The 58,289-nt window shown below is 48.8% G+C and overlaps 3 protein-coding genes and 1 long non-coding RNA gene across 5 annotated transcripts; all 4 read left to right on the top strand.

Moving 5' to 3' along the window:
• The first annotated feature begins 1,920 nt into the window (after nt 1-1,920).
• On the top strand, nt 1,921-11,446 carry LOC131926160 (uncharacterized). Its single transcript, XM_059281442.1, is given in 9 exon segments — nt 1,921-2,067; nt 2,309-2,406; nt 2,509-2,629; nt 4,872-4,941; nt 6,455-6,579; nt 9,269-9,326; nt 10,628-10,821; nt 10,824-10,874; nt 11,136-11,446. Coding segments are annotated over 9 exon segments (1,086 nt in total). The 5' UTR covers nt 1,921-2,009.
• A 7,574-nt stretch (nt 11,447-19,020) lies between these two features.
• On the top strand, nt 19,021-21,209 carry LOC131926195 (uncharacterized). Its single transcript, XR_009383450.1, has 3 exons — nt 19,021-19,120; nt 19,776-19,914; nt 20,876-21,209. It is a non-coding gene; the product is annotated as an uncharacterized LOC131926195 (long non-coding RNA).
• Nucleotides 21,210-31,619: 10,410 nt separating this feature from the next.
• Trem2 (triggering receptor expressed on myeloid cells 2) lies at nt 31,620-37,924 on the top strand. The gene is made up of 5 exons (XM_059282081.1): nt 31,620-31,727; nt 33,726-34,082; nt 35,033-35,123; nt 35,808-35,998; nt 36,074-37,924. The coding sequence occupies exons 1-5, from the start codon at nt 31,688-31,690 to the stop codon at nt 36,088-36,090; spliced, it is 696 nt and encodes a 231-aa protein (XP_059138064.1). The 5' UTR covers nt 31,620-31,687; the 3' UTR covers nt 36,091-37,924.
• A 9,219-nt stretch (nt 37,925-47,143) lies between these two features.
• Nucleotides 47,144-53,951, top strand: Treml1 (triggering receptor expressed on myeloid cells like 1). 2 transcript variants are annotated; one of them, XM_059243969.1, is made up of 6 exons: nt 47,144-47,192; nt 47,348-47,680; nt 51,795-51,930; nt 52,541-52,626; nt 53,037-53,089; nt 53,646-53,951. In XM_059243969.1, exons 1-6 carry the CDS (start codon nt 47,144-47,146, stop codon nt 53,949-53,951), a joined length of 963 nt encoding a protein of 320 aa, XP_059099952.1. The 2 variants fall into 2 exon arrangements, with proteins under 2 accessions (XP_059099952.1, XP_059099953.1); XM_059243970.1 differs by having other exon boundaries at nt 51,828-51,930.
• Nucleotides 53,952-58,289: the final 4,338 nt, after the last annotated feature.

Below are 58,289 nucleotides of genomic sequence, written 5' to 3' on the forward strand. Positions count from 1 at the left end.
TCCCAGTATTTGGGAGTCAGAGTCCTTTAATCCCAGCACTAGGAAGGTTGAGACAGGAAGTGATATGGCTGGGCAGAGGAAGGCATATAAGCCAGGAAGAGAGAGGAGCTTAACTCTTTTGGCTAAGGACTCAGGAGCGTTCAGTTTGAGGATTTGTAGAGACAGTATCTTCCCCTTTCAGCTGAAGAGCTGGCGAGGTGGGAAGTGGCTATGACTTGTTCCTTTGTCTCTCTGATCTTTCAGCATTTACCCCAATATCTGGCTCCGGGTTTTTATTATAAGACCAATTAGGATTTGTGCAACAACAGTTTCCTGAGCTAAGGGCTGTAGAGACTGGACACTCCTGCACAAAGCTCATTGTCTTGGCCAGAAGGAGCAGGTGAAGTAGCCCTGTGGCCACAGTTGTGCACTCACCCAGAACTGTTTAAAACGTGGCTGCAGATGTATGCCTTGCTCTGTTTATGGTGATGGATGCTGCTAGGTCCACCTTCAGCATCCTTGGACTTCTTGCTCTGTGCTGGGACCAGTGAGGTGGCAGAAGTCACCTCAGCTAGCCATTCAGCTGCTGAAAGTCACCTTCCCACAGGCAAGTCCCTCCTAGACACTCTGCCTTGCTGCTGGCTGACACCGCTGTCTAAAGGCTTGGCACCTCTTTGCCAACTTGGTCAAAGGCTTACTCTGCCTCTCAGACCTCCTCACAGGGTGGCCTGGCCTTCCTCGGGGCCTGTAGTACTGCCCACTCCTCTGTCCCTCTCTTCCCCAGAGCCTTTCACGAGTCCTGTGCAGTCTGGGTCAGCCCTTGTCCCCTGGCATCCTAGCTGCCACACGACATTGTCATTACTCGGGGCTTCCCCATTCCTATAGTTTTTAAAATCTCTTTATTTATTTGTTTATTTTGAGACAGGGTCTCAGGTGGCCCTGGCTGAACCTGCTAGGTAGCCAAGGATATACTTGACCTCACATCCTCCTGCCTCCACCTCCTGATGCTAGGATCACAGTCACGCACCATCATGCCTGGTTTCTCCTTGCTTATCAGTTTACTATGAACAGCCTGTAGCTATTGATTTTCGTAGCTCACGTAATGACAACTTCATTTAGTTACTTTAAACTTTCACATATGTGGAAGTCAGAGACGACTTTTGGGGAACTGGTTCTCTCCTTCCACCGTGTGGTCACGAAGCTCAGGTTACCAGTCCTGGTAGCGAGTGTCCTTGCCTGCTGAGCCATCTTGCTGCCCTGTGACAGTTATTTCTGAAAAGTATTTGGTGAGTACAGTCTTTCAAGTGATGCTTAGCAGTGAGTGTGGCATGTTGGAAAGCTGGGTATCTGGGGGTGACATGGGGCCTGGGGCTCCCCATTCTCTTCCCTCCATCTAAACTCTCTTCCTTCATACCCAACTTTGTTGTCTCCCAAACTTATCAGAACCCCCTTGCTCTTCCATTTCTGAGAATGAATGTCCATCCCCTTCTTCTGATTCCCTTTAGTCCAATGGAACTTTCCGGTTCCCAGGTGGGCCAGTCAGCAAGGTTCTGACCCCTGAGGGCAAGCTGGCCTTAGAGTTCTAGCCAGGTCTCCAAAGGGCCTCTGGTTCTGACCCCTGCCTTCAGTGCGAGCCAGACTTGGGTGGAGAACAGAAACTTGAGGCTAAAAAGGAAGTGGAGAATTGTGGGTGTTGCTGGGGAGAAACAAACACACTCTTACTTCACTATGGTTTCCTCCTGGGCTTTCTCAGCTTTCCTCACCCCATCTTATGAGACAGAAGACAACAGAGTCTTGTGAGCCTTTAGACCAGTTCAGGAGCCTAGCTACAAAGCCTGTGGCTGGAGGATCCACAGGGCCACACGGGCATTGCTCAGCTTCCCTCTTGTCCACAGAAGTCTCTGCTTCCTCGGCAATTCATCCCACACTGGCTGTGGTGGCTGCCTGGATCCTGCCCTGCCCTGGTCTCTTCTCCTCAGAGCATCTCTAGTCCTTCCCTTCCTGCCCCATCCCAGCTGAGAAGAGGACCTATGGCCTGGGAGGCCACATGCCTGCTATCCCCCATCCTGCTGGTGCTCCTGGCCTCAGGTGAGGACAGGGGACAAGGACAGAGGGAAGGAACCAGGGAGAGGAAAGGGCAGGAGTTGGGAGGTGTGCACAGATGGGCTCTGTGGTTGGGAACGCAGAATACATAGAGTGTTGTGGCCAGCGACTGGCTCTAAGCTCTGTCCTGAGTAAAGACACAAAGAGGGCCACTCCCTGAGAAATGAACCCATCTCCTAGCCCTGCTGTGGAGGCTGGGGGCTCTGACTGAAGGGTGTTTTCTCAGGCTCCTGGGCACAGGACACAGTGTTTCTTCAAAGAGCAGAGGGCAAGACCATTGTGGTGAGATGCCAGTATGGTCCCAGTCAGCGCTTCAAGGAGAAGGTGTGGTGTCGGGAAACATCAGCAGAAACTTGTGAAATCTTAGTGTTCAGTCGCAGCACTCAGCGGTCAAAATTCTCCATCAGGGACTATCCTGATTCTCAGTTCTTCAATGTCACCATGACTGCACTCACGGTGAGAGACTCGGGTCTCTATTTCTGTGGGATCGCTGAAAATCTCAAAAGAATTTCTATTCTCAGAAACATCCACCTGGAGGTGTCAAAAGGTGAGCTCCTCCCTTTCTATGTGGCTCTCAGCCTTCCTGAGTCACAAAGCTCCAGAGCTGGAGAGGACTCTAGAAACTGCTTCCCCAATCGCCTGGAAACTGGGGCACAGGGAAGAAAGGCCCCTCCCCCAAGACCATCTGCTGGTTTAGGGCAGAGCCAACCCTAGAACCCAGGCTTGCTGGCTTCTGGGCAGTTCTCACCAGTTACTCTTAACACCTTTTCTTCTTCTTCTTCTTCTTCTTCTTCTTCTTCTTCTTCTTCTTCTTCTTCTTCTTCTTCTTCTTCTTCTTCTTCTCCTCCTCCTCCTCCTCCTCCTCCTCCTCCTCCTCCTCCTCCTTCTTCTGCTGCTGCTGCTTCTGCTGCTAACAGAAATCTCTTTACTGAAGGATCTTATCGCTCCCCCCAGCTGTCACAGCTGTCCTTTCCTGAACATCCCATGACTGTAATCCCATCAGAAACCTTCTCTCTAGGGGTGGTGGGCTCCATCACATGAGAGAGACCTCAGAGCAAATGGAGGGAGCACCGAGAGATGTGGACTGAGAGGAGACAGCTAGACAGAGAGGCCCACAGGAGGCTTAGAACGGAAGGCACGGAGATGTAGGTTCTTGTTCAGGACCTGCCCTTGACGGCTGAGACTCTCTGAGCTCTGGGAAGGCAGCCTAGTGGCTGCTGCTGGTTTGAGTCTCCCGTGTGTCTCATGCTGAAGACTGCAGTGGTGGAGGGCTTCTGAGTTAGTCTTTCATGTTCATAAGTTCACAGGTTGAACAGCCCCTCCTAGCTCTCCCTGCTCCAGAACGTGTCCAACCCTTCGGTTCCATGGGTGCCTGGAGGTTGTAAAGCTTTGGCACAGGCACACTCCATGTTGGGGAGGCATTAGGTGTGACCTTTATATGTTCAAACATAGTGGACCCAGGATGGGGAGACACTTAGCCAGTAAAGTGCTTGCCAAGTGTGATGGTTTTAGTTGTCAATGTGGCAGAACCTAGAATCACCAGGGAGACAAGCCTCTGGCCACACCTGTGAAGGATTATCTTAGCTTGAGGTGGGAAGACCCATTCTAAAAGTGGGCGGCTCCATTCCCTAAGCTTGGGGTATAAAAGTATAAAAGGGAAAGTGGCCTGAGAACATTCATTGCTTTCTACTCCCTGACTGGATGCACTGCAACCAGCTGCTTCCAGTTCCTGTTATCTTGAGTTCCTGCTATGATGGACTGTACTGTGAACTGTTCCTGTTGTCCTGACTTCTTGCTGTGATGGACTGTACTGTGAACTGTTCCTGTTGTCCTGACTTCTTGCTGTGATGGACTGTACTCTGAACTGTTCCTGTTGTCCTAAGTTCCTGCTGTGATGGACTGTACTCTGAACTGTTCCTGTTGTCCTAAGTTCTTGCTGTGATAGACCGTACTCTGAACTGTATGCTACAACAGACTCTTTCTCTCATATGTTGCTTTGGACAGAGTGTTTTATCACAATTAGGAAAAACACTGTGCAAGTTCCATTCCTAAATGCACATTAAAGAAAAAGCTGGACATGGAGAAACATGCTTAAAGTTTCAGCGCTGGGGAGGTAGAGACAGGAGGTCCTTGGGGCTCATTAGCAAAGTCCAGTGAGAAACCCAGTCTCAAAAATTCAATAAAATAAAAATGAAATGGATTACACACAAGTGAAGACATCTGAAATTGTATTTTAGCCTCCACATGCACACATATACATACATATGCACACATGTGCACCTGCATATACACAAACATGCACATACGTGCACATGAACACACACATTAAAATAAACACTGGAGACTGGACAGATGGCTCAGTGGTTAAGAGTGTTTGCTGCTCTCTCAGAGGACCTGAGTTTGGTTCCCAGCCCCCTCTTCACATGGCTCTCAACAGCCTGTGACTCCAGCTCCAGAGGACCTAATACCTCTGGTCTCCATGGGTACTGCACTCACATGCACATATCACCCCACCATAGACACACAATTAAAAATAATAAAAACTTAAAATGAAAGAACACAGGAAGCAGGAGAGGCCCTGGAACATGTGAGGCCTCATTTACAGTCACATGCACTGTGGCTTTTCTTGGGAGGTGACTCCAGCTCCATTCACAGCAGGGCAGATGGCACTCCTCAGGGTCTTCACTTGCTGGCTCCAGTGCCATGTGTGGGTTTCTCCTCTTCCATGGCTGGAGACTAGGGGTTTGGGGGTTTTGAAAAGACAGATTTCTCATTATGCTCTCTTACAGCTCCAACCCCATCCACGGCCTCCTGGAGGACAACAGCCCTGGCCTCTGCCACCAGCCCCGTCACTGGCAGGTACTGCGGACTCCCTGGCCTGTCCTATTAGTCATGTGTTTCCTCCCACTCTCCTGACTATAGTTCCCTAGCCACCATGCTGATAGGTGCCCAGCTCTCACAGGATGGATGGATTCAGGTGGTCACTTCTGATAATTTTATATAGGCCTCGGTCTTCTCATCTGCAAAATGAGATCACAATAATATTCCTGTATTTGTCTGTCTGTCTATCTATCTATCTATCTATCTATCTATCTATCTATCTATCTATCTATCTTTTATGAAGACCGACCTGAGACCTCACATTTATCAGCAGGAGTTCTACAACTGTGCTGTACTCTCAGCCTTATACTTTCTATTTGAGATTGTGGTTTCACTTAATAACTCAAGCTGGTCTTTAATTCACTTTATTACACAAGGTGATCTTGAACTTTTGGTCCTCTTGCCTCAGCCTGTTGAGTGATGGGCCTGTGCCAGCAGCTGGCTAGTTCTTTGTCACAGGAGGCTCTTCTGTGCCTTTTAAGATATTTAGCAGTGTCCTTGACCATCCCATGACCAGTACTGCAAATGTCTTTCTGAATACAAGTGGCCGCTAAAAATGTCACCAGACATTACTAGATGGGACGTGCCTATCTTCCTTCGGTACCACCATCTCCTAGAGTGCAGTGAGGATGGACTGCAGTGTGGGTTAGAGGGGATCCCCACTTGCCTACTGCCTCACCCTTGTGCAGGCAGCCTTGTGACTACATTGCGTCTTTACCTCTGCCCTTCTTCCAGCCTTCTTGCTCGTCCTTCAGTGTGAGCAGGGTTGTTGTAAGGGAACCATGTTAAGTCAGGAGAAATGCACGGCCTGAAGTTCTGTTCTCATGGTCTGGAATCTTTCCATGCCTGCTGATGGGCTTCCAGGCTCCAGGCCCTTGGCCTCTGCCACCTACTTCTCTCTGAACCCACATCCCTGAAGACAGTGGATCCCAGCGTCTTGTAGATCACTCTTGTTTAGACATTGAACCAGAAACCAGCTGAGCTGAGATGTCCTTGATGACTTTCTCTACGACCTTGCTACTCAGCCCCTTCCCTAGAGGCTGCTACAAGCGTGTTCGTGACTGCCTTCAGGTCTTTGGACTTGAAGTGACTTGAAGCAGGGCATACTGGGATGCACTCGGCTGGCAGAGCTGTTTGTCAGGTTCCCTGATTCTCCCGGGAACTGGCTGCATCCCACAGAAAGGGGCTGAGGTAAAGCTGCAGGATGGACAAAGATCCCTGGAGGGAGGAGCCTGGGACTGGTGAAAGGAAGTTGGGGGCAGGAGACAGAAAAGGAAAAGGAACAATGGCTTGTGACATTGTCAGCATTACCCTGTCGTGGAGACTGCAGGACCTAGAAGGCAGGCCCACTGCGTATTAAAGGGGTCCCCTGCCCAGCTGAGCAGGGGACCCCAGAAGAGGCTGGGAATCGCAGGCCTGGGGAAGGAAGGTTTTCTGGCAGGCAGTTTTCTGGGCTCCGACTCTCCTCACCCCGAGAATCTTTGTTCCAAAGCCCTCCAGATAACTGGATATGGAAGGTCATCATTGCTGTTGTGGTAGTGGCCATCCTGCTACTGCTCGGACTTGTGGTCCTTGTCATCCTGTACCTCAGGAATGCTCGACGAAGAGCCCAGAAAGGTGAGTCCATGACCTGAAAGGCAAGGTGTCCAAGTGGGCTCCCTGTTCCTTCACAAGGTGCAGGCCTGGTGGCCCGGTTCAAAGGGGGTGAGGGGTGGAGGGTAAGGGGTGGGGGCAGGACCAGTTCCACTCAGCTTTCAGTCTGGCTTACCTACAGGCACCCCAACTCCCCACTTATTGCTAGGATTTTGCATCATTTACTCTTTTCATCTTATTTTTTTTATCATTTTATTTCATGTATATGGGTGCTCTGCTTGCACGTATTTCTAGACACAGTGTGTGTGCCTGGTGCCTATCAGACCACGTGGAACTAGAGTTACTGAGAGTTGTGATCCATTGTGTGGGTGCTGGGAATCAAACCTGGGTTATCTTGAAGAGCAGCCAGTGCTCTTAAGTACTGAGACACCTCTCCAGTCCCTACTTTTTTCAACTTTATGATTAGGGACTTGTTAAGTCTCTATAAAGGACTTTCTGGCTGATGATACTGAAATGCATGTTGCTACCATTTTAAAATTTTGTTTATCTCAGTATGAGGGAGGAAGTGCAGAAAGATATGTAGGCAAAAAAAAATACAAAGTAGCAACAACGTAGAATGAACGAGTCAAAGGGTTTAATGTACAACATGAAGACTATGGGTAAGAACAGTACATCATGCCCTATATTTTCGCCAAGTGAGCGGCTTGTAACTGCTCTTGCTACAGGAGGGATATGTGTGCACTGGTAGGTTTTTAACTGTCAACTTGACAAATCTAAAATCACCTGGGAAGAGAATCTTAATGAAGAATTCTCTAGATCAGGTTAGTCTATGAGCCCGTCTGCAACGGGAGGGTAATTATCATGATGTTAATCAATGTGGTAAACCTAGCCCATGTAGGCAGAACCATTCCCTAGTCAGGGGGTTGTGAACAGAATAAGAGGAAAAAGTTAGCTGAGAGCAAGCAAGCAGGATGTGTTTATTCTCTTTGCTCTGGGCTGTGGGTGTGGGGTGTCTGGCTGCTTGAGTTCTCCCCGAAATGATGGACTATAACTTGTAATCGTCAGCAAATGTCCCTTCCCTTCCTGTGTTGCTTTTTTGTTGGGATATCTGCCACGGCAACAGGAATAAAACCAGACCAATCCATTGTTCTACATCATTAACCATTTTGTGATATATGTTCAACACCATATCATATGTAATGTACATTATAGATACACATTTCAAAGGATACACAGTAATTTCTCTCCCTTTGTGGTACTAAGGACGGAACTGAGGCCCAAAGCATGTTAAACACACACTCTACCACTGAACTATGCCTTTAGCTCCTGCAGTAAAAACTGAGGGATGGGGATACGGCTCAACAGGTAAGGTGCTTGCTGTATAAACACGAGGACCGGAATCCACTACCCAGCAGCTGTATAGACACGGGAGCACACTTGTAATCCTAGCATTGGGGAGGCAGAGACAGGTTCATCTGCTTCACCGAATCAGCAAGTCCCAGGTCCCAGTGAGAGACTCTGTCTCAAAAAAACAATATGGACAGCTCCTGAGGAACACCACTCAAGGCTGTCCTCTGGCTTCTATACACGTATGCACACACATACACACATGCCCATGAATATGCACCCCCTCACACTTACATACTTACACACACATACCCAAAGTGAATGTGCTACAAAGGGAAAATTATTTTCCTTCAGGTCTTTATTATTATTATTATTATTATTATTATTATTATTATTATTGTTAAGGTTTTTTGAGACAGGGTTTCTCTGTGTAGCCCTAGCTGTCCTGGAACTCACTGTGTAGAGCAGGCTGGCCTTGAACTCAGAGATCTACCCACCTCTGCCTCCCGACTGCTGGGATTAAAGGTGTGTACCACCACCACCCAGCTTCCTTCAGGTTCTTGAAGGACGTTTTAATCTTCAAAGTTTTGAGTTTTTAGCATTAATCCCGTAAGAGCACTGTGGCCTTCAGCTGACTTCTGCATCCTTTCTTGCTGTTTTGTCCTCTGTGCCCTGTGTATTTATTCTCCACATGCCTTCCAGATATTTCTGGGGACAACAAGGTTAAAATGCATGAGTGGGTCAGAGGGTTCCACGTGTGAATATAATTTTTTCAAGCTCTGAAAAAAATCCTTATGGAAGAGAGAATTTCCAAATTCTATCTGCTTATTTTCCAAATGTTATGCAATCAATTTAGTGGGTCACTGTGACATTTGTAGAAAACAGCATAGGAATGGTAAAATGCCCAGACTCTGGACACATATTCTGAGTTTTTATTTCGGAGTATGTGTGAGTGTGCACACAGGGGTGAGTGTGGGAGGGTGTGTTCATAGGAAATACTTCACACTAAGGGCTTTTGACACGAGGAACTAGAAAGCCAACATCTTACGACACATAGCCCCACCAGTGAACAGATTGTACTTAATCTGATGTTTAAACATGGATCTTACAGTGAGTGACCTGAAACTGACCGTGAAGTTGACCGTGAAGTTGAATGGGTTTATGCAGACCAGACACAGGCAGCCAGGCTGTCAGGCTTTCTGACTCCTTGGACATTACTCAGTGCTGGCTGCTTGGGAGCTCCCTAGGCAGAAACTACCTTTGGCCAAGCCCTGGCCTCTCCTCCATCAGGGCCCCAGCCTGTTGTTGCCACGGGAAGTGGTGGTACATGGGAAGTCTCTCCACTAACTTTCTGGTTTCCTCACAGTTGAGAACGAATGTCACCATATTTATGAAGACTTTCCAGGCCAGCAGGAGGAAACCACTATAAGTAGGAAGGATTCTCCTCTGGGACCTAAGGTACCCTAGCTGTCTGGTGTACATCTGTCGTTGTGAACTCTGGTCTGCGTTCAGTTTCTACTTATTCTAAGTGGTGGCACACACTCGTGACTGCTTACATCCTCATGACCTAATTCCATGTTCTCTTTTTGTGTATTTCTTCTCCTTGTGTTCCCGAACTCAAACTAGAGAGACAGACAGGCAGGCAGGCAGGCAGGCAGACAGACAGAAACAAAGAGAGAGACAGGGAAAAGATGGGGTGGGGGGCAGGTAGAACCAGCTCTTGGCCATCACCTCTACGGGAGATAGCTCTTCCTGTGTCTTAGGTCCCTAGCCAGCCTACAGACTACTTACCATTGGTCCAGTCAGTATGGAACTGAGGACTAAGTGGTTTTAGGTAGTTTTGTCTCACCTGCAGACCCAAGACTCCTGGTACTAAAGACCCACAGAATTAGAAGGCTCCAGCCCTCGGTATAATTCTAGAATTGGTTCCATGAAATGCGTCTCTAATGAGTCCCCTTTAACTCCACCCTATTCCAGCTTGAATGTGCATAAGGTTCACTTGGAGAACTTAAAAGTTTCTTGAAGGGTATGGTGGCACAGGCTGGTAATCCCAGCACTTAGGAGGCTGAGGCAGGATGGTCTCCAATTTCAAGCCAGCCTGGGCAACATAATGAGACCCAGTCTCCAAAACACAAGGCCTGGGGACTGTAGCTCAGTGATAGGCTTTGCCATGCCTATGCAAAACCCTGTGTTCCATCCCCAACATTGAAAAATATGCATATTAATGGTTTCTTAGTCCCCACCCCCAGTGTCTTTGCTTCCACGGATTTGGAGTGAAGCCTGATTCCAGTTTGAAACAGGAACCTGAGGAGACCAGTGCTTCTCAGCACAGTGGCAGGAAAGACAACTTTCCAGCCACCCCTTCCCAGAGGCCCTGCAGACCCAGTGTTACATCCCATATCTTTGTAAAGAAAAGGCTTATTTATTTTTATTTTATGTTTATGAGTGTTTTGCCTACATGTATGTATGTGACGTGTATGCAGTGCCTGAGATGGTCAGAAAAGGGAGTCATATCCCCTGAGACTGGAGTTAATAGACAGTTGTGAGCTGCCATGTGGGTGCTGGGAATTGAACCCGGGTCTTCTGGAAGAGCTGCCCGTGCTCTCAACCATCCACCATCTCTCTAGCCCGTGTTCTGCATCTTAAACTCCGAGCCTGTCCCTCTGCCCTGGTCTGGTTTCTCACAGGCCGCCTGCCGCCTCACTGCTGTTCTTTTCGATTCTCAGGCCTTCAGTCAGCAGACCCTCTGCAGTGAGGACACTGAGATCATCTGCTATGCTTCCCTCATCCACCTCAACCACGTGAGCCCTCAGGACTCCGTCTCCAGCAACACCCAGCCCTACCCGAAGCCCTCGCCTGACCCCCTTCTGTCTGTGGAATATGCTAGCATCTCTAGAAACAGACTCCAGGCTTCCAAGGCTCCCCAAGAGGTGGAGACCAGGAACTGAGGCTGAGCGCACAGGGCAGGGCATGTAGGCATAAAGGCACGTTCCAGCAGAGGAGGAACTTCCTACAGTATAGATGGTCTCAGAATTTTGGGGCCACACTTTCTTCAAGGAAGATGACCCAAAGCACAGTGGAGAGGGCCTGTGGACCCCTGGTCTCTCCCCTCTGGAGGCCAGTGCCGCTAGGACGGTCTCCATGGACGGAGACCTGGGCCAGTGCCTCTCAATGACTTGCCTCCCTTCCTGTGGTGACCACCGCTTCCTTCCCCACTGACTCTTGAAACCCAGGCAGATTGTGCAAGTTCCCCAGGAACTCCAAGTCAGCAGGGGACGTCTGCCCAAGCCCCAGCTCCTCCCCACACCAGCCTGTTTCTAAAACCATCCTGCTCGGGGACTCTGGTGGCCCTGCCAGGAAGAATACCAAGATGCGGGCAGTGCCCATCATTGATCTGTCTTCTGAGGCATTTCCAACCACAGCGGAACCAGGGAGCTTCCTTCCCACAGCCAGCCGCACGTCTCCGTCAGAGCGCATCCGGGCTCCTCTGCCTTCTAGAGGACCGCCATTCTCTCTGCTAACTGTGTCTAACTACACCTTCTAGGCCTCATCCCCCTTCCAGGACCCCAGCACAGAAGATTCGCCTCTGTCCTCAGCCCCAGGCTCCATGCAGACAGACTGCTCACCAGCACTCAGACTGAGGGAGGCAGGTTCAGGGAAGGAATGGGATGCTGTGAGTGTGGCCCTGCTCTTGGGGACCCTGCCTCACCCTGATGCTCATATCTTCCTCCTGCAACATAGATTTGGCTGGGAGAGACTGGGTGATTACTATCCCCGACAGGAGTCCAACTCTGTCTTGCTCTTGGGTGATTGGTCTTTGCTAATGGTCTCACTTGACCTCTGATCTTTCATGACTCTTTTTTTTTTTTTTTTTTTTTTTTCCGAGACAGGGTTTCTCTGTGTAGTTTTGGTACCCATCCTGGATCTCGCTCTGTAGACCAGGCTGGCCTCAAACTCACAGAGATCCTCCTGGCTCTGCCTCCCTAGTGCTGGGATTAAAGGCGTGCACCATCACTGCCGGGCTCCTTCATGACTCTTAACAGGACCTTTGCTCTTGGTCTGGGTCTCAGTCTACACAGTCCCCTAAGAACCCATTTTTATTGTATGTCCTTTGAATTGGCTCTCCTTTCTATGACTCTTCCTGAGGGTTGGCCTCCTCATGAGCTGTCAAAATCCCAAAGGGTTTTCTCAGACTGGAACTCCTAGAGCTAACTAAGCTGTGTTCACTGGATGGATATTGATGAATACTTAGGACTGCCAGGCTCTACACTCAAGCTTGAGGATAGAGAGATTGAGTCTAGGATGTAGTTGGGGACACTTGTAATGTGCCCCATGGCTCTGTATGGATGGAGGGCGCAACAACCCTCCATTTTACCATTGTGTTTCTGGTCCCTGCTCCCTCAAGGATCTCTTTGTGTATGTATTGGGGGAGGCATGTGAGTGAACAGTCACAACCACGGCTTAGCTGGAGGGACGTATGGGGGCCAGGACAGGACAGGGGAGCAGATCCTAAGTGACAGCTCACTCTGCTGAGAGGTTCGAGGGGAGCAATTCCTAATTTGCCAGTGGCTCCCCGAGAGGACACTGTGAACTCCTCCTTCCTTTTGGACACCTGCTGCCGCTGAAGGCCTGGGCGCCTTTCTAGAGCTGTGCCCTCAGGATGGTGTGCTCACCTCTCCTTACCACACACAAGCACGCACACAAGCATGCACACACACACACACACACACACACACACACGCACGCACACACACACACACACACACACACACACACACACACACACACACGTGCGCGCACACACACGCACACATGCACACAGCAAGCCAGCACCTACACCAGGGGTGTTTGAGGAGAAAAGAGGTGTCTTAGTTTCACTTCCTGTTTCTGTGACAAAGCACCCTGACAAAAGGAATGTAAATGAGCCGAGGGTTAGCTGGACTCACAGTCAGGAGGGTCCATTCCACAAGGGCCGGGAAGTTCTGGCAGCAGGAACGGACTTGGGGGTGGGGGCGGGGCAGCTCTCCATGTTGCAGCTACAGTCAGTAAGCGGACAGCAATAATTGTTGGGGTTCAGCCTGCTTTCTCCTTTGTATTTATTTATTCATTTTTAAAAATTTATCTGGGGTGTGTGTGTGCGTGTGTGCGTGTGTGCGTGTGTGTGTGTGTGTGTGTGTGTGTGTGTGTACAGGTGCCACATGCATACAGGTGCCCACAGAGGCCAGAAGAGGGTGTCAGATCCCCTGGATCTGGAGTTACAGGCAGTTGTGAGCCTCTCCTACCTGGGTGCTGGAAACTGAGCTTGATCCCCCCAGGAAAAGCACGAGGTGCCCTTAACCTCTGAGCACCCTGATCTCTGCAGGCCCCTCTCTTTAATTTTGTTTTAAATCATGCTTTGAAATTCTCAGACACACACACACACACACACACACACACACACACACACACACACATATGTATAGCTTTCTACATCTCTTCGTAGTCCAGGACCCAAACTCAGGGAATGGGTCACCTGCTTTCAGGGTGGGTCTTCCCACTTCCATTAACCAAACCAGATATTCACTCACAGGCCTGGAAGAGGCTTGTCTCCCCGGTGATAACCATCCCAGAGCAGAGATGCTTTTGAGCCCCAAGAGGCTTTAGGGCCATCCACAGGCCTCCATGGGCAGTCCCCGAGGGTCAGCCTTCTCTCCCTCTCTCGCTCAGGGAGTCACAGATGGTGGTAAAGACTGCATGATCAGTCTCTCCCTTTATTCCTCAGGGGTTGCTTCAAGTCACCTTCCAGGAGATTTTTTGTTTTGTGTCAACAGCCACAGCAATAACAACAAAGTAAAAGTAAACTCCAGAGGCTGGGCATGGTGGCACACACCTTTAATCCCAGCACCAGGAGGTAGAGGAAGGTGGATCTCTGTGAGTTCAAGGCCAGCCTGGTCTGTGACCAGGTCAACCAGGGCTACATAGCCAGACCTTGTCTCAAAACAACAACAATAACAAGAACATAACTAAAGATGAATTTGGGGAACAGCCTATGGGAGAAGGGGTGGCCTTACCCTGCCAGAAGCCAAGACTCCCTACAAAGCTGTTAATGTTTACCGCTGTATTCGGAGTGAGAAACTGGCTGAGGCAGCTGAGTTGGGAAGAGAGAAACTGGCTTAGAGAGGTGTGGGAGGTGTGGGATTTGACAGAGCAGACTTTCCCAGTCAGAGGAAAGGCTGACACAGCTATCATCTACCCACAGGAGGGAAAATTAAAATTAGATTCCTACCTTATGCCTTATATAAAAATATATTCCAGATGGAGCAGAAGCTAAATGTGAAGAGCTGAACAATAAAACCTTTAGAAAAAAAAATACAAATCTTTATGTGAGCTGGTTGGAGTGGCACACGTCTTTAATGCCAGCCCTCGAGAGGCAGAGGTAGGTGAACCTCTGTGAGTTTGAGGCCAGCCTGATCTACACAGAGCTCCAGGACAGTCAGGGCTACATAGTGAGAATCTGTTTCAAGAAAATAAAAGAGTTTGTGTGGTTTCAGGGTAGAAGATTTCTTGTAAGTCAGCAAAGGCACAAACCACAAATCATATGTTTGACTTTATTAAAACTGAAATCTTTGATACCAAAGGAGATTCCAGAAACATGGCTACAGGATGAGCTATAGATGAAGAGCAGGATCCACAGCACGTCTCTGGGAAGAGATCACCAGCCCAAATTCACAGACATGGCTTTCACTTCATAAGAAGAAGGACGAGATGGTTTAGCGGGGAAGCCTGGCCGTCTGAGTTTTGTCCCGGAACCTATACAAAGATGGATGGACAGAACTGAGTCCACAAAGTGGTCCTCTCGCCTCCACACATGTGCCATGGTGTGCCCACCCCCAAGCCTCCTCACTAATAATTTTGGGTCAGGCAAGATGTCTCAGTAGATAAAGGTATCTGCTAGTGAGCCTGACAACCTGAGTTTGATGCCAAGGAGTCACCTAGTGGGAGGAGAAAACTGACTCCCACAGGCCTTCCTCTGACTTCTGACCTCAACATGTGTGCTGCGGCATGCACACGCATGCCCCTCCTCAAAGTAAAAAACTGTGTTTCTTTTCATTGAAAAAAGGACAGATCATTTCAGCTGCCATGGAGGGAACGATAACCTGGCTAAGCCATCGTAAGTGAACGAGGAACCATACAGTTAAATTCACCAGCAACGGCAACTGGAAAAACTCACATCTCAGCCAGAAACTCTGATGGCCACAAGGCTGCCCAGAGCCTTCAGATACAGGATGTGGCCCAGAGGCAGAGTATTTGTCTGTTACGTTAAGGGTCCTGGAGTCAATCCTCAGGACCATGGTATATATTCATACACATGCATAGAGGCCAGGTCCATAGATATATATGTAAACAATGCGTACTTTCTCCCTGTCCTCTCCCCTCCTCTCCCCTTCCCTCCACCCTCTCTCCTCCTAGTCTCTCCCCTCCACCCTTTTTCCTCCTCTCCCCTTCTCTCCCCTCCCCTCCCTTCCTCTCCCCATCTCTGTTCCCTTGTGGCTCTGGGGGGTCCAACCCAAGGCCTCACACACGTTAGTCAGGAGCTCAATCACTAAGCTATATCCCAAACTCTGACTTTACATTTGTGAATTCTGAAGGGTCCTAATAATCACTGTTGGAAAATGCATAGTTTCCCCAAATGTGGAGGCCCAAATGGTCCCTTTTCCTGTAAAATCACTTTGAGTCTGTATGGATATCAGGTTTCTAGAACATCAATATTTATTCAACAGAGAAAACAACATTTAACTATGGACATGGGATAAAAAATTTCAAACAGCTCAAACCCAGCATCACATATGAACTTCAGCGGGAAGAAAGGTCGTGTAAATTCTACCTTACACAATTTCAGAGAGAACGCGGTTTTTCATTTCGTGGATTTCAGCCATCCGTCTTCTCCTTTGCATTCTCCATTTTCAAATACGGGGTTTGACTACGCTGGGGCATGTGTAAGGTGCAGATTCTCTGTGGGTTTCTGTATGCTTGATTAAGACACTCTGATGGGCCAGCCTGACTCCATCTTAAGATTAAAAGCCATCTTGTTACAAGATGTTCATTCCTGGTAAAACTTAGATTTAACCAGGTTTTGACCTGTTTTCTGGAATTTGACATGTTCCACCCTATAGTCCAACCTCCAGCCTGATGATAACATGTTCAGCCAAGTTCCTACATAACCAATATTCCTCTGGAAACCCCTCAACCCTTGAAGACCCCCTAGTCTTGCAGGTTTTTGGGGTGGGGGTATATAAGCCCCACTTTTCCTATATTCAGTGCTATTTTCTCAAACTCCACTTCAGGTTTTCTCAGCCCTGTCCGAGAAAATAAAGCTTACTTATTTTGACCAAAGAATTTGGGTCTTTATACTCATTCTCTGGGATTAACAATCAGAGGCCCCAACCCAAATTCCGGACCATAATGCTGCCTCCACAGGAGGTGTGCACCCTGATGATGTTCCAAGGCTCTGAAGCATGCTTCTGATGGGGCAGGTGTTGGAGCAAACTGCTGCCCTAACAAGAACCAGCAGGCACCTGTCTGAGGAGGCTTCCATCCGTAAGTCATAGAAGGCATCTTCTCTGTGACATCTGTGCTTCCGCTGGGGTCCCGTCTGGGAGGCAGAGAGGTACCCGGGGAGGTACAGGTATCCAGTCCAGGGCACTAGCAAGCTCGTTGTGCTGCCCATCTGATTTTTTGTGCCTGACTCTTGGTCCCCTGTGTTTTGTTTGCCTCCCACCCAGGGCACCAGCGAACAGTCACTTTGCCTGCCTGGTTCTTGGATGCCAAGGACGGAGATGGGACTCGGTCAAGCCAAGTTAAACACGGGAATGAAGCTGTCCAAAGACTTCCGCACAGCGCCCACTTGGTTTGCCTTTGGTCTGCACTAGGTGCCGGTTGGGATGACTTGCTCCAAGGAGCAGGGCAGCAGGCAGGCTGTCACCGGGCTGTGGGAGGGCACTCAAGGGCCTGAGACCCAAAGTTTGTGGGCCGGACCCCATGGCGTGTGTGTGTGTGTGTGTGTGTGTGTGTGTGTGTGCGTGCGCGTGTGCGTGTGTGTGTGCGTGTGTGCGTGCGCGCGCGTGTGTGTGCGCGTGTGTGTGCGTGTGTGTGTGCGTGTGTGCGCGCGTGCATGTGTGTACCAACTACGCAGCTCTTTGGCTAGGCTGCATTCTCTGTTCTCACGTTGCTCTGGTCTTCTGGTCTTCCCCTCCTCCCCCCTCCCCACTTTCCTACCCCCCCTCACTTCCTCCCTCCCCACTCCCCCACCCCATCACTGAATTCAATTCAGCAGGGATTCAGGTGTCTTTAGATATGAGTAATATTGAAATATTGTTCTATACACTTCTACTTTATTGAAAAGCTGGCTCTGGTGTTGGGTTATGGCTCCCCTTCTCTAGACCAAAGCATGCTTAGTTAAAAGTTTCCTGTGTGTCCTATGATAGTTGAGCTGCCTAATTTTATGATGGGAAAAAAGAGAGCAAAACAAAACAGCCAAATAAATAAATAAATAAATAAATAAATGAATGAATAAATAAATAAATACTGTTGGTTTCACTTGACTTTTTAAGACTTTTGCTAAAATATAAACTTTACCTCAAGATTCATGAAACTATTATATGAACTTTCTGTACCTCCATATTTGTAAAATTATTGGGTACTGTTAAAGATTTACAGTCTATAACAAAAGGCTACTTACAACTTGTAACAAGAAGCGCTGATAACTAAAAATCTATTCATGGATAATTTTTAATTTACTACAACATACTGTATACATGATTTAAACTTAACTCTTGTTTAAAAAAAATTGGGAAACAACACTAAAAGACTATAATAAAGATGTAAATAAAAAACCTTCAATAATTTTTATTCCTCAATCAAGGTAACATAAGTGAGGTTGTGTTTACTATGGTCAATAACTCTTTGCTCTTAAAAAGAAACTACGTAACAGGTTTTCTGGATATCAGCTTTATCTCAAATGTCATGTATTGAACCAAAATATTTATCCTTAAATGTCCTCAGACTCATTGAGTCAGACCAGAGATTCTGTCACTTAATACATGCAAAAATTCTTCTATTATGTTTTGACAATTCTAGTTTACACTTTAAATAGAGGACTAAGCCTAAAAAAAAATTCCACTAAAAAGTCAAGACTAAAATGTTGGCAAAGTAAAACCAAACAGGAGAGGAGATAAGAGAGACTGTGTCCTGGAAAAACACCAGCTAGGCCCCCCGGTGGGTTAGGGCTGCCCACCTCTCTGGCCAGAGTTTGATGCCAGCCTGACAGTCACCAGCAGGGACCAGCATCCCTAGGTGGGTCTCCCGATTAAAATATAACTTAGAAGAGCCAGCAGAGGTTTAATGCCACGAGATAAGGACAGGCCAGGGTTTTTGAGAGACGGAGATGGCAAAAATCTATATTATTCCTGATAAAAGATAAAAAAGCTAAAGAGTTAGGATCACAACTGTAAGCATAAAAAACTTAAGATATTTTCTTTTTGGTAGAGCACGCAGGCCCAGCTGAAGTCTGTCACTGTGCCTAGCAAGCATCTCCCTCTGCCACACATGTTGCTTCCTTTTTGTTACTTTTACACACACACACACACACACACACACACACACACACACAGGAATTTTGCTGCCCAACATTGCCAGAACGTTACATGAATGATTTCTAGTAGCCTAGATATCTACAAATATTCATGTGATTTCATCACCCGAGGAGCCAATGAAACCTTTAAAAGGTCCCCATAGAAGCAGGCTCCTAAACTAAGGGTCTAGATGAAGATGGATGAAAGGACTCCAGAGCAAACAGCAGGAAGAAGGTGGATAAAGGACAAAAATAAAAGAAACTGAGAAGAGAAAGAAGATCTAAAGACCGTTGGTCCCGCGGGAAGCAGCAGAGCAAGGACAGCATCTTAATGTCTGTCTCATCTTGAAACAAAGACATTGTTTTAATTGATAGAGGCCATTTGGATGATACTTCCTGCCATAGTTCATCCTTCTCAGATCTCTGATGGTCTTGACGGCTAACTGTAACTTTTTCCGGTTTAACGGCAGCTGCCTGGCCAGTACAGTTCATGTAAGAGAATCAGGCCTTGCTTTCCTACGGCCGTTAGGTCTCCTGAGGAGAAAGGTAAACTCACAGATGGGTTTGCCTTGCTGACAGGCTTCATGCTGTAGGATAAACAGGTTGCAGGTACAACTTCTTACTATTCCTTTATTTAAAGGAACTTGCTTAGCAATGACTGCTCTCAGTAATCAATCAACCATGTCTCATGGTAAATGATTGGATAAAAAACGCTTTTAAATTTATGTAAGTTCTGAAAGTCTAAGAAAGTATTCTAAAATAAATGTTATAAAAGTCTGGGGATATGAAAACTTAAACTGTAAAGGTCTAGGGAAATGATTTAAGATATATAAACACAAGTTACTCTATACTATTACACTAAGATTTCAAAGATTCAGAATTAACATTATCTTTGGAGTTCTGATAAGCTGGTAAAGCACTGAGTATTGTTATCAATCATAAGCTCAAGATTTTAAATTTCCTGTGGTTGTCTTCTGAATACAGACTTGATCATGCTAAAAACGTCTCTGTCCAATCTATATCCATCCCTCTGGACACACACACACACACACACACACACACACACACACACACACACAAAGAATGTTTGTGCTTTTAAACCCAAAGCCAGAGCTTTTGCTATGACTCAAAACCACGAGTCTACTCCAGCTCTTTTACAGGTATCTGTTAGCTGTTTTTTCTGCAATGTGGATCTCAGTACAGATCGCAAACAATGGTAATGCTAATGTAGCTACAACTTTTATCTTTTTTGTTATGCTTAAAGATTCACATAAATTTCAAGGAGTCGAAACTTGAATCCACCTGTCACAGGGCAAATGGACCCCAGATAAGTACTCTGTCATGTTGATCCACAACCCAAGCCTCCCTGCCTACTGCCTGCTCCTAAAGGGAAATCTCAAAAGGTAAGATATTCCTTTAAGGTTCTCCCCTTTAATTCCTGCCCCTAATCTACATCTGTCTCTGCAGATGACCAGTCAGCTGACAGACACCATCCAGAAATCAGCTGTGGATGATAAACTGTTCCAAAGGTGATAAACACCATACCAGCCCCAGGAAGTCCTACAAAACCGGAAAGCCCCGGACTTGCTGAAAGCTGATGTGAATCAATCCAACTGATGTGATGGCTCCCTGTCTCTTCAGCTGGGTCAGCTAACCAGATGCTTTTGATGAATGTCCCATTATCTGGTCCCCTCCTGGCAGCTGACTAATATTCCAGCCTTCCTGGGCCCCGACAATAAAGTCTTAATTTCAGCAGGAAGTAGTTAAAAGAATATATCAACCCTTGTTCTCAACAAAAGCTGGAATGTTAGATTCAAAGGAAACTCCCTGGCAAGGGAAAAAGTGTGTGTGTGTGTGTGTGTGTGTGTGTGTGTGTGTGCACGTGTGTGTATGTATATATGTATATGTATACATATATATATATTTATATGAGTACTTTATTTGCATGTATGCCTGCATGACAGAAGAAGACATCAGATCTCATTACAGATGGTTGTGAGCCACCATGTGGTTGCCAGGAATTGAACTCAGGACCTCTGTAAGATCAGGAAGTGCTCTTAGCTGCTGAGCCATCTCTCAAGCCCTGATGGCAGTCTCTTTGTGATAGGGAGGCTGAGAAGGAGGACTTGAGACCACACTGCAGTATTGCTCTAGTTTGCTTTCGGTTACTGTGATAAACACCTGACCAAAAGCGATCTGGGGAAGAAAAAAATGTATTTGGCTTACATTTTCCTATTACAATCCATCACTGAGGGAAGTCAGGGAAGGAGCTCAAGGCAGGAACCTGGGGGCAGGAACTGAAGCAGAGGCCATGGAGGAGGGCTGCTTACTGACTTGTTCCCCTGGATTTCTTGTATATCCTAGGAGACCACCTACCCAGGGATGGTACCACCCTCAGTGAGCTGTGTCCTTCCCACACCAATCATTAACCAAGAAGATGCCCCACAGAACTGTCTACAGGCCAATCTTAAGGAGACATCTTCTCAACTAAGCTTCCTCTTCTCAGATGACCCTAACTCATGCCAAGCTGACAAAGAACCAACACAGGTATGTAGCCTCTGATGAGGAGAAGTCTGGTGGCCAGTCTGGGGGAAACTAGGTCTGAAGGAGTTGGGGACTAGCAGAACTCCAAAGAGAGAGCATGGGGATAGCTTGGTGCCCCCAGATCTGAAAAGTTCTGAAGCTTTTGTTGAGTTAATGAAAGGGGAGAATTCAAAGAAGGCAGAAGCTTCCGTGGACAGAGGAGAAGCAGCGGTGTGCCACAGATGAGCTACGGTGGTAACAAAAAAACGTGACACAAGTTGGCATCTCACTGCAGTCACAGTGTCAGTCAATGAGGAGACTCTGTCTTAGTCAGGGTTTATTGCTGCAAAGAACACGATGGCCACGGGAACTCTTCTAAAGGACATTTGATTAAGGTGGTGGCTCACAGTTCAGAGGTTCAGTCCATTGTCATCATGGTGTTGAGCATGGCAGCATGCAGGCAGATACAGTGCTGGAGCTGAGAGTCCTACATCTTGAGGCAACAGGAAGTGGTCTGACACACTGGGTGGTATCCTGATCACAGGAAACCTCAAAGCCCGCCCCTACAGTGACACACTTCCTCCAACAAGGCCACACCCACTTCAACAAAGCCACATCTCCTAATAGTACCACTCCCTGAAATTATGGGGGCCACTTACATTCAAACTAACAGAGACTCTGCTCCACACAGCACCCAAGTTCCTTCCCACAAGTGTGCCTGTCACCTTCAGAACTCCGGAGTCTCTGTGAGACCCTCTCCATCTGGACAGCAAATGAGAAGAGAGAGGAACATGCAGGTGTAGCTAGAGTTTTCCTGCCTGGCCCACAGTCAGGATATATCTCTTTCACCTGCCAGTCCCACAGCCTCTCAGACCTGACCAAGTAAACACAGAGACTTATGTTGCTTTCAAACTGTATGGCCGTGGCAGGCTTCTTGCTAACTGTTCTTATAGCTTAAATTAATCCATTTCCTTTAATCTATCTATACCTTGCCACATGGCTCGTGGCTTACCGGCATCTTCACAAGCTGTTTCTCATCGTGGCGGCTGGCAGTGTCTCTCTGACTCAGCCTTCCACTTCCCAGCTTTATTCTCCTCCTTGCCCCGCCTATACTTCCTGCCTAGCCAACGGCCAATCAGTGTTTTATTGATTAATCAGCAACACATTTGCCATACATCCCACAGCATGCAGGGTTGTACCGGAAGTTCTATGGGCCAGGTCTGGAGCTGGCAAACTTCATTTCTTGTAGAACACAGTGTGTGGCCAGCTCTGGCTACACAAGAAGGAAGACGCAGGCTAGCTGATTTCTTAGGAGGAAACTAAACGGATCTATCCTCTCTTTTGGGAGTTGTTTTAAAATAGTAGCTCTTAAGGAAGCTTCCTCAGGGTCCAGACAGTGAGTCTGTCTTCCTTTCTGGTGGCCCTGCACATGTGTTTGGGACAAGGTCTTACACCCAATGCTACACAACACGTGTGCTTAAACAGTGCCACTGTTTTAAGTGGTAGATTTCAGGACCGTGTTTTGCTTTTTAGAGTGATTTTTTAAAGTATTTTTACACAGTTATTAAGTATGATCTTTATAGGCTTTTTAAAATATATGACATGTTCCATGTACACAGATATATACATTTATGTATATCATCTATCTATTCCCTCTTAAAACTGTGCCCCACTTAAGCATGGCAGGCGACCTGGCTCACCAACTGTGGTTGCAGATCTGGTATTCTGACTACCTCAGAATACACAGAAGTATTTACCAAGCTGAGTAAGGTGCCCCATGCTGGTAATGCCAGCCCTCCGGAGGCAGAAGAGGAGGCATCTGTGTGAGTTTTAGGACAGCCTGGGCTACGTTAAGAGACTGTCTTAACAAACACAAAACCAAACTAAAGAGAAGTGTTTACCAAACTATTGATAACACCCATGTGTGTCCTGTGTGTTGGCTACTTCACAAGTGCAGTTATAACTTGAGTTATAATTTATACACATGGGTCTTTAAATTTTAATTTTTCTAAGTTGCTGTTTCAAAATCTTCCCTTAAAGGTCTACTAGTCTCATTTTTCAGCATCCAATTTAAGGATGGTTTTTGCTTGCTATTTGAATTCAGAATCAAATGATAATTTCAGGGTGGACGGGCCAAAAACTTTAAAAAATACTTTAGGAAGGTTTGTGGGTTAAACTAGGTCAGGATGGCCTTGGCTCAGGAGTATCTCTTGCCACTATGAGGGTTGTGACCCAGCACCGACTGGGCGTCCTGGGGAATGAGCGCCACCGTGCGGGCGGTCCACTCGGGCTGGCAGTGACAGGGCGTCGTGGGGAAACAGCGCCACCATGTGGTGGTTCTCTGGGACTGCCGGTGAGAACTGGCCCTTGAAGACATCTATCTGCTTTACCTTCAGTAAAGCAGGCATTCATTGCTAACTCTCTCATGAAGGCATTATTCCTCCATCAGGACAGAAAGAGCCTTTAGGCGGCAGACTTCTGTGCGCAGAGCATCCGTGCCTTCTGGGTATGCCACCTCCAGGCACCTCCACATGTCCGGCAGTGGGAAGCTCTCTGAATTCTCTCCTCACAGAGACTTCATCATCACCATGATCAAGGACACCCTTAGCCGTGAGTGGACTACTAGTTCTTCAGTCCTTGTCTCCTTCCTGGAACTTGGAAGAAGAGCTGAAATTACCAGCCCTCTTAGCCCGAGGCTGGTTCCCCTGGTGACCAGCCCCCATCTTGATGCTACCTCAGAGCCTGCCAAGGGGCTCCTACCACTTAGAAGTTTAAGAGTTCCTGTCAGCTGTTCCCCAGTCAAAAAACTACAAATATTGTAGGAGAGCAGAGGCAGGAATCCAGAGTGAAAAATCCCAAATGCTGAACAAAGTACTATCCTGGGAACCCCTATGCAGTTGGGGGTTCTGACTCAAGAACTGATATAGAGACCTGATATCATATGTCACAAAAGCACCTCATAAGAGAGGTAGAGACAGACAGACACATGCACACGCACATGCACATGCACACACACACAGAGACGGGGGGGGATGAATTCAGGGGCAAAAGTGAGGAGAAGAGGAAGGAAGGAAAAAAGAGAGAGAGAGGGAAGAGGCAGGCAGACGGGCAAAGAAACACGTGAACCTGGCTGAGTTCCAACTTTGTGTAGTAATTCGTCTGTCTTCTCAAAGTGTAATAAGCAAGTCCAAAGAATGAAAGAATGCCCAGAGTGATACCAGCTTCAAAAGCACACTGTGGGCAAGAGCATCGATGTTGCTATTCTGTGACTTTGGTGTCATGATGGGAAATACAGCGAATGAGCTGCTGAGACTCTGACGCTGCTGTTTGGGGGTGGGGTTCTCTGTGAGAGGAAAAAGGGTGTTAAGCAACTGCATGTGTGGTTCAGATTTTCTTTTTTATGAATTAATTTATTATCCAGGGGGCCACACTTGACACAATATGCTCGAAGAGAGATCAGATAACAACTTTGTGGCATCGATTCTCTCTGTCCACTTTCCGGGGATTCCAGGGATTGAACCCAAGCTTGGGCAACAAGAGCCTTCACCTGCTGAGCCACCTCGATGGCCCTAGCCCTGGTTCTCTATTGAAAATATCTGTACAAACAAACCATTAGTCAATGGCTGGATGCAGTCCTGCAATCCCAGCACTAGGGATGTGGAGGCAGGAGGATCAGGAGATCACAGTTATTCTACGCTATAAAGCAAGTTCGAGGCTATATAAGACCTCCATCTTGAAAAAAAAAAAGAAATGATAAGAGTTCTTATTTCCACCCACTAAAAAAGCCTGGAGTCAGTGACTAACCCGGTAACGAGGCCCCCTAGCACCCAGGGTGTGGTGGTCGCAGCTCCATTTCTGTTGCCATGATAAAATACCCTGACAAGAGCAGCTTTAGGGTAGAAAGGGTTTATTCAGCTTACAATTCCAGGCTACAGTTCATTGTTGCAGGGAAGTCAAGGCAAGGACTTGGAACATCCAGTCACATCCAGGGTCAAAGGTAGAGAGAGAATAAATAAGTGCAGGCTCCTTGTGTTCAGCTACCTCTCTTTACTCATATAATCCAGGATCCCCTACCTATGAAATGGTGACACCCACAGTGGGCTGGGTCTTACTACATCAATTAACACAATGAAGACAATCATTCCTCCTCCACAGGCATGCCCACAAACCATCCTAATCTAGACAACCCCCCACCCCCCATGAAACTGTGTTCTCAGGTGATCTTTGGCGTATCGAGTTGATGATTAAATACACGTCAGAGGTCTTGAAATACTGATTCTTTTTTTTCTTTGGGGTGAGGTCCTCCCTGTGTATCTCAGGCTGGCCTTGAACTTGGCAATCTTCCTGCCTTGGCTTTCCAACTGTTGGATTACAGGCCTCTGCTATGACATGTGATAGTGTTAATTGTCAACTTGATAGACTTTAGAACTGCCTGGGGGCGGGCCTTGGAGTCTCGTTGTGGGGGATCATCCTAATTACATTTAACTGTGGGCAGGACCATTCCTGGGGCTTGGGGTCCTGGACTGAAAAAAACAAAAAACAGCAAAACAAACAAACAAAAACAGGGAAAGGGAGCTGAGCACTGGAAGGCATGGATTTGTCTATCTCTGCTCCTTGACTCCGGGTGTGATGTAACAACTCTCAAGGCCCAACCGCCAGGGCTTCCCACCATGATGCACCACTGTCTGGGACTGTGAGCCAAGTAAGTAAATCTTCTCTCCTTTCAGCTATTTTTGTCTGAGTATTTTATCACAGCCATGGGAAAAGACACTAAGACACCGCCCTGGCATTAAAATATCAATTTTCACTAAAAATAGAAACAACATTCCCCAAAATGGACTGGCCCAAGTCTAGCAACAAGTGAACAAGCCAAGCCTGAGACACATTGTCACGCTAGATGGTAAGGAAGTTGGTGGGCTTACATCAGCTGGAAGGGAAGGACACAGGAACTAACCAGGGCCAAGGCGGAGCGATTCCCATGGCAACAAAAGCAACAGCCACACGTTGCTACAATGTCAGGAGTGGTGGCGCTCGCCTTTAATCCCAGCACTTCAGAGACAGGCAGGGGGAACTCTGTGAGTGTGAGGCCAGCCTGGCCTATAACAATGAACCCAAATGTATCAAATCTATTTAAACTGTACATTTATACCCATGTGAAAAATTAAAAGATATTAACGGCAACTAGAGTTCCAATAGAACAGTACACCTGTGGAGAATTCACCAAAACCAGCTCTGCAAAAGCCTGCACAGTTCGGGCAATGTAAGGTTGGGGCGGGCGTGGGCGGGGGAGCAACATTGGGGGTGTGAGTCAGCAGGCCACACTCTAGGGAACCCTGCAGGATAAACCATCTGGTTTCCTTTTAAAGTGCAAAGGAGGGGGAAAAGTAGAGGGAACTAGAAACGGAAACAGGCACAGAGATACCGCGCTGACCAGTGTGTATCCCTATTTTCCTAAACCTATAAAATGCATATGGCATTGTGGGAGGGGGAGATGGCTCTGTCGTCGTGAATGAGGACCTGAACACGGTCTCCAGAGCCCACACAGACTGCCAGGTGTGAACATGCCCGTTTTTCTTTTGTTTCATAAGAAGATACTTGGTAAGGGGTGGATAGGTCTTGATTGTGAAATTCATAAAATAACTGGATTTTAAAGGGCTAACAGGCTAAAAGTATTTTCTGTCCTCACACTCTTAGGTCAGAATGGATACATCATTACACATGTTGTCATCCATTGTAGATAAAATTATGTAATGTAACTCTTTAGTTATTAAAGTTAGACACAGTCATTGGGGAAAAAGACCAAGGCATGGCAGTGTACATTTATAATCCCAGCTCTGGGCAGGGGGGGATGGGTGGATGAATCGCTGGGGCTCACTGATCAGACAGTGTAGCCCAATTGGTGAATTTCATGCCAAGAGAGTCTCTTCCTCAAGGAAAGACACCTTTGGTCTACACACACACACTCATACACACACACACACACACACACACACACACACACACACACACACAAGACCCATGAAGGGCTCCTATCCGTGATTCAGGGCCACTCCATACATTAGACCCACCCTGGGCTGTTTGTCCTGTTGTGGAATACCGGCTTCTACTCCCCAGGAGTTCCCATCTCCAGATGCACTTCCCATCACATGGCCCATCACAGGAGGAATGAGCAGCCACAACCATGAGAACAGACAGAGAACTATGCCAGAACTGAAGCCAGGTAACACAGCTGCAGGCTCCCAGCTTCTTTCCTCAGGACCTCTGGCATGGCTCTGTTTCCAGACTGGAATGCCTTCAGATCTCCTGAGCTCCATCCTTGACTCACTAGACACTTTTGTGCCTTGGCTCACACAGGACTCTGTGCCTGGACCATCCTTCATGGACACTCCACCTGTGGAATCCCTATTCTCTAGAACTCCAGGAAATGCCAGGTCTGTCCCACTAGGTGGTCAAAGTTCAAGACTGGGCTGTATAGACATGTGTGCACTGGAGACACTCAGCTCTGCAGAGGAGGAAGTTCAGGGGTAACCAAAGTGGCTCCCCTCTGTTGTAGAGAATTATTCTCTGAGCAAAACAGCTGCCATCTTCATCAGATAAGTAAGCTTTGCCTGCTTGTAGAGTCCATCACGACTGGGCTTGTGGATTGTTGACATATCTTCATAGAAGGAGGGGGTGGAGAGGGTCATTGGAGGCTGCTTGAGTATCCAGCCACTCCTCCAAGCCACCTGTATGCAATTCTGCCCTAATTGCATGAGGCCTTGGAGTCTTGGGGAGGGAGTATAGTGTACAGCTCGAGGAAAGTTAACTGGGGAGGGGTTCCACCCATATGACCACAGGGAAGCCATCACACATACTATATGAAGACTTCCTAGTGCAGCTGATTCAAGGCCACCCATGCTCCCACCTATAACCCTCTCCGTCACTCATGCTCTGTAAGTAAGCCTAATAGACTCACTAGCTGGGGGCTGAAGAGATGGTTCAGTGGTTAAGAGCACTTGCTATTCTTCTAGGGGACCCAGGTTCAGTTCCCACCACCCGTATAAGAGGCTCACAAGCTCTCAGAACACCTGTAGCTAGAGTTTTTCTGCCTGGCCCACAGTCAGGACAAATCTCTCTCACCTGCCAGTCCCACAGCCGCTCAGACACGACCAAGTAAACACAGAGACTTATATTGCTTACAAACTGTATGGCCGTGGCAGGCTTCTTGCTAACAGTTCTTGCAGCTTAAATTAATCCATTTCTATAAATCTATACCTTGCCACATGGCTCGTGGCTTACCGGCATCTTCACATGCTGTTTCTCATCATGGCAGCTGGCAGAGTCTCTCTCCCCCAGCTTCCTGTTCTCTCCATTCTCCTCTCTGTTAGTCCCGCCTATACTTCCTGCCTGGCCACTGGCCAATCAGTGATTTATTTATTGACCAATCAGCAACACATTTGACATACAGACCATCCCACAGCACTTCCCTTTTTCTTTTCTTAAAAAGAAAGGTTTTAACCTTTACAGATCTCCAAAGTCAGCTTCGTACATTTGGGAATTTGGGCGTAGCTTCTCTTACTACTTCCTGCTGGGGGGGGGCGCTGTATCTTATGGGGATACAAAGAATATTTTAGGATTATGAAGTAGTCCATGAGGGTGTATCGTCTGAGCCAGTTGCCTTGAAACGGTTCTGGATGTTGGATCATCTGGGCCATGGTGTCATCGGAGACCTTTCAGGTGGTCTTGGCTGTTCAAACCTAATGTATCTTAATCTGGAACAAATCCATAGCCTCTGGCTTTCTGTGGAAACAAAAGCAGAGCCTCCTTTCCAAAGCAACATATCCTTACATCCAAATTTTGAAGTCAAGGTACCTTTAAAATATACATTTTGGCATAACTCAACAGCTTTTGTAATCAAATGTTTTTCTTCAGTTATGAATATCAAAGAGAACATAATCCAGATTCTCTGTGCAGCAGCCATCTTTACGTGGCTTATTTTTTTATATTAGCTTGAGCCTATTGCTTTAAACTGTAGCCTTCTAAGCCTGAAACGGCGCTGGCGCTATGGCTGCTGGCTCCACCCATTTCAGCTTCCCAACATGGCGGCGGTACATTTTCCGCCAGCTCTGGGAGCCATCAACTCTCAGAAATAGTGGGTCTATGCTTCTATCAAAGCAGCGTGTAGCCCAGAAATCTCTTTTTTTTTGTTGTTTTGTACTAGCAAAGGCTAAATCCACCACACAGCTTAATGTGCCACTTGCAGAGGCCTCATTCCTGCCATACTGCAGGTCAAGTGCACATACCAGGAACCCGCCATAGTAGCTCAAACATGAAGGTTGCCACTAACTTGAGAGAAACAACTAGGAACTGTTTTTAGCTCCATTTTAGAATCTTTTTTCTCAAGTTTTAGGTGGAAACTCTTGCCAACACGTTGGGCGCCATTTGTAGCTAGAGTTTTTCTGCCTGGCCCACAGTCAGGACAAATCTCTCTCACCTACCAGTCCCACAGCCGCTCAGACACGACCAAGTAAACACAGAGACTTATATTGCTTACAAACTGTATGGCCATGGCAGGCTTCTTGCTAACAGTTCTTACAGCTTAAATTAATCCATTTCTATAAATCTATACCTTGCCAAATGGCTCGTGGCTTACCGGCATCTTCACATGCTGTTTCTCATCATGGCGGCTGGCAGTGTCTCTCTCCCCCAGCTTCCTGTTCTCTCCATTCTCCTCTCTGTTAGTCCCGCCTATACTTCCTGCCTGGCCACTGGCCAATCAGTGATTTATTTATTGACCAATCAGCAACACATCTGACATACAGACCATCCCACAGCAACACCAGCTCCTTCCATGGCCTTGGAGGGCACCTACATGGACACGGGGCACATACAGAAAGACAAAACATCCATATACATAAATAAAAATAAATCAAGAGTAAATAAACTCATTGACTTTGGTCTTAGTTACTTTTCTATTGCTATGATAAGACACCATGAGCAAGACAACTTAAAGAAAAAAAAGTTTACTTGGGGCTTACAGTTTCAGAGGACTAGAGCCCATGACCATCATGTTGAGGAGCATGGAAGCAGGTAGGCATGGCGCTGGAGCAGTAACCGAGAGCTCACATCTTAAGACACCACCATGAGGCAGAAAGAATTCACTGTCGACCAGTACCTGAATAGGAGAGTGAGGATTAAGAAAGAAGAGATAAGAGACAGATGATAGAATTGAGAGAGCTCTCAGTGAATACTACAGCAGCCCCAAATTTATTTGGGTCTTTTTATACCCAAAGCAAGGGACTCAAAAGACTTCCTTACCATGGTTCAAGGAACAAACAAGCATAAATACCTGCTTAATTCTCCAAACATCTGGTAACCATGCCTTTGGTCAATCATCCTGTAATTCAGCCTTGAGGAGCAAAGACAAGCTTGAACTCTCTGACCTTAAGTCAGGCTGGAATCAAGCCACAAGCTGGAGTCAGTGTGGGCTCCCACGCTGGGGACAGTATGGGTTTTTGAAACCTCAAAGTGACACCTCTGCCAACCAGGCCACACCTCCTAATCCTTCCCAAACAGTTCCACCAATTGGAGACTAAGTAATCAAACATATGAGCTTTTTAGGATATGGTAGTTGGAATAAGAATGGCTCCATGGGCTCATATATTTAGATGCTTATTTGAAAAGCATTATTTGAAAGGATTAGAAGGATTATAGGCTCTCAGCTATTGCTCTCACACCTACCTGCAGGCTGCAGGCTGCCATGATGGTAATGGGTTAAACTTCTGAAACTGTAAGCGAGCCCCCATTTAAATGTTTTGTCTTATAAGAGTTGCCTGGTCATGGTGTCTCTTTATAGCAATGGAGCACTGACTAAAACAGGGGGCTAGTCTCATCCACACCACCACAGTTCCCCAGGGTAAATCTTGATGGAATCCTACTTTGGTTTGTCCTTGAGGCCTTATGAGGAGGGGATAGATGCTGTTTACGTTTCTCTAGGGAAGGGATTCTTGAAACACACTCAGAGATTACCCATTTCCCCATCCCCGGCTGATTAGGGTAAAAGACATCTGGACCCTTGATTGCAGGAAACCACCTTTAGGCCCCTGATAAATTTGCTTATCACCAAATGTCCCATCCTACAGATGCATGAAATGAGGCACGGAGAGGTTACAGGCCTGATCATACACACAGCAAACAGGAAGTCTGGCTCTGGTCTACGTCCTTAGCTGCTGCCTTACCCAATAAGGTTGTGATCAGGAGCTGGAGGCATGCTAACCTCCTAAGAAGCAGCTGTCCTCCATTCAAGGAGAGGCTGGAACCCGTGGAGACGGCAGACACCCTGGCTACAGTGTGAGAATAATAACCCCTGATGAGGTTCTGCAAGGAGATGAAACCATCTAAAAACCTGACTGGTGACAGCCTTGCAGGGCCACCCTGGCAGGAAGGCAGCTGACCTTCAGCCAGCACTGTGGAGACTTCCTTTCCTTCCTTCCTCATGCCCTCCTTGAATCATAGCGCCTACCCTAGTCCCGAGTGTTGCTCAATCCAGGAGCGCAGTTCCTGTGGGCTGCGCCTGACTGGCTTGGTCCTCTTTTCTGCACTTCAAGGGGAAGACGAGATCTTGGACAAGGGACTCCCACATCTGTCCCCTCTGGCTGGCTGAGGAAGGGTGCCATGGGGCCTCTCCATCTGTCTCTCCTGCTGCTGATCACAGGTGGGACCCACCCTCTACAATGCTTTCTTTTCCTCACCTTCCTTGAGCAAATGGCTGGGCAGGGGTGTGGATGTTATGGAGGGGACTGTGGAGGAGGATGGAGTACCAGCATGCTCAGTGTCCTGCTTAGCTCTGCTTTTCTCCCCACTGGCCCATGTTCTTCACACCATGCTCCCCAGGATTAACCCCCATGTGTGGGGAGGGTTAAGGGGCTGCTGGACTTGGTCACTGAAGGAGTTGTGAGGGTGGCACTGGCCGTCAGGTGGGGGACCTGTGGACGCACTTAAGCATGAGTGGGGTGGCAGGATGGGAAAGAAGGAAAAAGGAGGGGAGACTTGGGGTTTGCAGCCTCCTAAAGCCCAGCCCATATTTGACCTCAGCCCTCAGTGGGAGATGGGGATGCTGAAGACTACCACTGAGTACTCACATGTGACAGACTGCTCCTCCCACTGTGGGCTGGGTGCCTCCTGTTGCTGAAGAGTAATGGGCAAGCCCAGGTGAGAGAGGAGGCTGCCCTGTGCCTTGTCCCTGGGCGTCTGGAAGTGGAGGGAGCTGTAAGGTACCTTAGCCTGCCTGGAGGCAGAGGGATGGAGGGGCTGACGTGTGGAGAGAACACACACAGGAGGTCTGTAGTTCCAAAAGGAGCAGGCCACCATCTCCTTTATCCCGCCTTTCACGTTTCCATCTCAGTAACAGCTGGAGAAAGACGCAAGTGGCAGAAAGTTTGGGGGAACCCTTGTCCTCCTGCCCCGGCCACGACTTAGCGGGTGCTCCAATGCCACCAACCTTACCCCAAGAGGATCCCCAAAATAGCAGCCTCATGTCTCCCCCCAAAATAGCTTTGAGACAAGTCCATCCTAAAAGAGGAACAAAGCCACAGAAATAGGGAAGCTGGGAGTTAAAGGTTAGGAAAGGCAAGCCATCCAGTGTGGATGACTGAAGGGAGGACAAAGAGCCAGGGGCAGGGAGGCGGCCATCCCAGACCCTCAGGGAACCAGCCTGAGCTCCAAGGATCTGCCAACCTGCTCTCCTGAGATGAAGAAGGGAAAAGAGACAACCTGGTCCCATATGACAGTTGAGAAGGTGTCTAAACTTTAGAACCAGAGGGGTCCAAGAACAAGACATGGCTTAGTCAGTACAGCGCTTGCCTTGCAAGTGTGAGGACCTGCATTTGGACCCACGGAACCATGAGAAAAGGCAGGTGTGGTGGTGTGTGCCTGTCTCCTAGGAATGGAGGCATGGGAGGCAGACACAGTCAGATCCCTAGAAGCACTCAGGAAGGCTTGGTCTATGTTGTGAAGTTCCGAGCTGTATTTCAGGTTATTGTTTTGTTGCTGTGGCAAACTATTTTACCAAAGCATCTCAGTGGAAGGAGGGCTTGTTGGGCTCACAGCGCCGGGGTAGACATGCTGGAGGGGAGGGCATGGCGGCAGGAGCAGGGGGCAGCTGGCACATTGCATGCTTTGTCAGGAAGCTGGGAGGCGAGTGCAGCTGCTGGGCTCTCTCTCTCCTTTTGAGGTAGTCGGGGACTTTGGCTGCTCATATTCAGGGTGGGTCTTCTCACACCAGTGAACTGAATCCAGATACATCAATATTTCCATGGGCTAACTTGATCTAAAAAGCCCCTTGCAGGCAAGCTCAGAAGTTTGCCCTCCCGATGATTCTAGAGCCTGTCAAGTCGACCATGAATGTTAACTATCTTGCACACTGGTAAGACACCCTGTTTCAAACAAAAAGTGGAAGGTGCCTGAGGACCAGAGCTTATTCTGATGACCGCGTGCACACTGTGCTCCCTGCATCCCTGGAGGTGACTCCAAAGGTGTCTGGGAAGCATCGTAAGAAAACCAGATCCCAGATCCCAGCTGTGCCACTCTCCCTGGAGACCCTAGGCTCTTTAAGGGCAGGATCCTGTTGGCGTAGTCTGCTGCTCCTGGGAGACAGATGCTCAGTGAATATTTGGTGTGTGGATGAAGTGACAAGTGGCAGTCTCCTCTGCAGAGTTGTCCCAAGCCCTCAACACAACGGTGCTGCAGGGTGTGGCTGGCCAGTCCCTGCAGGTATCGTGTACTTACGACTCCTTGAAGCACTGGGGGAGACGCAAGGCCTGGTGTCGCCAGCTGGCTGAGGAGGGCCCGTGCCAACGTGTGGTGAGCACACACAGTGTGTGGCTGCTGGCCTTCCTGAGGAAACGGAATGGGAGTACAGTCATCACGGATGACACCCTGGCTGGAACTGTCACTGTCACTCTGCGAAACCTCCAAGCCGATGACGCGGGTCTCTACCAGTGTCAGAGCCTCCGAGGCCGAGGCCGAGAAGCTGATGTCCTCCAGAAGGTCCTGGTGGAGGTGCTGGCAGGTGAGTACAGTGGCTCGTTGCACCTTCGGTTGGTCCTTGGACTGGGTCTCATTGCTGTGTGACTTTCACTGGGAGACATAAGCAAATGTCTGTCCCAGATTAGCCACGAGCCACAGATCCAAGAAAAGGTTCCACCCAAGTCTAGTTCAGTGAACTAATGAGTTTACCAGGGCTGCTTGTAGGTGCATGGATGAGGGTTTGCTAACGGGCAACTCCAAAGCAGCTGCATCAGCGAAAAGGCCATCCCTGCATCCCTGGAGCTCCCTGCATCCATGGAGCTCCCTGCATCCCTGGTGCTCCCTGCATCCATGATGCTCCCTGCATCCCTGGTGTTCCCTGCATCCCTGATGCTCCCTGCATCCCTGGGGCTCCCTGCATCCCTGGAGTTCCCTGCATCCCTGGAGCTCCCTGCATCCATGATGCTCCCTGCATCCCTGGAGCTCCCTGCATCCCTGGTGCTCCCTGCATCCCTGGTGCTCCCTGCATCCCTGGAGCTCCCTGCGTCCATGGTGCTCCCTGCGTCCATGGTGCTCCCTGAGTCCCTGGAGCTCCCTGCGTCCCTGGTGCTCCCTGCGTCCCTGGTGCTCCATGCATCCCTGGAGCTCCCTGCATCCATGATGCTCCCTGCATCCCTGGTGCTCCCTGCATTCCTGGTGCTCCCTGCATCCCTGGAGCTCCCTGCATCCCTGGTGCTCCCTACATCCCTAGTGCTCCCTGCATCCCTGGTGCTCCCTGCATCCCTGGTGTTCCTTGAACGAATTGTAGGCATCTGGTCCTCGCTTGAATTTCTTCTCCCCAACAACTGTAATGGCTTGGGGTATGTGTATAAACCTTGTTAAGTTTCATGAGATTCTTGATCCTTGCAGTTTTCTTTACTTCCTGAGTTATAGGGCCCTCCCTGACAGGCAAGGGCCTAAAAGAACAGTGATCTCACGGCTTGTCTTTCACAGACCCTCTTGACGACCAAGATGCTGGAGATCTCTGGGTCCCTGAGGAATCGGAGAGTTTTGAGGGTGCCCAAGTAGAACACAGCACCTCCAGGTACAGTAGTGGTCCCCTCTCGGACTTCTGGCTATGACTGGGGATGAAGGTCCCAGGACCAATAGATCAGGCAAAGGCCCAGGTGTAGTCTTGTGTAAGTTCCCTTCCACTCACTAGTGCATCGATGTTACTGAGCTTAGATATTAAGAAACTAAAGCACTTTGTGACAATTTCCAAAAGCACCACTCCAAGATTCTGGAAGGGCAGCACCCATAGGCCCCTGCACTTCAGCAAGAGGTCTCAGTATTTTAGCTTAAAGCCAAGAGCCCTGGGTCTCTGCATCTTCAGAAGAACCAGAATCCATTCTGGATGCTTCATGTACTAATATAGAAATGATACAACCCCTGAGCACGTGTGCAGGTGCGTCCATCCCTATGTACTAATACAGAAATAATACAACCCCTGAGCATGTGTGCAGGTGTGTTCTACAGTCCTGAGCACATGCACAGCTGCATACCCATGCACCATACCATACTACAGGAGACAGCTCAGCCGGGAAATGGGACGTGTTTTTGTACACTCAGCAAAACTGACTGCAGATTCCTCTGAGCCCCATAAAGCCCCTTTCCAGAGATAGTGTCACCCAACCGCCTAGGAATTCCTGGTTCCTCTCTATCCCCTCTCTAAGGGCAGGCTTCATCCGGTAGCTCACCTCTAGTCTACTATCTTCCTTCTCTTTCCAAGGAGCCAATCACAAGAGACCTCCTTCCCACCCACGTCCATTCTTCTCCTCCTGGCCTGTGTCCTCTTCAGCAAGCTTCTTACAGCCAGCATCCTCTGGGCTGTGGCCAGGGGCAAGCAGAAGCTGGGGTCACCTGTGGCCAGTGGGCTGGACTGCGGACACGATGCTGGGCACCAGCTTCAGATCCTGACTGGTGAGTGGGGCAAGCTGGTGGACATTAGGTGTGAACAGGGCAGGGTTGGAAGGGACTGAGCCATATCTGTTGTAGGACCCAGAGATGCATGAGCGAACTCCAAGATGGAGGAGAAGCCCAGCTCAAGTCCACCCACAAGTCATCCAGCTTGCATACTCTCCCCTCTGCCACCAAGACTTCTGCTTCTTCTGGTTTGGCTTCAGAGGTCCCGTCTGCCTAAAGCCCGCCTCTTCAGGATGCAGGAATACTCGTGCTAAAGCCTGTCGTCTCTTCTGGAAGCAGGAATACTCCTGTGTTTGTGCGCGTTGAGTGCAGAAGAGAGCTGGAAGGTCACCTGTCAGCTTCTGGGCTTTGGCCATTAAACACTCTCACACACCAACCCAGGACTATCCACTCTTTCTAGATGGTTCTGTGCCTATAATGGTCTTCTGTTTCTCAGTGCTGGGATTAAATTCATGGCCTTGTTCATGCTAGGCATGAGCTTACCACTGAGATAATTCCCAGGGTAGGATTATGCATCTGGATGAGAAAAGGAAAAGGGGTACCTTGCTTTGTAGGGAAGAGATATCTGCCCTTAGCCCCTACCCAGGGTCCTCTGAGAAATGCTTCCCAGGAGTAAGGGAAAGTGAAAGTTCTCTATAATAACTTCACACACACGGGCCAATGCTCTTCATTCTGTGTGCTCTTTATTGTTGTGTTCTTTGTGTCTTCCATCTTTATTCTCCTCTACATTTGTATTCTACATCTTTTTTCTACATCTTTATTCTACATCTATACTCTATTACATCTCTGTTCTGAGACCCATTACAAATTCTCAAGCATAAAAACTACAAGGCAAACTTTCAGGGATGAGCATTCTGATAAAAGTCACACTTGGCAAAGACTTGGTCAGCTTAATTGGTGACTGACACCTGTAGGTTGTGAAAGTTCTGGCTATCTCTTAAAGGGATAGCTACAAGGGTTACAAGGGAAGGAACTGAACCAATGAGAGATCTAAGGAAGAGGCAAATAATATGTGTGCTATTTTGTGTGATTAATAATATCTGGGGGACTGGAGAGATGGCTCAGGGGTTAAGAGCACTGCTGCTCTTCCAGAGGTCCTGAGTTCAATTCCCAGCAACCACATGGTGACTCACAACCATCTTTAATGAGATCCAGTTCCGTCTTCTAGCCTGCTGGGATACATGCAGGCAGAACATTGTATAAATAATAAATAAATAAATCTTTAAAAAAATAATATCTGGACGTGGTTAGTCAGTTAACAGCCTTTTTCTGTTAATTATCTGAATCTCAGGGCCTATACATAGTCTACTGAGCTTAAATTCTTGCGTTAAAAACTGGTGTAGAAATAAATACAAAGTGTTAATTGTTATTTGAATCAGATTGGGGAGGTGCCGGTGGAGGAAGCTTAGGGCAACATAGGTGCTATTGATCTCTTGAAGGACTAAGATATACCAAGGCCAGACACCTGCACTGTAACTTCTGGTTCACTATAATTCTTATGAAGGTTTTGATCCAACAAGGCCAGGCACCTGCAATTCCTCTCTGTGAAAGTTCCACGAGATCACTTTGTCTGGCCAGTTTGCCTTCTCAGTGGCTAAGGATGGAGAGTAAGACCTCTAAGTGTCTACAGTCCACACAGAACAATAGACCTAGTTATGAAGCATACTTTAGTATGTTTCTGTTAATAAAAATTGTACAGTTAAGTAAGAAACCATTTTCTTGACCATCCACAATTATGTGTGCCCATAAGATAAGATGTAATCAAGAGATTACATGTACACATTACGTGGAAATGCATGATAAATGGGGAGACAGCATAGCTGTTCTTAGGGAAGAAATGCAGTTCTTAGGGAAGAAATGAAGTGGCACATGAGAGAAACACAGACAAGGAGCAACTGGTCATTCATAGTCAGTAACCTCACGGCCTTGCCAGGTGAGGCTTCCCATCAAAGAGTCATTCATTTGGTGGGTTGACACATGAACTATGGTGATATTTTATTTGTACTGAAATGTGATTTTAATTGTATGTTAATAAATAAAGTTGCCCGGGGGTCAGAACTATTAGAACCATAGCGAAAGCTGGGCGGTGGTGGTGCACGCCTTTAATCTCAACACTTGGTAGACAGAGCTAGGTAGATCTCTGTGTGGTCAAGGATACAGCCAGCATTGGAGACACATGCCTTTAATCTCAATACCAACCATAGAAGACCTGGAGGTCTGTACAGACAGGCAGTGACGAGGCGGTCATGTGGTTGGGTTTACAACCAATGAGAAGGCAGAACAGAAAGTCTATATAAAGACAAACAGACAGGAAGTAGGTCTCTTTCGGAGAGGTCTCTTGGCTGAAGAGGCTAGCTGCACCAGGCGGGTAAGGCTCTTAGCTCTGATCTCTTGGCTTTCTTCTTTGCATTGGTTCTGTGTTTCTTATTTAATAAGATGGTTGGTTACATCTACAATGAATACCAGTTGTCACCTGCTGTATACTCTCACAGCACTCAACATTACGTGAGGCCTGGTGTCCAAAGACACTGTCTGAACTTCACTTCTGTTGCTGTGGTAAAACACTGACCAAAAACAACGTAGGGGAGAAAGGGTTGATTTTAGTTCATAACTCCAAATTACAGCTCTTCCCAGAAGGGAAGTCGAGGCAGCAGGAACTTAAAACGGCTCATCACAGCACATGTGCAGTCAAGAACAGGGAGGGAATGGAGCTGGCTGAGCTTGTGCTCAGCTCCTCCCTGTACTGTTACCACTTACACAGTCCAGGGGCCCCTCAGGGGGCTGGGTCTGTCCACAGCGATCAACATGTAATCCAGACAACCCCCTCAGACATGCCTGTGTGCCAACTTCATCTAGACAAACCTCTTTGAGACAGTATTGGGAGGGTCTAGATTATGTCAAGATGACAATTAAAACTAACTATCGTGGGTACCATGTCTTCTGTCTCATAGGCTCCAATCAGGTCGATCTTTTCATCCTGATTTCCCTTCCTTAAGTTTGATCACCAAGTCCTTCTGTGGGATAGCTGGTCGTCTTCCTACTCCTCCCCTTGTGGCATTCTCTCCATCAGCCCGCTTCCCAGACCCAGGCTCCTTTCTCTCCACCCCCCCCTCTGCCACTCAGGCCTGTCCAACCCCCTGACTCATCCTCTCATCTCCGAGAGCTGTGCTTCCGTCTGCAACTTCCCCTCTGAAGAAACGGCAAAGACGAGCCACAGCATCTGAGCTGGGAAAGGATAGTCCACACCCCGGGATGTACTGAGAGGAAATGGAGGCCCGGAGAAGGAGGGGCTCACTCACCGTCTCTAGCAGAGCCTGGAAATCCAAGTTTCCCTCCACATTCCCGGCACCCTTTCCTCTAGCCCCACCCTGCCAGTGCATTTGTGAACAGGTGCATCCCAACATGTTGTTCTGAGTCTGATTCGAGCCTCAGAGACACACACAGAGTCTGCACTAGAGTTCTTGTTCTAGGGAGAGGAGCTGGCGGGGGGGCGGCAAACACAGTAAAGGGGTTTTTGTCCAAAGTGTGGATGAAAATTTGTAAATAAAGCCGGCGTAGAGGAGATGGAATGTGCCATTTTGAGCGGGACGGTCAAAGGGGACACCTGAAGGAAGTTAGGAAATGCGTGAGGACACTGAGCAGGAAGACTTTGAGGTGAAGGGAACAGTCAGGATGTGTCCATCAGGACCGCGTCCGTCAGGGCCGCGTCCATCAGGGCCATGCCCATCTCTTTAGCAGTGTTCCATTTCTGTTGCGGTGACAAAACATCTTGACCAAAAGCAGCACAGGGAGGAAAGGGCTCGTTTAGCTTATTGTTTCAAGTCACAGTCCATCGATTTGGGGAAGTTGAGGCAAATTCAAGCAACTAGTCACATTCCATCTTCAGTTAAAAGCAGACAGAAACAAGTGCATCCCTTCTGTCTGCTTGCCCAGTTAGCTTTCCTCCCTTGTACAGTTCCCGGCCCAGTCCAGGAACAATGCTGTCTGAATTCAGGCTGAACCTTCCCACCTCTGTTAAGAGTCATGACAGTCCCCCCAGACATGCCACAGACAGACATGCCCACAGAATGCCCCAGACATGCCCACAGACAGACATGCCCACAGACATGCCACAGACAGACATGCCCACAGAATGCCCACAGACATGCCCACAGACATACCCACAGACATGCCCACAGACAGACAAGCCCACAGAATGCCCACAGACATGCCCACAGACAGACATGCCCACAGAATGCCCCAGACATGCCCACAGATAGACATGCCCACAGACATGCCCACAGGCATACCCACAGATGTGCCACAGACAGACATGCCCACAGAATGCCCCAGACATGCCCACAGACAGACATGCCCACAGACATACCCACAGACATGTCACAGACAGACATGCCCACAGAATGCCCCCAGACATGTCCACAGACAGACTGCCCCCAGACATGCTCCAGACACCCACAGTCCACTTCATCTAGATAATCCTTTTGGACTCTCTTTCCAGATGATTCTAGGTTGTGTCGATTTGACAAATACACACCTAACACCCTGGGCAAGGGTAAGGCAGAGTGGGGTAGAAACTCTCTGATGGACCCAGATGAGGAGGATCAAGCTAGCCACAGACCCAAGCTTTCTATTAGGCCTGAGAAGTAGACACCCAGGAATCCCTGTGGCCATGGTGACATGAGCATGCTTTAACATCTAATAAGAGCATGGAATTATGGGAAATGTCCATCATGGCATGCCCTCTCCAGCCTCACTCCACACGGCCCTCCCTGGGTTCCAGCCCTGCCTTGTGCATTCCCACTTAGACTATTCCACTGACCTGGTCTGGAGCTCTGAGATCCCGGGTCAGCTTGCTTTTGGGCTTCTCCAACTGCCTCATTGTGTTTTAAGGGCATTGACTCATTCCCACAGATCGAGTCCACAGTCTAGCCAGACCCTTTTTAGCTGCCTGCACCCTGAGCACCAGGCTGTGAAGTGGGCCTGAGAGGCTCCCTGAGCCATGCCTGGCACGGCAGCATGGTGACTATTCTCCTCTTGGGGTCTGCTCCTCACTCCTTATCTGCTCTTCCGTGTCTTCCAGTGACTGTTGAGATGCCCTGCCTTGGGCTAAGGATCACCATGGACTGAACAGTAGATAGATCCTAGGCTTCAGTCTCACCTCTCCCTCCTGACAACTTGTAGTGAGCAGGTTCATCAACCCACGACAGGTTGGCTGATTATAAAAATAGATCAGTCAAGCAAGCAATTAGTCAACCAACACTCCCCTGGTCTATTTCACAGGGGTTTAAATGGTTTTGAGGGGCTGGAGAGATGGTGTCTTAGTTACTGTTGTTCTGTTGCTGTGAAGAGATACCATGACCAAGGCAACTTAAAAAAGGAAGCATTTAATTAGGGCTTGCTACAGTTTCAGAGGGTGAGTCCATGAGCACCATGGTGGGGAGCACGGTGCTGGAGCAGGAGCTGAGAACTTAGTCTGAGATCTGATCCACAAGCAAATGGCAGAAAGGGAGGGGGAGGGAGGGAGAGAGAGAGAGAGAGAGAGAGAGAGAGAGAGAGAGAGAGAGAGAGAGAGAGAGAGACTAGGCCTGGCATGGGCTTTTGAAATTTCAAACTCACCCCCAGTGATACACATTCTCCAACAAGGCCACAGCTCCTTACCTTCTGTGAATGAGAATGGCCCACATAGGCTCAGCGATTTGAATGTGTAGTCATCAGGGAGTGAACTGTTCGGGGAGGGTTAGAAGGTGTGGCCTTTGGAAGAGGTGTGGCTTTATTAGAGTACCTGTGGCCTTACTGAAGGTGGTGTGTTACTGAGGGTGGGCTTGGAGGTTTTAAAAGCCCACACCAGACTCTCTCTCTCTCTCTCTCTCTCTCTCTCTCTCTCTCTCTCTCTCTCTCTCTCTCCTCTCCCTCTTCCTCTCCTTCCTCTCTGTCTCTGTCTCTGTCTCTCTCCCTCTTCCTCTCTCTCTCCCTCTTCCTCTCTCTCTGTCTCTCTTTCTATCTCTGTCTCTGTCTCTGTCTCCCTCTTCCTCTCTCTCTCTGTCTCTCTCTCTCTCCTTCTCTCCATGCTGCTTGCTGATCAGGATGTAAAGTTCTCAGCTACTCTTCATCCCCATGCCTGTCTGACTCCCACAGTGATTATCATGGACTAACCCTCTAAACTGTATGCATGCTTTCTTTTATAAGAGTTGTCTTGGTCATGGTGTCTCTTCACAGCAACAGAACAGTGACTAAGACAACTTCCTAAACAGTCCAAACTGAGAACCAAACATTCAAATGTACAAGCCTGTCTTAACTAGGGTTTCTGTTGCTGGCAAGAGACAGCATGACCACAGCAACTCTTATAAAGAAAACATTTAATTGAGGTGGCAGCTTACAGTTTCAGAGGTTCAGTTCATTGTCATCATGGTGGGGAGCATGGTGGCATATAGGCCGACATGGTGCTGGAGAAGGAGCTGAGAGTCCTACATCTTGCAGGCAACAGGAAGTCAACTGAGACATTAGATAGTATCCTGAGCATAGGAAACCTCAAAGCCTGCCTCCATAGTGACACATTTCCTCTAACAAGGCCATACCCACTCCAACAAAGCCATACCTTCTATTAGTGCCACTCCCTATGAGCTTATAGAGGCCAATTACATTCAAACTACCACAGAGCCTATGGGGGTCATTCTCATTCAAACCACTACAGAAGTGGTTAAGAGCACTTGGTGTTCTTATAGGGACCCGAGTTCAGTTCCCAGTACCCAGGTTAGGCTGCTTACAGTTGCTTATAACTCCAGCTCCAGAACATCTGACATCTTCTTCTGACCTTCTCAGTGACCTCCCTGTGAACATCTGCATGCACACACACACATACACACACACACACACACACACACACACACACACACACACACACTCCGTTGTGCATATGTGAGGTCTGAAGACAGCTTAGTCTCTTCCACCATGTAGGTAGGTCCCGGGAATCAAACTCGGATTGTTAGGTTTGGCTGCGACTTCACCCGCTGAGTCACCTTGAACCCTCACTGGGTTTTTGTGAAGTGAAAAGACATAACATTTATGGAAATCCTTGTCAGGTGTCCAGGACATTGTAGGTCCTCAATAAACGCTGACTTCCTCACTATAAAACCCAATAACGTCATGCTTCCGTGGAGGCCAGGGTCTCTCCAGGCCCCACTGGTCCAGCAGTGAACCATATTCGTATGAGATCTCAGTTTAATGTATGACACAGTCACGTGACACACAACACCTCTGTGACTGTCTGTGTGGAAGAAGTCGAGGGCTGCCTGCATTGTCGAGGCAGGAGAGAGTCTGGGTTTGCTCGGGGTCTTGTATCCTGGGAAGCTCTTTGGTCCTCAGCACACAGGAACAGTGGGTCACCCTGTCACCCCTCTACTAGGCTCAGTTTGGGGTGTTAGGGCTCTCAGGTGGTCATCTCAGGTCCTTCTAGGCATCAACAAACTGTGCCTGGGGGAAAAGAAGGGAAGAGGAAGAGGGAGCGAGGGCAGGCACCTTACTCCGTTGCTGAGGTCAGAGCCTGGTTCCCACATTAAGCCAATTAAAGAGAAATACTGGGGCAAAGCAGAGAAAGGAAGTGTACCCAACGTGGTCACACTGGGAACAGGAATAAGTCTGGTGACCTCTCAAGACCATCTTCAATATCTGTTTTTTCCCCATTTTTCTTGTGTAGACACACATGAAATGTGTGGGGGGGGGTGTGTGTGGGTGTGGGTGTGGGTGTGGGTGTGGGTGTGCTTATGTGGGTGTACATGTGGAGGCCCAAGGTTGATATCAGTAATCATCATTGCTGAGCACAGTGGTGTATACCTTTAGCGCCAGCACTAGAGAGGCAGAGGCAGGAGACTCAAGGTTCTCTGAGTTCAAGTTGGTTTACATAGAGTTCCAAATCAGCCAGGGCTACAAAATGAGACTATCTTAAAGAAAAAAAAAAAATTGAGCGGGAGAGATGGCTCAGAGGTTAAGAGCACTGACTGCTCTTCCAGAGGTCCTGAGTTCAATTCCCAGCAACCACATGATGGCTCACAACCATCTGTAATGAGATCTGGCGCCCTCTTCTGGCCTGCAGGTATACATGCAGACAGAATACTATACATAATAAATAAATAAATCTTAAAAAAAAATCTTAATTAAAAAAAAAAGAAAAGAAAGAAAAAATCACCCTTGAGGGCTTCCGCTTTATTCACTGAGGCAATGTCTCTAACCAAACCTGAAGACATGGCTAGTATCTAGCCAGCTTGCTCTGGGGATCCCGTCTCTGGATGGAATTGCAGGGGGGCTGCCACACCTGTAGTGGCATTGAGATGGGTTCTTGGGGATCCAAACTCCTGTCTTCATGCCGAGCCGTGACCCCAGCACCCATCCCTGGGGTCTTAACATGAGCCTTGGGTTTGAATAGAGGGTAGAGGCATGAGTAAGGTACACTGCCAGGGGCCGTCCTGCCCACCATCACTGTCTGGCAGGGTATTCTGACAATTGTTATAACTGCATGAAGTCGCTCTCTGGGAGGCAAATTCCCCTCTGAGAGCTGGCACCAGGGCTTCAGGCTTTTCTTTCCTCCACCACGAGATTGCAGGGGCAATTCCGATTCTTTGGGAATCCATTGTTTCAATAGTCTGATACCAGAGGAGGGGAGAGGAGGGAGAGAGGGAGGGAGGGAGAAGAGGGACTGAGGGGAGGAGGGAGGGAGAAGAGGAGGAGGAGGGAGGGAGGGAGAGAGGGAGGGAAGGAGAAGGGGGACTGAGGGGAGGAGGGAGGGAGGGAGGGAGAGGAGGGAGGGAAGGAGAGAAGGGGGAGGGGGAAGGAGGGAGAAGAGAGACTGAGGGAAGGAGGGAGGGAGGGAAGGAGGGAGAGAGGGAAGGAGGGGGAAGGAAGGAGAGAGGAGGAAAGAAGGTCTTCCTGCCCTTCTCTGAGCTCATCTTCCACACCAGGGCAACATGTCCATCCCTACATGTGTCTCTAGTTCTGACAGACTCTGTCACGTGTTCTGTCTGGTTCCCCAGAGCCCAACTCCTCAGGGCACTTTTGAGACCAGATGCTTCCTCTGCAGGCACTGAGCCTGAATCTCAAAACCCCCAGATAGACTCGCAGTACAAGAAACATGTGAGGGCTAGGGTTTTGCAACGCCCCCACAGGCTCATGTGCTTGAACACGTGGTTCACAGCAGGCGATGTGGGGGTGCAGGGACTCCCTAAGAGTCACACCATTGGTGCTGGGGGGGGGGCGGGATATGGAATCCATAGTTCACACCAGGTGGTGCTGGGGGTATGAAATCCATAGTTCACACCAGGTGGTGCTGGGGGTATGAAATCCATAGTTCTCACCAGGTGGTGCTGGGGGTATGGATCTTTAGGAGTCACAGCAGGTGGACCCTGCTTCTAATCTTTCTTCTAATCGTTCTAATCTTCCTCCACGGTGTGGCCAGCCACCTCATGCTTCTGCTGCTATGCCTTTGCTATCATAACAGACCAACACCCCCTGAAACGGTGAACCCCAGTAAACCTTTCCTCCCCTGAGGTGGTTTTGTCAGAGCAATAGGAAGAGTAATACATAGGCTCATTGACTCATCTTCCTCTCTGGAGAGAGGAAGAGACAGACAGAAACAGACACCATCGTTCTAGAGTAGAAACGTTTTAGGAAGGAAAGTGAAGGATGCAAGTCTCCCTGGCTGTTCCCAGTCTCTAGTGCTGAGGAATGTTCACTGCTCAGTCACATTCAAGCATAAGGGTTCTTTGCACACACTGTCAGACCATGTAGACAGTGGAAATATTCATGGAGAACACAGCATTCCTAGAACCAAACTAGTTGACTTGAAGAATGATAGTAATGCTTGAAAAATAAGAAAGAGAACTTGTAAATTAAAAAAATATCAAGAAAATGGGGTTGGAGATATGGCACAATGGTTAAGAGCATTGGCTGCTCTTGCAGAGGACCCAGACTCAGTTTCCAGAACCCACAGGGCAGTTTACAGCCGTCTGTTCCAGGGGATCAGGCACCCTCTCCTGGTTTCTGCAAGTACTGCGCACACACACTCAGCGCACTTACATAAAGGCAAAACAGTCACACACATAAAACAGAAGGCTGGGATGTCGCTCTGCTGACAGACGGCTTGCTTAGCATATGTGAAGCCCGGGGTTCCACCCCCAGCACCACAGACACTGGGTAATGACAGGAAGTCTGAAATTCCAGCAAGTGGAGTGGAGAGGATTCAAGTTCAAGATCACCCTTGGCTACATATCAAACTCGAGGCCAGCCTGGGCTACATGAGACCTTGTCTCCAAAAGTAAAATGGGGACTAAAGATAACAGAGGGGAATGGAAGAAGAATATGTAGAGATTCCTAGAAGCCAGAACACAACGGAGAAAGAGATAAACAACGAGAAAGAAAAATTGTGAAAACAGGAAGAATGCCTAAGAAAGCAAGGATTCAAGCAGCTAATGATGGGGTTACTGAGAGCAAAGGAGGAAAGAACGTGATGTGTCCACACTGAAGGAAAGCATGTTCTCTAGAACTGGGGAGGGTAGGTTTGGTAGAAAGGCTCTAGAGTCTAGGCAGGTCACAGGCAAAAACGGTTGAGTGGGTTTCCAGAGAAGAGGTTGTAGTGATGGAGGGAAGGTCTCCTGGGAACTGGGCTGGTGTGTGTGTGTGTGTGTGTGTGTGTGTGTGTGTGTGTGTGTGTGTGTGTTTGTGTGTGTAGCCAGGACGGGAGAGTCACTCATAAGAGACTTGAGAATCAGATGGCCTCAGGCCACATGGAGGGACCTTACTTTCCTTCTTCACAACTGTTTCTACCTATCTGTACTTGGGAGACTGAAGATTATCCTTACTTCTGCCGCCCTTCAGGAGCTGGGTCCTCTCACCATTCCCTTTGGTGGGGAGTCAGATCCCCTTCTTCCATCCTCTCTCACGCTCCCCTACCAGTCTCTCAGGTCTTCTGAGCCTTGAGCCAAGCAAGCCCTGGAGAAGCTCCCCGCCCCCAGCCTTGGAGATTCCCACCAGCCTAACTCTGTCGGCCCCTATGGTTACTGGAGAGCCCACGTGACTGTATGAGACAGATGTTTCCTGCCCCTGGGGGCCTGCAGTGTCCGTGAGGAGGTCACTCAGAACCGACTCTGCCCAGCCATGGGCTGCTACCTGCCGCTGCCACTGCTGCTGCTCCTGGGACTGGCAGGTAAGGTGCAGATGGAGCCACACCTCCTTCCCCCGCCGGGAGCATCACAGACGCAGTACCTGTCCCTGGATCCCCACGTCTCTGTGCCAGAGGGTGGGCTAGGAACCACGCCTGCTTCTGTTCAGTCCTCACTCCCACCTCTCTTCCTTCCCCAGGTCAGGGCTCAGCTGACAGCCACCCCGAAGTGCTCCAGGCACCCGTGGGGTCGTCCATTCAGGTGCATTGCCGCTACCGGCTCCAGGATTTGAGGGCTCGCAAGGTGTGGTGCCGATTCTTGCAAGAAGTCTGCCAGCCACTGGTGACCTCCGCTGTGGACCGCAGAGCCCCAGGAAGTGAACGCACATTCCTCACTGACCTGGGTGGGGGGCTCCTGCAGGTGGAAATGGTGACCCTGCAGGAGGAGGACACAGGGGAGTATGGCTGTGTGGTGGAGGGAGCCGCAGGGCCCCAGACCCTGCATAGGGTCTCCCTGCTGGTGCTTCCACCCGGTGAGTGTACTCAGGATGGCCTGTGGTGGGGACTCTTGGGGCCTTTGGGGTGTGGGGCCCTTTGGGAAGGCATTGGGGCGAGGTATCTTCTTGACAGCTCTGCCAGAGTGAGTGGCAGCGGAACTGCTTGGGAAGCTGGAGATAAGTAGCTGAGCGGGCAGTAGGCTTCCTCTCGCTCCCAGTAGCTTTCCATCACAGCGTCTCCGTGGCCCATGTGTCTTCCTCCAGCTCTCCCAAGCCTGATACTACCTTTGTTTTACTTTATGTGACTTGCAAGAACATTAGTGGCAATTAATTTTTGTGCTTTCCAGTGTGTGTGTGTGTGGGGGGGGGTATGTGTGTGTACATGAGTATGTGTGTATGTGTACATACATGTGGGTGTATGTGTGTATACATGAGTGTGTGGGTGTATGTATGTATACATGAGTGTGTGGGTGTATTGCACATGTCCAGCCCCAAAGGATGATACAGGATGTCCACTCTATCCCTCTCCACCTTGTGAACCTGAAGCTCACCATTTTGGATAGACTGGCTGGCCAGAGAGGGATTTGTTTATCTCTACTCCCCAGCACTGGGGGTTCATAGCTGGCATTTTTACCTGGGTATTAGGGATTTGAACTCAGGACCTCATGCTGGCCAATGGGCCATTTCCTCAGCCCTACCTTCCTCTGATGATTTAAAGTTTATCTTAACAGAGTTTATGAGTCTTCCCTGAGCATTTAGTAAGGGCCCAACCTACAGATAGGATCCTGTAGTTCCTGGATTGGATTTCAATTTATTCAGGGTTTGTTTTCTTTTTTAGAAATTTCACTCTATAGCCCATACTGGTCTAGGACCCATTTATGTAGCCCAGGCTGACCTCAAACTCATGATCCTACTACCTCAGCTTTCTGAATTGTAGGGGATTATAGGTGTGCAATGCTGTGCCTGGTTCCATTAAGTTTTAAAATTTGGGGGAAATTTCTAAAAAATTAAGTTAAAACTATTTAAACCTGCCATTTATCCACTAATATTAAACACACTAATGTTTAATTCCCTGAGAAATTGTAATTAAGAAAGCACACTGCTTTTGCAGGTTTTATTCTCACAGCTCACATCTTTCTAGGCATTTATTAAAATAAAAATGTAATTTAAAAATAGGGTGCTAGAGGTCTGAAGAGCTGGCTCGGTGGTTAAGAGCACCGGCTGCTCTAGAGGACCTGGATTCAGTTCCCAGCACCCACATGCCAGCTCACAATCTCCTGAAACTCCAGTCCCAGGGGCTCTGATGTCCTCGTCTGGCCTCCTTGGGCACTAGGCACACACAGAGTGTACACACATAAAATAAACAATAAAAAGTTAATTTAAACATGTGATGCTACAAAAACCTGCTCTGCAGGGAGAACGCCGGAGCAGGCTGACGCCTTCCGCCTTTGTGAGTTGTAACTGTGTCTGATCCCCTGAGCGTGAAACTAAAGTCCCTTTCATTTCTTTGCTTTTCCTGGATAGTAAGGGGTGGGTCAGGTTGTTACTGGGTTCCCTTCATTTCCACTCCACAACTATTATTTGAAACTTTGCTTACTTATTTCTTAATTGTGTGTGTGTGCCTACATGACACAGGTAAGAGGACAATTGGTGAGAGTTGGTTCTCTCCTTCACCACGTAGGTTCTAGGGATCAAACTCAGGTCGTCAGTCTTGGCAGCAAGCCCCTTTACTTGCTGAGCCCTCTTGCTGGCCCATGGCTACCATTTCACACAGTGAGCAGATGCTGGCTGACATAAGTTCTTCTCAGGACTCCTCATCCTTGACACGCTGAGGTCTAGTAACCCCGAGTTTGGTCATGTTTTACTTTTTTCCCTCCTTTTGTGTGCATCTGTGGTCTGCATACATGTTCTTGTGGATGTGGACATGTGTGCACGTGGAGGACAAAGGTCAATGTGGGTGTCTTACTCTCCACTTATTGTTGGAGACAGGGTCTCTTGGGGAACCCGGGACTTTGTTAGGCCGGCTGATGATGAGTTACAGCCCAACCCCAGCGCTGGGGTTGTGCCTGCACTCTGTGCCTGGCTTACACACTCTGTGCCTGGCTTGCACACTCTGTGCCTGGCTTGCACGCTCTGTGCCTGGCTTGCACACTCTGTGCCTGGCTTGCACACTCTGTGCCTGGCTTGCACACTCTGTGCCTGGCTTGCACACTCTGTGCCTGGCTTGCACACTCTGTGCCTGGCTTGTGTACTCTGTGCCTGGCTTGCACGCTCTATGCCTGGCTTGCACACTCTGTGCCTGGCTTGCACACTCTGTGCCTGGCTTGCACACTCTGTGCCTGGCTTGCACACTCTGTGCCTGGCTTGCACACTCTGTGCCTGGCTTGTGTACTCTGTGCCTGGCTTGCACGCTCTATGCCTGGCTTGCACACTCTGTGCCTGGCTTGCACACTCTGTGCCTGGCTTGCACACTCTGTGCCTGGCTTGCACACTATGTCTGGCTTGCACACGGTGCTGGGAGCCAAGCACAGATCTTCCCGTGGCCACACGAAGCCCTTTACCCACTGAGACGCCTCCCCAGCCCTTTCACTTTTTGGAAATGTGGTCTGTGAAACCCTGGCCAACCTGAAACTTACGACACAGACCACAAGGGTCTCAGACTTGAGAGGTTCCCCTGCCTCCCAAGTGCTGGGATTACAGGTGTGCTCCACTATGCCTGGGGACTCCAGGTGTGCTCCACTATGCCTGGGGACTCCAGGTGTGCTCCACTATGCCTGGGGACTCCAGGTGTGCTCCACTATGCCTGGGGACTCCAGGTGTGCTCCACTATGCCTGGGGACTCCAGGTGTGCTCCACTATGCCGGGGACTCCAGGTGTGCTCCACTATGCCTGGGGACTCCAGGTGTGCTCCACTATGCCTGGGAACTCCAGGTGTGCTCCACTATGCCTGGGGACTCCAGGTGTGCTCCACTATGCCTGGGGACTCCAGGTGTGCTCCACTATGCCTGGGGACTCCAGGTGTGCTCCACTATGCCTGGGGACTCCAGGTGTGCTCCACTATGCCTGGGAACTCCAGGTGTGCTCCACTATGCCGGAGGCTCCAGGACCTAACTCCAGTCTGGCTGGAAGGGTGGGGAGAGGGAAGGAGGGCAGGTACCTGGAACGCCTCTCATTGCTGTGGGGCAGGGGCTGCACAGAAGGGATGCAGGTGGAGGGCATGGTGTCCAGGGAGGGGATGGCCTGTCCCTCAGGCGAGCGTTCGGTATCAGAGAGCAGCTTAGCTCGTTTTCTATTGGTGTGATGAGGCACACACTCACAGAAGGAAGAGTTAGTTTATATGGAGCTTACAATTCCAGACAGTTAGAGTCCGTGCCATCATGGTGGGGAGCTTGGCAGCCGCAGGCAGGCATAGCACCCGAGCAGTAGCTGAGAGCTCACATCTGATCCACAAGCACAAGGCAGAGAGAGAGAGGGACAGTGGGAATGGCATGGACTTTTGAAACCTCAAAACCCACTGCTAGTGACACACCCCTGAGTCCTGCAGCCAAAGTTAAGCACATTGTAGAAATGACAGAGGCCTTATCACATTGGAGTCCAGGTACTAACTGGGCTCTCAAAAGGTCATTGAGTGTTGCCTCCCATTAGTGCTGAGCCAGAATCCCTGTAAATCCCAGGGGCAGAACTCGGGATGGGATCCTAATCAGCCTGAAGATGAGGCCAGTTACAGGTATGTAGGAGGAGGTCCTCACTGGAGACCCGTGAGAGCCAAGAGCAAGGCTGGTGTTGGGAATGATGAGAGAGTCTACTCTGGGATGGTAAGGAGACTCAAGCAGACCATCCATCCATGATGGTGGGGCCTAGTCTGAGTGCCCTGGAGAGACGACGGTGTGGATGGAGATGGCAGAGATGGAGGGATGCAGGGGGCTGTGGGTGGGAGCTGGTGTCAGAGGGGAAAGGGCTAGGTTCACAACCAGACAGAGATGCAGAGTGGAAGGCATTCCCTAACCCACAGAACGAGGGAAGGGTGTTCCCAGTCTGTCTGCCTTCCCCAGGGACCTCGCTTTCCTCAGCTTCAGATCTTACCAGCCCATGGCAGCTGCTCCACAATGGCTATGCGCTCACGCTCACGAGATGTTTCCTTCCCTCTCAGTTCCTGGCCCAGGAGAGGAGGAGGAGGAAGTAGAGGAAGAAGAAGAGTGCTATAAAACTGGGAGTCTGCCAAAGGATCCCTCCTTGGACCCCGAGGGGAGTGCTAGTCCTCACGAGTTCCTAAGGCCTGAGAACAGGTGCTGAAAAGAGCGTTGTGGGAGGCCAGGGGAACCGGGCGGGCACTAAACTGGCTTGGAGCTGTGGAATCAGATGGGGGCTGGAGCTGTGGAATCAGATGGGGGCTGGAGCTGTGGAATCAGATGGGGGCTGGAGAGGTGGCTCAGCAGTTAAGAGCAGTCGCTGTTCTTGCAGAGGACAGAGGCCATTCCCAGCAGTTCTCAACAGCCTGGGACTCCAGCTCCAGATCAGAAGCCCTCTTGAGGCCTGTGTGGTCCTTGGCATGCATGTGCATATGTACTCTCACATACACGCACAAATAAATTTTAAAAAAATCATCTCAAATCAAATACTTATTCCGCTGCTGGGGAACTGACTTATCAGCAGACAGACCGACCTCTATCCATGTCAGCAACAGTCCCTTCGTTTCTGTAGATCTCCAACAAAGACACTATGGAAATATGTCTCTCCTCTCCCCGACCTGGGCTATCCCATCCTCCCATTCCATCTTCCCTCATTCATGGTTCCCAATGAGGGTAGCAGTTTCTCCCACTACTCAGGGCTCTTGGTCGGCAGCTCCCCTCAGGGCTCAGGCAGGGCTAAACCAGCCTATCCCTTTCTGTTTCTCAGTATCCCCCTGATCTGGGGTGCGGTGATTCTGCTGGGCCTGCTGGTGGTGGCTGTGGTGCTGTTTGCGGTGCTGGCCAGAAGGAAAGGTATGTAGCTATCCACCGGTAGCAGCTCAGTTTTGAAGAGGCAGGAGACGGGGTGTGTTTCCCGCATGAAACATCTTGCCATTCTTTGGCCAAGTTCCCATAAGCTGGAACTCCAGTGGCTGATGGGGAGAGCAGCAAAGGGAACTTGGCCAGGCCTGCGGGACAGGGAAGAGTGGGAAGTGAACTGGAAGAAAAAGGATGGAGGGAAGGAAAGAGTTCCGGGGGCAGGTCTAGTGTTGAGGCCGCTGGAGAAGCAGAAATGGGCAGGGAAGGGAGGCGGGCTTGTGAGGTGCGGGAGTGGAGGGGTGAGAGATGGAGAGGGGAAAGAGTCTGCACTAACAAGGGCTTTGGAGGCTTTGGGAGCTCGGAGATGCTCTGCAAGTGACTAGACTACTGTTCTCTGTTACCAGGGAACAGGCTTGGTGTCTGTGGCCGGTCCCAGAGCAGTGGAGTTTCAAGCATGGTAAGAGATCCCTGCAGATCCCCCTCACCTATCACATTACTGAGGAGGTGGAGAAAGACGGTCGTGGTCCAGACCCTTGCCTTCCTAAATCTGAAGAGTACCTTGGGGCTTAGGATATCTTCAAAGCACCCCACTCTATTTTTCTTTTAATAAGACAGGGTCTCTTTATACTTGGCTGGCGTATAACTTACTATGTATGCCAGACTGGCCTCAAATTCACAGAGGTCCACCTGCCTCTGCTTCCTGAGTGCTGGGATTTCCGACTCCCAGATTTTTTGTTGTTGTTGTTTTGTTTTTCAGACAGGATCTTACTAGGTACTGCTGGTCAGCCTGGAATTCACTATACAGACCAGGCTGAACTTGAACTCTTGAGTTCTGGGATTAAATGTTTGTCTGTGTGCGTGTGGGTAAGCGCCACCATCCCTGGCCAGAGGAATACCCTCTTGTCCCTTTGACACACTGGGATTGTTACAGCAGGTCCGTTATGGCCTCTGGCTTCCCATCAAAGGGAACTCTGGCAGACTGCCTTTGCGTGACTTAGTTGTTTTTATTCCAGGAACCCTCCTCAGCAGCCCACCACAGCAGTGACTCTGGACTGGCCGCCGGACTGCCCACGGACGTACCATATGTGAGGCTAGACTCCCCGCCTTCCTTTGATATCACCTACACGGGCTTTGCTCTTGATCCTCCAACAAGGAAACCCCCAGCCCCACCCCTCCAGCCCCCTCTGCCTCCTAAGGTTCTGAAGTCATCCAAGCCTGTGACATATGCCACAGTTGTCTTCCCGGGAGGGGACAAAAGTGAAGGAGCCTCCAGTGAGCCTGCTCCGGATCCACCAAACAGTCAAACCCCACCCAGCTAAATAATACACCTTAACATACTCCGGGGATCAGCCCTGGGGCGTCCTCTGCAGCCATCCAACATGCCCGGAGTGTGTGAGCAAATGCTGTGACTTAGGGATCTTGGCTTGGTGGTCATAGGAAGTGGTTCTCAGATATGGTTGAGGTGTTTGGGGAGGAACTCTGCCTGCCATTGGTGCTGGTTCTGCTGTCATTACATATTAGGCTAATAAACCCTCATGATGTGTGAACTCTTCCTCTGTGTGTGTGTGTGTGTGTGTGTGTGAGAGAGAGAGAGAGAGAGAGAGAGAGAGAGAGAGAGAGAGAGAGAGAGAGCATGTGAGTGTATGTGTGCACTCAGAGGTCAATAGCAAGACCTTTTGATCCTGGGCTAATAAATAGACTAGATGACCAGAGAGCCCCGAGGATGCTCCTTTTCCCATCTCCTCAGAGCTTGGATTTCTGGCACCTGCTGTGGCACCCAGCTAATTATCGGATGTTGGGGAACTGAACTCAGGTCTTCAGGTTTCCACAGCAAGTGCTTTGTTTATGGATCCATCATCTCCGCTGGCTCAGTGTGTGAACTCCTAACGGTTGGGTGGACAAGACAAAGCCTGCTTCACTAGTCACCTGGTTTATGAACTAGAAAGACTCCGGCCCGGAGCCGTATTACCGGTGGGGAAGTGGCTTCTCCTCTGGTCAGACCACTGCAGGACAGTGAGATCAGAAGGACTTGCTCCAAATTACTTCCTGCTGCTATCAAGATGCCCGAGGGTACAGATTCATTGACTTGAGTCTAGGAAGCTCTTCTGCTCCGTACCTTGTGAGCAAGTGACCTGCGATCAGCCACGGCATTTGAGGGGCTGTCGGGTATGAGAGGTGGGGGTAGGGAGCAGTTACTGATAAAGGAGACTCAGGACAGGTGCAGCGTGGGAGATAAGACTGCAAAGAAACAGGAGGAAAGGTAGGGATGGAAACACACCACATTCCCACTGGGGTGGGGTGGGCACCGCATTTTCAAGCACTGGGGATGAAAGAGCTTCTCAGACATTAGTCTCACCAAAGCTGGTTTTCCCAGTCAGGTAGCCATGTGGCAGCTCTGTTTGGCCTGGGAAGAGCCCAGTGAAGAGAAGGTATCCCTGAAGGAAGTGGGCGTGGCTACAGTCAAGAGTAAATGAAAGGGGAGCCCAGGCTAGAGGTAGAAGGATGCCTAATTCCCTGAGGAATTTCTTCTGAAACTGACTGGAAAAGATTTGCTGTTACTGGTCCAAGAGATTCAAGGGCTGGAGGAATGAAGGCTTGGGGCTCCAGTGCTGTGACAATGACATGGTGCAGACAAAAAGGGTCGTAAGTTTGACTTAGGCACCTCAGAAGAGAGCTAATGTCGCAGGTTGGGGATTTAGCTCAGTGGTAGCTTGCTTGCCTAGCAAGCGCAAGGCCCTGGGTTCGGTCCTCAGTTCCAGAAAAAAAGAAAGAAGAAAGAAAGAAAGAGAGAGAGAGAGAGAGAGAGAGAGAGAGAGAGAGAGAAGAAAGAAAGGAAAGAAAGAAAGAAAGAAAGAAAGAAAGAAAGAAAGAAAGAAAGAAAGAAAGAAAGAAAGAAAGAAAAAGAAAGGAAGCTAATGTCACGAGGCTATGTAAGCCCAGTGATGTTACCCTGAGGGAGCTCTAGCAAATGTCCTGAGCATCTCCTGACAAATGTCTCAAGCTGTGATCTCAGGAGAGGTGACTCAGTGCTTAAGCATTTACCCTGCAAGCATGAGGACCAGTGTTTGGATCCCAGAACAATGTAAACGCTGGATGTCGTGGTACCCCCTTCTAATTCCAGACTTAGATGGTGGAGACAGGATCCTCAGAGCAAGCTGGCTATGGAGACTTGAGCTCTAGGTTTGATGGGGAGAACTTTCAGTGAACACGGTGGAAGAGTGATCGAAGGCAATTTCTGACATTAATCCCAGGTCTCTACATGCATGCACACGCAGGCACATACATACAAATGGGCGCTTCTGTCTTAGTTAGGGTTTTTATTTGCTGTGAAGAGACACCACAATCATGGCAACTCTTACAAGGAAAACATTTAATTGAGGAGGCTTGCTTACAGTTTCAGAGGTTCAGGCCATTACCATCTTGGGAGCATGGCAGCATGCAGACCAGATGTGGTGCTGGAGCTGAGAGTCCTACATCTTGACTCAGAGGCAACAGAAAGTCGACTGACACACTGGGCAATACCCTGATCATAGGAAACCTCAAAGCCCGCCCCCGAAGTGACACACTTCCTCCAACAAAGCCACACCTCCTAATAGTGCCACTACTTATGAGATTATGGGGGCCAATTACTCAAACTACCACAACCCCCCACCACACACATGAAAAGGGGAGAAGAATGTTGGCAACACAGTACACTGTATGCTTGCTGCTCCTTTGTGACTGAGGGGGCAGACTGGGGGCTGCCCAGCATCCTGAGAGCCTTGTGTGTGCTGCTAGCCTGAGCGAGGACCAGGATTCAGAATTCTCAGCACAGTTCCTGATAGATGCAGAGCACTTTGGAAAAAATCACAAGGCAAACCGAAGTAGTCAGGAACTGTCTGTGAAAATCCCAGCCTTATTCACAGTAGACAGGTCACGAACACCAACAAACATGGCTAGTGAGTTGCAGGGTTCCAAACAGAACCCAGTCTGTCTAGCTTCAGGTCTCTTGCTCTTGACTGCTAGTCAGTACTTAAAAACATAAAGGAGTCAAGGAGGAGGATAGAAGGATGGGGCACAGTGGGTGAGAAGAAAGCAGGAAAGCAGGGATGGGCGGAGGCAGGGGAGGAGACAGAGAAGAATGAGGGTGGCAAGGCACAGGGAAGTGGCTGGGAGGTCAGTATGAGTGGATATGCAGATTAGATGTTATGTTACAGGCAAACATCTCCCTCCCTTCCTTGAGGTTCTCATCACGGTCATTTAGAGGGAAGGGCGAATGCTGGGTCTCGGATAGCTTACCACAGGCTAGGTTGTGGTGATATTTTGTTTGTGCTCTAACAAATAAAGCTTGCCTAGAGATCAGAGTGTGGAACTATTAAATAGAGGCCAGGCAGTGGTGGCACACACCTTTAATCCCAGCACTTGGGATCGCATGCCTTTGATCCCAGTACTTGGGAAGCACATGTCTTTAATCTCAGCACTTAGAAGGAAACAGGAAGTGATATGGCTAGGCCAAGAGAGGAAGTGATAAGGTGGGGTGGAGACCGGAGCTCCATTCTTTTCAGTCTGAGGATTCCTAGAGGAAAGAAGTCTCTCTAGTGTGTGACTGCTCTGCTTCTCTGATCTTTCAGCTTTCACTCTCAATATCTGAATCCAGGTTTTTATTATTAACATCAATTAGAATTTGTGCTACACTAGGTCCTATAAATGCCAGTGAAGCCTAGTGGTCAAGAGCATCAACTCTAGAACTAAATCTCAGTAGAATCCCAGCCTTACCACTCTGGCTGTGCTTGCCATGTAAACTTTTTGTACGCTTCCATAGTTTTGGTCCCACCAAGTAGTTCCTACTGGATGCGGAGTATGCACCCCTGTGACCCTGGAAAATCACAAGAGGAACTACCACAGTCAGGAACTGTCTGCATTCCAACTGTGAGTTCTTGGTGGCCGAAGCTGTCAAGTTCTGCTGCTTTCTGGGGCTGGATTGTGGCCCCTCATTCAAATACACTTTTACCAGCTTTCTGTTTTAGATGGTTTCTTTCACTGCCTAAGCTTGGCTGTCCTGGAACTTGCTCTGTAGACCAGGCTGGACTTGAACTCAGAGATCTGCCTGCTTCTGCCTTCCCAGTGCTGGCATTAAAGGCATGCACCACCATGCCTGGCCTTAATCTTTTTTTTTTTTTAATTCTTTTTCACAAGTTGGAAGCTTAGCTGGGTGGGGTCTTGCCCTGAGGTCACCACTCCCTTTATTCCATTTAGCATCAGGCTTTTCTTTAATCTATTTATTTATTTGAGTAAAGGACTTATATCCATTATACTTCCTGGTACCTCCTTTTCTCTCAAACTATATATTTTGTATTTTTCCTTGCTCAGCTTGCTCCTTTTCATTTTAGATCTGCATAAGACTGGCCACTAATAACCATATGATACAGTCAATACTAGGTTGTTTTGAAATCTCCTCTGCCAACACAGTTAATCTAAAATTCTTCAATTTATCTTCAAGCAGATTTTTTTGGACAAGGGCAAAAAGCAGTCACATTCTTCAACAAAATATAACAAGAATGATCTCTAGGCCACATACTGATATTGTTTTCCTCTGAAACCTCTTGAGCTGGCCCCCACAGTTCAAATCACTCTCAGCACTGTTTCCATGCTCCTACTAGAATAGTTCCTTAGCCTCC

The sequence above is a fragment of the Peromyscus eremicus genome, chromosome 16_21 (genome assembly GCF_949786415.1).
Source record: "Peromyscus eremicus chromosome 16_21, PerEre_H2_v1, whole genome shotgun sequence".
NCBI classification, from domain to species: Eukaryota; Metazoa; Chordata; class Mammalia; order Rodentia; family Cricetidae; genus Peromyscus; species Peromyscus eremicus.

Bases quoted from the DNA above. Each gene is read 5' to 3' on its own strand.
- Trem2 (XM_059282081.1), top strand. From the start codon at position 31,688: ATGGGGCCTCTCCATCTGTCTCTCCTGCTGCTGATCACAG. The intron at 31,728-33,725 runs GTGGGACCCACC...TCTCCTCTGCAG, and splicing joins TCTCCTGCTGCTGATCACAG to AGTTGTCCCAAGCCCTCAAC. The intron at 35,124-35,807 runs GTACAGTAGTGG...TCTCTTTCCAAG, and splicing joins GTAGAACACAGCACCTCCAG to GAGCCAATCACAAGAGACCT.
- Treml1 (XM_059243969.1), top strand. From the start codon at position 47,144: ATGGGCTGCTACCTGCCGCTGCCACTGCTGCTGCTCCTGGGACTGGCA. The intron at 47,681-51,794 runs GTGAGTGTACTC...CTTCCCTCTCAG, and splicing joins CCTGCTGGTGCTTCCACCCG to TTCCTGGCCCAGGAGAGGAG. The intron at 53,090-53,645 runs GTAAGAGATCCC...TTTTTATTCCAG, and splicing joins GCAGTGGAGTTTCAAGCATG to GAACCCTCCTCAGCAGCCCA.